The 72,089-nt window shown below is 39.2% G+C and overlaps 1 long non-coding RNA gene across 1 annotated transcript; it reads left to right on the forward strand.

Moving 5' to 3' along the window:
* Window positions 1-12,364: 12,364 nt before the first annotated feature.
* LOC111175027 (uncharacterized) lies at window positions 12,365-36,525 on the forward strand. Its single transcript, XR_002644611.3, has 4 exons — window positions 12,365-12,464; window positions 14,158-14,259; window positions 26,424-26,598; window positions 29,694-36,525. It is a non-coding gene; the product is annotated as an uncharacterized LOC111175027 (long non-coding RNA).
* Window positions 36,526-72,089: the final 35,564 nt, after the last annotated feature.

Consider the following 72,089-nt stretch of genomic DNA (forward strand, 5'->3'; position numbering starts at 1 on the left):
TTAATTGTGAATAACATTGACACAGTCAAAATGATGCAATGTCTTGATTCTGATCTAAAGAAAATTATGTCATAATTATGGTGGTAGAATGGGGGATGAAAAGCGAACATATGGAAAGTGAGCAGCAAAAACCCCAAAAATCTAGCATTTCTTCTTCCATAGTGAGAAGTCAACAGATAATGTTTTAAATGGAAAAGTCAAGAAGTGCCAACGTAAGTATAGTATTAAGAAACATGCAAGTAAGGGAATTCCCTGGTGGTCCAGTGGTTAGGACTCCACGCTTCCACTGCTGGGGGCCCAGGTTTGATCCCTGGTTGGGGAACTAAGATCCTGCAAGCTGCAAGGCAAGGCCAAAAAAAAGAAAAGAAAGAAAAGAAAAAAAAAAGAAACATGAAGGTAGATATTAAAGGAAAGCGAAATATTTGAAAGTTGCCATTTTCTAGAGCATCAGTTGAATGGGGGTGGTAAGACAATCATATTTTTTCATAATTAGTCGTGTAGAATGTGTATCTTTAAACTATGTGCTATGTGGAGGGAATAAAAAGCATTTCATGTCTATAAAGTTCAGACTCATAGTTACACATTCTCTTTTTAGAAGCCTGAAGCTAGCCTCAGGGACAGAAGGACCTTGTTAGAAGACGCCAATGAGGATAACATCTTCTGTTGAGCTATTTTGAGGACACAAAGCCTGTGGGAAGACCAAAAGTAGTCAGAGGAAGCAGCAGAATTAAGAAGGAATGCTTAAATCCCACTCCTTATTTTTGCACAATGAAAAGTGTTCTCATTTTCTACTCCCCATGAGAGAAAGGCATGGAAACACTTTCTGCTTTCTTCTCTGACCTCTGATAAAATTAGGAAAAAGGCATGGAGGAAACGAGGCTCAGTTACTTCTGGGGAGGCTTCTTCTTTCTGCATGGATTGCCCTCAGGACCTAGGTGTCCTCTGCTTGTCCAGGGGTATGCATTCCAGGCAGTGTCTGTCCCTGACTCTGCAGAGGGAGGCCAGCAGTTTGGGGGATATGCTCAGTTCCAGAGAGGAGATATATGGAGTAATTACTGAATGATATAAATACATATTCTCCAATTTGCATTTATCAGTAATAAAACTGACATTTTAACTCTATGTGTATCAGTCCTATATCTTATTTCTCAACTGGCTTCAAACTCAGGAGAAAAATAAAGAATGTGTTTTTATCGAATCACTCTCAAAACCCAACAGACATTATTGCCGTCCTGGATATTGAGAGCTCCCTGACAAGTAATAACACTGAGCATGAGGAATTTCGTGGATGCTGTGAGGTGCTGCCGGGTGCTCCTTTGAGATATGAAGACTTAGTTCCCAGTTCCTGGGAGTGCTGCTAACAAACAGCCTTCTGCATGAATTGCCTCACTAAAGAGAGTTGCCTTGACCAAAGGCAAAAGCACAATGAGATATCACCTCACACCTGTCAGAATGGCTATTATCAAAAAGACAACAAATAACAAGTGTTAGTGAGGATGTGGAGAAAAGGGAACCCCTGTGGGAATGTAATTTGGTACAGAAACTATAGAAAACAGTATGGAGGCTCCTAAAAATAGAACTACCATACGATCCAGCAATTCCACTCCTAGGTATTTATCTGAAGAAAACAAAAACATTAATTTGAAAAGATATATGTACCCAATGTTTGTTGCAGCATTATTTACAATACCCAAGATATGGAAGCAACCTAAGTGTCCATCCATAGATGAGAGGACACAGAAGTTCTGATATACCTATACATCTAGATCTAGATGGATGGATGGATAGATAGATAGATAGATAGAAGAGAATGGAATATTAGCCATAAAAGGAATGAAATCTTGCATTTGTGACAACTTAGAGGGTATTATGCTGAATGAAATAAATCAAACGATAAATACAGTATGGATTCACTTATGAATTTAATAAACAATATAAATGAACAAACATAACAAAACTGAAACAGACTCATAGATACAGAGAACAAACTGGTGGTTGCCATATGGGAGGAGATGGGGAGATGGGTGAAATAAGTGAAGGGGATTAAGAGCTACAAACTTCCAGTTATAAGATAAGTCATGGGAATGTAAGTACAGCATAGAAAATTCAGCCAATAATATTGTAATAACTTGGTATGATGATAGATGGTAACTAGACTTATGGTGATCATTTTGTGATGTATAAAAATATGGAATCACTATGTTGTACACCTGAAACTAGTTATAATATTGTAAGTCAATTATACTTAAAAAAAAACAACAAAAAACTGGATGAGAGATGATGACTTCAGAAAAAGAAAAACAAGAAACTATATCACAACATACCTTATCACTGTGGCAAATCTTACTTCCTTCAATACTGCCTAATTCTGCTTCTTTTGACAAGAGTTGATTCCAACAGCACTCCATAATAAACTTTCTGAAAAATTCTCTCCATTTCAGAATCAGATTCCCAGGATCAACTTTCAAGAGTGAGTAATGTGTTATTACACAGCTAAATCCTCATAGGCCTTTGCAGATTATAACAGTTAACACTGAGTCTTTACTATGTGTCAGTTATTCTGTTCAGCATTTTACATGTATTAACTCTTTTGCGTGTGTGTGTGTGTGTGTGTGTGTGTGTGTGTGTGTGTGATAACAACACTATAGGTAAGCATTATTATCATGTCCAGGATGAGGACAATAAATTTCAGAGAGGTTAAGTCACAAATAGCTGAGCTGACATGTTAATCAAGTTAACCTGTCTGCAACAACTGTCCTCTTAACCTCCCTGCCAGAACTCTCTCTTAAAGAAAATGCCAATTTCTACAGATTGTGAGAAGTTAACCAAAGAGGAGTCCTCTTTAGGTAAAATATTCTGTCTTACATATCTTGCATTAGCAAGTAGGACCTTAGAAAGAGAATCCCAAGTTTACCACTGTCTGCTTTATGTGAACTAAGGATAGTTAATATTTTGAGATTTTTTTAAACTTTTAATTTTATATTGGAGTATAGCCAATTAACAATGTTGTGACAGTTTCAGCTGCACAGCAAAGCAACTCAGCCATAGATATACATGTATCCATTCTCCCCCAAACTCCCCTCCCATCCAGGCTGCCACATAACATTGAGCAGAGTTCCCTGTGCTGTACAGTAGGTCCCTGTTGGTTATCCTTTTTAAATATAGCAGTGTGTTGTTTCCTCAACCATTAGCCTGAGATAGCTGAATTGTTCTATGAATAAATTATAGAAGTATGACAGAAATCAGAGATAAATAGGAAGAGGTATTCCATCTCCTCCAAATTCTACAGTCTTGTGTGTGTGTGTGTGTGTGTGTGTCTTGAGCTCTCATTGGTGCTGTTCTTTAAAACTAGCTCTTTTTGAAGCAATCTATGCTTTTCATCCTTTCTCATGTTCCACATGAGCTCTCCATGGTACTGACTGCAGTCCTGCCCAAAGAAAATCAAGCATAGAATACTGGAATTAAAAACAAATTTAGAGATGATCTGTTCACTGTCTGAAATGATTTTGGCCTTTCAGTGACTCATGAGATACAGAATATCTCAGATGCTTGATACAGAAAAGTTTATCTTTTATAAATCTGTTTAGTGCAGCATAACTTAGGTGTTGGTTGGGGTGGGGGGTAGGACATTCTATCTGCATTTATAGATGATATTCAAAATCACTCTCTAATATTTCACATTAATTTTACCAATGAAAATTTTGAAATATAATACAGCATTTTGACACAGATTCATCATACTCTCTTCCACTTCTTAATCCTCCCTCCCCAACAGACAGCTTGAGTATACTTGGTCTCTGCTCTTTTATCTTGTTTCCAAAGAGATATATATATATATATATATATATACACATATACACACACACACACATAGATATATATATATATATTTATCCATGTGTGTACATATATATGTGTGTGTATATATATATATATATATATATATATATATAGTTGCTTATGTGACCCACTATACTATTCCTTTCTCCCTCCTCTTCCTTCCTCCCTTCCCAAATTCCAACTTTTTCCTATCTACTATTAATATTCCTTATGCTATAGTTGGGCAAACTGGTTCCTGAAAGGGATGTGACTAGACTCATTAGCTGGCTGGATAAGCATTATCTATTTTTTGAGTCTGTCACTGTGTAGAACAGCAATATCCTATACAAATAAAATGTGAGCCACATCTATATTTTTAGACTTTTTATAAGCCACACTAGAATATAAAATGAAACAGGTTGAAATTAACTTTAATAACGTATTTGATACCCCTAGATATCCAAAGTACTGCCATGTTAACATGCAAGCTATTAAAAATAGTAATATGATATTTATGTCTTTTTTATACTAAATCTTTGAAATCTGGCATTTATTTTACATTTTCATATATATACATGTGGACCAGCTACATTTTAATTGCTTAGTGGCACATATGGCTACTGTACTGGAAAGTGCAGGTACAGAGTCTAGACTAAGAACAGGACCAAGCATTTTCTTAATAGAGATTTGCCAATTACAACAGGACCACTGACTGTACTAAACACACCAATAATGCAAAATTTCCGGTAACTACACTGGTCCTGACCTCTCTGTCTCACCATCCAAGCTTAAGTTCATCTTTGTCCCAAGCCAACTTTGACTCTCTAACTTTATTATAGCTCTTCATTAACCCAGTCCTGTAGCCTGCAGCCTAAAGTAACCTAACTTCAAGAGACAGGAATTGTACACACTCTCCAAAGAGAAAATAATAAACCAGTCAGCCATACAGAAGACTGAAGCACATAGAACAGGACTAAATATCCCATTTCAATCTTGGGTTTCGCCTCTTAGAAGTTATCCAACCCTCAGAAGTTGCCTGAATCCTGTTTACTACCTTAGAATAGCAATTTAGGTGGTGCTTCCTTCCCTAGAACCTGCTGTGACTACTTACCCTCCTACGCCACTTCTCAAATAACTGCCAAAATCTAAAAGGAGAACTCAGATGGCCTCCAGGCTTCAGAATTTCAGACTGGGAGAACAGTGAAAGTACCTCCCTTCAATCTTTATTCTGTTTGCTGAAAATAAACAAAACTCCGGAGTAAACAAAGTTTCCAGGCTCCTTTTCACACTTCCTGAATGTTAGCAATTTCATGTGTGTCCATGTGTATTTGAGTAAGTTTGTCTAAGTATATGTTCGCATGTTATGCTATATTCTTCTCCATGGAGCTCAGAGATGAGCTGAATGTATTCATCTCGTATGCATGTCTTTGGAATTGCAGAAGTAGTATTTTTTTTTTCTGCCAGGTTTAACATGAAATATAGAAATGGAGATACATAGACTGATGACTTATTTTTCCAGTGTTATTAGGAAACTATTCATGTCATATAAATGACTTTTCCATATAATTTAAGTGCAATTTGATTTGTTCTGTTTCATGGCACTATGCCATGTGATGTAAAGACCTTACAGCAGTCCTATAAAGTATCTCCATTTCACAAATTAGGAAATTAAGACCAGTGAGGTGAAACAAATTTAAACATGGAACTACTACTTGCGCATTGTGTTACCATAGACTTAACCATTATACAGCTTTGTCTATGTGCCAAAACCCTCAATGGTCCACTATTTCTAATGATCTTTCCTAAGAAGCTTAGCTTTACTAGCCATGTTATCTTCTCTGTTCTGAAGGCAGTATCATATCTCCCGAAAAGGCAAAAGAGTACAGAATTTCTGAGAGTTCTTTTGCTTCTTAGAAATGTTTAACTAATTTCAACTGCTTTGTGTGGAGGGGGTGTCTGGAAGCATGACCTAGGACATGTGAGGCATTTCTTTATGACTTATTCAGAGTAAGAAACAGGGCTAAAGCTCAGAGTGCTAATTCTTAAATCAGAGGTTAATCACCTTTCTTGTGATGTGACTCTACTGAAGGCAAATAAGTAGCTCAGTTCAAACAATTAAGCAAATATTTCCTGGATTATCATTATTCTCAAGACACTATGTAAATATCTATCATGGTGTATACATATATGAGTGTCTATTCCTTTGAATATGTATATATTCCTTTGAATACAAAGATGACAAGAATTCTCCTGTGGCATTTTGAGTCCTGCCAGAAAATTCCAGGGGCTTTGCTTAGCCAGACATTCACGTTCTTACCACATTCCCCTTATAACCAATAGCATAGCTCTGGGCCAGTGGCGAAGGCTACAGTTAGAGCTCATAATAACTATGGAAAATTAGATGTTGGATCCAAGGAAAACAACCTGAACTCGTATACAAACAAAACTGTGATTTTGATTTTATTCTTACCATGAATTCTATATGTACCTTGAATATATACTGTCATAAATAATCAGAGACATCAGAAAAACTAAAGAAGAAAACTGTTCTTTAGATTTAAAAGGATGCTTATATTTAATCAATCAAATAGTATTGATTAAGCTCTTGCAGTATACAAGGTCTTATACAATGACTGGTATTATGAGGAATTGGGAACATGGTCTTCCTGTATAATAAGGAGTTAAAAATAGAACTAAAGTTAGGGAAGTGAGAGTTGAGATACTTATTTCAAGTGTTCTGCAACACCTGTGCTAGGATCACTATCACCCTTATGGTCAGGATCTCCTTGCCCTTGGTGACAGAAGCATGGCCCAGAGCCCTGGCATGGAAGCAAAGCTGAAGGAGGAGCCACAGCCCTGAAAGCCCCCAACGTGAGCCCAGAGGCATGAGGGACAGGATACTCTGGCCTCTGAAAATGGGGCTCATATGACTTTGTATACATGGATCAGTGTCCTCTCACTGTCTTTAAAATTTCTCATGGAATATGTAAGAAGATGAAAAAAAACCCAACCACCATGCCCCCAAAACCATATATACACACACAGAAGTAAACTCTGGTCAGTGATCTGCTGGTAAGACCACTCTCTTTTCTAAAGTTCAAGCCAAGTACATTCATTCCTGCACAGTGTGGATTAAAGATAGTCATAATTTATTTCAGTTTAGTTGATATTTTTTGTTTTTTTTGCCTCAAATCACACACAAAAAATGTGGCCTATTTCCCTTTGCCTTGAATCTTAGCTGGCCCTGGGATTCCCTTTGACTAATAAGAAGCAGCAGACGTGACACTGTGTAATTTCTGAGGCCAGGCCTTAAAGAGATCTTCAAATTCCACTTTCTCGTAGCTGGAATTTTACTCTTGGATCCCAGCCACCACACTAGGTAGAGCTTAATTCACATAGAGAGGCCAAGAGGAGGAGAACCATGGAGCTCTGGCTCACGGCCCAGCTGAGCTCTACCTGACAGCCAGCACCCACTGCCAGCCATACGATTGAGCCATCTTGGATGTTATAGTCTCATGCTTTCAGAAGACTGTCGTCCCACCCAATACCGCACGGAGCAGAACGGCTCAGCTGAAACCAGTCAGACACAGAATCTGAGAGATGAGAAACTGTCATTGCTTTGGGCCATTAAATTTGGGAGTGGTTTGTTATAGTGCAATAACTAACTGAAGAACTCCCCATCTCCATTCAGCTTTCAGCCTCCATCAGGACCCTTGCTGTTCTCAGTATTTTGGAAATACACTCCTAAGCATCTGGCTCTAAGAAAGGCTCAGTGGATACTAGCTGAGTGTGTGAGTGTGTGTGTGTGTGTACACAGTCCACTTCGCTGTACACTCCAGGAAAGGTGCTTTAGAAAAATAACTGGCAACTGCGTGTCCTTAGTGTTTTTATATCACTCGGGGGACATCACAATTCTTTCTTGGCCACCACAATACCAGCTTAGAAGAACTGTAAAAGGGCGACACTGCTGAACACATTTTTATATGCGCCCACTGTTGACGGCTCTCACCGGTGTCCCGGCAGCCCTCTCTAGGCCTCACACCAGCGTATGCAGCTGAGTTCCCTGTGCGTTTCCCATTGTCAGGAGTAGGAAAGAACATTTACTTTCCTGAAACTAGGCTGTCTCTTTGACCTAAACTCCAGAATTCAAACAGAAAAGACTCTGATAACGAGGCTGCATTGTCAAAAGACTAGAAAACATTTCAAAGGCTCATTCAATGTACAGACCATTCGAACAGTAATCAGAGATTAAGATATTTCATTCATGTGATCTTTTTCTATTCTATTTTTATAGGCCTTAGGTCTTTCCTATACATGTTAAAACTGCAGGCGTCTTCTTTTTGATTTCACCGCCCCCCAAATATTGAAGATCCTAGCTAGGAGGTCTTTTAATGAACTGTTTAAACAATATGTCTCACATTTGGACAGTCCCTTATCATTTTGAAAGTACTTTTAAAATACTGCCTCCTTTGTTTCCATTTCTTTATGAATAAAATTCTTGCTTTGGGTCTTTTAAGGTTTGCCTTCTAAGGAAGGTAATGGTGTAGGGGCTACTGATCTAGCAGATGTGTGCGTGCTCCTCTCAGATGTTTCTCAGCCCATTGCCTTTTTCCCAGGCATTTGTACAGGCAGGAAATATGCAGATGTATTTTATTCCGGGATTTGTAGCAGCTAATCACTTTCCAACAATTATTTTGAAAAAGCAATGGCATCACTGATGCTTTACAATTATATAAACCCACAAGAGGGGAAGTGCTGCTTTACTTTCTTCAGCTGCAAAAGCACAAGGAGCCGAGTGTCAAGTAGGTCCAGGTGAGCGGCCCGATTAGACAGTATTAGCAAACTCCACAGGCTCTTGTTTCATTAGAGATACTGGAAGCGAAAACTCCACCTTTGATGCTTCTCCCATGTTTGAGAAATATAGTTGGCCCTCTGTATCTGTGGGTTCCACATCCACAGTGGAGGTGGGACCTGTGATTATGGAGGGTGACTATATAAGAGACTTGACCATCGGCCAACTTCAGTATCCGTGGGGGCTCCTGGAGCCAATCCCCCGTGGATACTGAGAGACGACTGTACCGCCATCATTACGGAGTTAAATCACTGGGAACCCAGGTGCCTCAGCTGCCTGTATATGGGATTTTACTCACTCTTCGCCCCCAACATCATTCTCCCATAAGCCCTTCCATGGATAATTTCTGGCCACTCACATGTCTTGGTTTTTTGCTTTTTTTGTTTTTTGATGTGGACCATTTTTAAAGTCTTTATTGAATTTGTTACAATATTGCTTCTGTTTCATGTTTTGGTTACTTGGCTGCAAGGTATGTGGGATCTTAGCTCCCCGACCAGGGATCAAACCCGTACCCCCTGCACTGAAAGGCGAAGTCTTAACCACTGGACCACCAGGGGAGTCCCCACATGTCTTTTTTTAACCATAAAAGACCACTTTTCCACCTCCAACCTCAAGAGGATGACTTTGGTGAGTAGAAACAGAGAAAAAAATGAAAGAATAAATCACAGAGCAAAGCTCTGGAGAAAAACTTCATCACATCACAGTGTGTTCTTTCCGAATTAAAGCCCTGACTTCGTATACCAACTCTGACACTTGGTACACTGGGTAAACCATCTAATTTATCAATTCTGCATTTATAAATTAGAATAGGAGTGGTATTTAATGCATAGAGTTGTTTTGACATAACATGTAAAATGTTTTAGCACGTCAGTGTTCAACCAATTGTTATTTTCCATCTTACATTCCACAGATACTGCATAGCAACTGGCATGTGCTGACTCTGTGTCAGGCATTTGGCAACATCAGGACACAGTTTGGCCATGTGGAAAAGCATAACATATATACTGGAAACATGAAGCAGCATGAAAAGTAAACAAGAACACAAGGGAAGTACACACTGAGTGGGAACATATGTGGTCAGAGAAGACTTCTTAGAGGTGGCAGACTTTGAAGAAAGTGCAGAGTTTTGGTAAGTGTTAGAGGGAAAGGGAAAATAACTTCATGAGCACAGAGTTGGGGGTGATCATGGCTGTAGATGAAAGGTCAGACTTTGAACAAAGATCTGGATGTGTGCAGTGTGTTTGAGGGAAACCCTACTGACCAGGCTCCTACATTCTACCCACCTATAAAATAAATCTCTTGTGCTTCAATGGATCATTGTACTCTCTTGCAACTTCAATACCCAAAGGAGGTATAAGTAAACCCTAGGGGTCAATGATACAAAGAAGCAAGTATTTTACAAGTAATGGGACACAAAAGAGCAGACTAGGAGAGCATGCAATGAGACAGTCCCAGTCAAACACAGAGCTACACAACAGAGGAGACAGTTACCTGAGTGTGGGAGTTTCCATCCTTAGGTGAGGGGTCTTAGACATGAATGAGAAGAATTCTCTTGTAATGTGCAAGACAACTATAAGCATGAGAACTATACATTCTTACACTGGTGTTCAGACCCTATTCTTGTTAATTCCTGTTCCCCTCACTGTCTCTAATATACTTGATGACTGTTTTACATTGAATTCTGGATGGGAGAAATGAGAATGGATTAAATATTAGATAAAATCATAGGTTTCACAAACATGATACTAGAAAAGGTTGTTGTATTAGAAATAAGTTCTCATTGTGTTCAAAGGCCAAGCTAGTCTGGGAACAGAATGAATGTTATCTGTCCATACCAAGAAGATTCCAATGGCCAACAGCCCTAATAGATGCATAGATGCATGCCAACTTAAACTAAAGCACAGAAAAGATTTAGCAACCAAAAGCAAGGCAGTCTTAGCCAAAGCATTAAGCACATGATGTAACAATAGAAAATGAAACATTTTAAGGCTAGGGAGTAAAAACTTTTTTTGATCATGGAAGAATCAAATTAAATTTATTTTTAAGTCATTTTGGCTGGATAGTGTTTATCAAGAGACTATGGATGAAAGTGGATTGGGTGTCGATGAAAAGCAAGGGCTCCGTGAAGCCAACAGATTCAAGACACATTTTCCTCAGTACTATTTTGGACTTTATTCCCCCCACAAGCTTTCAAATTTCAATCACTACCCCACTGAGTCTGGGGAGAAACTGATAAAGAAAATAATATAGCAGACAATCACAAGTGAATTGAATTTGAGCACAATTGAGATGAGCTACAGTGTTTAAAAATAGAATCATTTCAAAAATGGGCTTAAGGAAGAGTGTTTTTCTCTTATGTGTTGCTAAAATGTTTGAGACAAGAAAGCAGGGAAGGAATTAGAAGGGTGGGCAGGGGGGAGGGGGGAAGGTTGTGCCCTGACTTGGCTAAATATTTATCTAATTCCTCTCAGCTTTTTTATTTTTGGACACTTCTTCAATCTACCTGAGCAGCACTGGAAAAGGAAATTGTTAAAATAAAATGATGTTGCCTGTAATCACAAGTGAAATGAATTTTTCCACATGGGCTGTAGTGCGTAAAAGCCTTTTGTTTTTAAGATTTTATATATATATGTAATCGCTGAAGTTTTGAAGAGGGAAAAACAGAATCACAAACTCATAGACTCTTAGAACTGATGGGAACCTTAGAAATTATCTTACTCAGTTCCCAAATTGGGCTGTACCATCAGGATCCTCAAAAGAACTTAAAAATATTATTTCCTTTTCCTACTCAAGAGCTACTGAATCAGACTCTCTGAGGCCGAGGCTCCAGAATAGGTCATTTAAAAGCTCTCCAAAAAAACTTTAAAGAAGCTGCTGTCTCCTGATTCAATGCATCTCTCATGATTTACTGTAGAGGAATCCAAATCTCAGAGCAGAAAATTCATACAAATATTAAGTGACAAAGCAAAACACTGAACCTAGCATTTCTGAATCCTGGTGCATTACACTTTCCACTACTCCAAAAAGAGAGGAATGAAGGGCTATAAACATCCCTAGAATAATATGGATGAAAAGAAATCTCTCTAGTAAAGTGTGGAAGACCTCAGCTGACATGATGTAGGATTTCCAGATCAGACATCGACAGGGCTAGGTAAGAAGTGCTTGGCCCTTTTCAAGGCTGAAAGCTGAGGAAATCAGCACTGGCTATGGTTTTGTTGTTGTTGTTGTTTTTGGTTATTGTTGTTTTTTTGTTTTGCCACACCATGCGGCATGTGGGATCTTAGTTCCCCAACCAGGGATCAAACCTGTGGCCCCTGCATTGGAAGCACCGAGTCTTAACCACTGGACCACCAGGGAAGTCCCAGCACTGCTTTAGTGGGAAGTTGTAGTGCTGTGTCTCTGATTTTGGTCTCTTGGAGTGTAGGTTCATTGGGCAATAATCGTTTCTTTAATTAATGGACAATGTAATTAACAAACTATAGTCCTGAAATAAGCTCAAGCCAAATGATATGAAGATACAGGTGCAAGGCCTTACCCAGAAGGCTTAGGTCAGGAAAAACCCAGTTCTGTAAAATATCTACAAACCAAATCAACATTTCCTGTAAGCAGCTCTTTCTAATTGAGGAAGCTGTTCATGCCAATAACAGAGTCTCAGAATTTGGAGGCAACCTTAAAATTCATTTAGTACAAACTTTCACCCAGTCAGGAATCTAGTCCACAACACCCATGCCAGCTGGGGGGCTGGACTCTGCTAGGACACGTTCAGTGATGTGAAAATCGCTCTTTTTTAAAGGTAACCTATTTTGTTGTCTCATCTATTATTGCTAGAAAAAGTTTCACCGATTAATAAAAAGTTTTCTTCTCTGCAATTTCCAAACTTTCATACTCTTTCAGGAGGGCTCTTTTTTTTTTTTTTTAAACAAATTTGTTTCTTGTACCAATAGCAGCTCCCAAAATATTTGCAGAAAGCTATCAAGTGATCCCCTTCTGTACTTCTCCTTCTGTGCACTTCTGCTGATTTCTACCATGTTCCATAGTGTGTTAGCCTGTCATTTATATTACTAGTATATGATTCATCATACTACAGATGAGTGTATGGGACCTCTCCCACCCAGTAGACTGTGATCTCCTTCAGGATGGACAACATGATGTATTTAATCGCCCCTGTATCTCTATTCTCTAACATAATGTGTGACACAGAACAACAGGTATTTAAATATTTTTGGTAATTGAATCACACCTCATCCTACTTTCAAGTTACCTCTTCTTTGGGATAAATACCCTAAATTTCTTGAATCTCAAGGCTTCTTGAGATAAGCACTGTTTTGTTCATCATTATACCATAACATCTATCACAGAGCACTCAATTAATACTGTTGAATTAATTTGGCAATGTGTTCCAGGTCCTTCATAAATCTTATCATTGTCTTCTTCTGGACACAGTGCATTTTAAAGCCTCTTTTAAAAAATTAGTACCAACCCAAATGGGGTCTTGACGCACAGGGGGAGTATGGCTTCCCTTGAGCTAAATATTATGTAGCTCAGATTTACATTTGGCTTTTCAAACAGCCTTCTTATGCCTTTGGTTCAGGTTGACCTTAAAGTTATTGAAATCTGAAAGTCGTTTCTCATAAATATTAACAGTGATATTTGCCCAATCTTGAACAACAGTTGCTAATTTTACCTAAAATATAAAGTACAGTTTAAGGTATACAAAAGGTTATACAAGGCTATATTAAAATCTAAACATTTAATACAGCATAGTGGTTAACTACTCGGGTTCAAATTCTGGCTGTCACCTACTAGCTTTGTAACCTTGGATAAGTTACATCACTTTTGTGAACATCAGTTTCCTTGTCTATTAATTGGGCATAATTATAATACCGACTTCATAGCTTTCTTTTTAACTTGGAAAATATGTATTTGACAAGGGCTTTTGAACAGAATATATTTTTTAAAAAATTCTTATAAGCCAATAATAAAAGTCAACCCAATAAAATGAGCAAAATATTTTACACACTCCTGATAGATGGACATAATACACTAGGTCAAAGGAAGTGACACCACAGGCCTTTAGTGCTGTGGTGGTAAAGTGCGGGGGAGGGGAAGCATCCTCCAGTACTGCGATTAGGTTTACTAAGATGAGTCTTTTAGTGAGCCTATGCCTCTGGACTATGAACTTCACAAATATTTCTCAGTTATTTTTCCTCCCCCCCTTAGGTGGAACAGGATGGCTAGAGTGGGCTGGAGTTTCCCTCCTCCTAGGTCAGGTAGGCTCTGATAAAACTCTTGCTGGTTAGGCCTTGATAAAATAGTTTTCCCTGAGGGCAGACCTTGCTAAGAACAGTACATTCTGGTGCTTTTCAAAATGAGAGATTTTTCTCTGATACTCACTGTGAGGGCCTGGTAGAGCTTCTGGAGGTAAAACTGACAAAAGTGTGGGAGCCCTGCTAATACTGAACCTCTCTGGGGATTTTTACTCTCAGGTTGTCCACACCGAGCCTCCAGCAATTTGTCAATTACAGTTCCGATTTCCCTCTCCCAGCACTGGTTCTCATACAGGCTTCAGCTCACAGGTTTCTGCTCTGGTAAGCTGTGATTCTTTGGGGGTTTTTTTGTTTGCTTTGTTTCTATTTATTTATTCTTTTTAAATGAAGTATAGTTGATTTAAAATGTTTCAGGTATAGAGCAAAGTGATTCAGTTTTATGTATATACACATATATATTTTTTCAGATTCTTATCCATTATAGGTTATTACAAGATACTGAATATAGTTCCCTATGCTATACAGAAGGTCCTTATTGTTTATCTATTTTATATATAGTAGTGTGTATCTATTAATCCCAAATTCCCAACTTATCCCCCTCCCTTCCCCCTTTGGTGGCTATAAGTTTGTTTTCTATGCCTGTGAGTCTATTTCTATTTTGTAAATAACTTCATTTGTATCATTTTTTTAGATTCCACATATAAGTGATATCATATGATATGTGATTCTTTGTCTTTGCCTGTTGGTCTCTCCAATTTGGGGAACAGTAGTTTGCCCTGTGACCTCACTTCTCTTAGGGCTCTAAGAAGAGCTGTTAAATTTTCAGTTTGTTCTGCTTTTTTTTACTTGTTGTTAGGATGAAGTGGTGACCTCCAAGCTTCTTACATGCTGGATAGGAAACTGGAAGTTCCTTCATAGCCTTTTTTGTGCTTAGTACATAGCATTTTTTGAGATAGCGCATGTACAATGCTTTCTTCTATGTCTAGCAGATAGTAGATGTTAAATAAATGCTTATGATTTTACATGTTCGGGCCTATTATTCTAGTTTGGCAAGATTATTTGAACCCTGCCTATCAAAATGCTTATTAAATTGACCCTCCTAACTTTGGGGCAAATGAAGACGTAATTAGCCTGCCTCCTGAGTTTTCAGACATGGCATTGATTAAAAAGACATTGAGGGCTTCCCTGGTGGCGCAGCGGTTGAGAGTCCACCTGCCGATGCAGGGGACACGGGTTCATGCCCCGGTCCGGGAAGATCCCCCATGCCGCGGAGCGGCTGGGTCCATGAGCCATGGCCACTGAGCCTGCGCGTCCGGAGCCTGTGCTCCGCAACGGGAGAGGCCACAACAGTGAGAGGCCCGCGTAATGCAAAAAAAAAAAAAAAAGAAAAAGACATTGAGATAGGAGCTCTGATCCAAGTTATCTTAGCCATACTGATTCACACTTTTTTGGATATATTTATTTAATCACTTGCATACATGAATCTACAGCATAAACCATAAAGCTTCATTGTCTTCTTCCCTACAAATTTAATCTCAGTGTATCAACTAATATGCCGGCGTGACTGACACTGTGAGAGGCACTGTCTTGTTCTACCACCAGACATATGGCCCATGTCTTGTGTTGATGCAGGAAGGCAAAACTAGCTCTCTTGTAATCAGTAGAGGGACTACCTGTAAATTCAGATAAAAAGAGCCATCTGATCACCACTGCTGCTCTGGGCAGGACACTGCAAACCATGGTAAACTCCACGTTGCAGGAATAGGCTTGTATGCTAGAAGCAGTGCCACTATTTTTACCCTAATTCCAGAATGTCTTGTGTCAATCTCTATATAATTTGAGCATAAGTCTTGATTCTCTATGAATGCTACAAGCAACGTAAGGGCAAGCTCTGTATATCCCATCAACATCACTCTCACTCTTCCCCCTTTAAGGGAAGGAAGCTGGTGATGAGACCATCCACAGGGTCTTGTGAGATCTAAGCAGAAGTTGGCCTTTTGGAGCCCACTGATGTCTGCAAGCTCTTCTCCCCACATCACTTTTAGATCCATGGACCCAGAATGTGAGTGAGAAAATCCTTACACCAAGTGAAAATATGAGATATTGTTAAGCTTCCTGCCAGATGATACATTACTAAGACAACAATGCAATGAACACACACACACAATCACATGTCATTATTGGTCATTACTGGTATCCACATCTGAAAACAAACAATAGAACTACTCACAGCTTCTAGACCCTAGAATTCTCTTTTCAAAGCCGTCCACGTTCCTGTCTCCTGCCCACATCTCTCCTGATATACACTCTGCAAAAGCCAGTTAGAAAATATGTACTGAATATTTATGTTGTGCCTACTCATGCATAAAGCTCTTGGCCAGCTTTAGAAAGTTAAAAAAAAAAAAAAAGAAGATTTTCTGGCTTCAATGAGCTCACTGTCATCTGGAGGGAAGGGACACTACATGAAAGAGTGGTTCATCATTCTACACTGTGTCCAAGAACTGAGGGCCGGACTGCGTATTACAAACCTTAAGTGCCATAGGGCTTCTGAGGAGAAACAGCACAGTGCCCAAGGCATGACTGGGGAAACTGAATGGTAAGGGTGCCTTTGCAATTCATTGCAAAAAGATGAACAGGATTGTGTATAGTTTCCAATTTTTTTCAATCATTTAACTGCACTGCAGCCTACATACATCCTGTTGCTTCCTTTTATTCAGAAAGAAAAATAAATAAATTCAAAGCCAAAAGTTAGTTGCTGACCCCAGGCATATGCCTAAGAGAGCTGCCTCCTCTTTCCCTGGAGTTTCCAGGGTAAGTAGCCTGGTGGAAGTCAGCAGGGAAACAGGGTGAACACCAATTTGTGTGCTGATTTTATAACAAGATTATTTCCTAAATCACAGGCAAGAGTCTACATACCAAGAAAGCATTTTTGGATACAGAATTATGTTTTTAATTTATGTTGAAGTTGAATTATGATTTTGAAATCTATTTATACCACACACGCACATGCAAAATAGAATTATTTAAGCGAAGGGAAAAAGTTACTCCTCAGCTGATAAAGCCTGAAATCCCTGCCCATAAAAGAAAGGAAGAAAGGTTTAGATGTGCTTAGTAGAACTGGTTGATTTTAAACACTTAATGCATTTCCTAAAAATGTGCTCATTTAGAAATGTGTATCTTCTAAATACTTTATAGGATTAAAATGGTCTTAATGCAAAGAATTAACCAAGACTGCATCAGTGGCTATGAGCAGAAAATGGCCAGGAGATAGAAGCTGGGGTCAGAGTATCAGCAATTATTCAGTCAACTAATGTTTGTCAGAAGCTTGCCACACGTCAGGTACTGGGATGAACGTTAAGCTTTCTTAGAGACAACGTACTGAAGCAAAGCAGAAATTATTAGGAGCAAGTTAAGTTTAGATTTTGAGAGCTCTGTGTTCAGGGGTCAGTTCTAAGCAAGCAGAGAAACTCATGATGAGAGAAGCTGAGTCAGAAACCACAGGAAATATTCACATGGTGAACATTCTTAATGCACCTCAATGACCAAAGCGGGAAGAAAGGAAAGGACTGTGACTTCAAACCATTGCTTTACCGGAATTATTTTGATACTTCTAAGTTAGAGCATTTCCAACTACTTCCTATTTTAGATATGCTACATGGCAGTGATAATTTTTCTCATCCTCTGTGACCCTTCGATGTTTTTTACCAAGAAATGATCAGTTTATTTAACAAAATAAATAGATACATATATACACACACACATACATGTATGTATATTACATATACATATGAGTATATGTGTGTGTATGTATTTGTTTATATATATATGTGTATTATATATTACATAAATGTATATATGTTTGTATATACACACACACACACACATATATATGCTGGGTTAACAAGTAAATATTTTGGTGTGTTTTTAAATGCATTAGTATGGGTCACAAAACTTACTTAAATAGATGAAAACAAAGCCTAAAATTACTGAAAAATGAAATTAGTTTCATTTCTCTTTTTTCAGTTATAATTATCTACAATTACCTAAGTATATAACATTACTTATTATCTGTAAGTATCTATAGCTTAAGAAATAAGGAGATATCTAACCATTTTCCTTTCAGACTGTCACGAACGGTTAAACAATTCCAGCAAAGCCAAGGAAAGCAAAGCAAAGGGGTACCATTCCACGCAGAAACATTGCTTCTGAGACACGGGAGTGTGGAGGGGGAGGGGGAGCTGGGACAGCTGCCGGCAGGTAACAGGCGCTGGACTTAGAATCCAAACAAGAATGTCCGCTTGCTGTGGCTCAGATCCTTCTTCACAGCTGGGTTTGGCCAAGAAGAATGCCGAGAGGCTGACTGAGCTCATCTCCAAGGAACTGAGCCTAGATGTCAGTTACTCCCCGATACAGGGTCCAGTTTATAGCAGTGCGCAGGGGTTGGTCTGAGGGCTCTCATTCCAGGTGTGGCACCTGGAGCCAACAACTGTGCCAGTGGCACAGTCTTTCTAAGCTGCCTTGAGTTGAGGGCTGTGTCCCCACCGCCTGCCTGGCAGTGGGGCACAGATGGCACTTGCCCGCAAGGCCTGCCTGAGGAGCCGGGAGCAGCTCCTGAGCTCCTGTGTTAGGGAGAGCATAGTGCATATCCTCAGGCTTCCATGCTGTCCAAGAGGAGAGAGGCCCAGGATTGCAATCTCACTAGCCTCCTTCTTCTTTAACATGTGCAAAGAAAGCCAAAAACAATGAAATTAAATTCTGTTGACTTCCCTCAGAATTGCACATGAGTAGCAACTGTTAATGAAAAAGGCAAAGAAATCTCATTCCATTATCTAATTTTCTAGTCGGAGACAATAATTTGCTCTTTTCCTGACATTGTTTGGATAACAAATACTCTAATGTAATATTACTTCCAAACTCCCCAAACAAGTGAACGGTAAAACAAAGAATACAAAATCAAAATGTAAACTGTGGGGAAATTCTGGGATGAAAAAATTTGTTGGGAAGAAAACATCAGCTAGTATATTCATAATCTCTAATGAGGAGCGAGCATCCCTGATAGGAAGTCCTGGCTTGGTTTTTTTCAGTCCTGGTAATGGTGGTCTCCACACTGTACTGGCCTACAAGATGGACAGCTGGGTTAGGAGCATCTTCTCCCTATTAAAGAGGAGACCACAGATTTTTTGATAGATTCATGAAAATCTTGACTCTCATGAAACCATTCAATGCTACCAAAGTCAAATGTATATTTGGGGAGGTGTGGGATAGTGTAGTGTGGTATGGCATGATCCTGGTGAATCTTTTATTGGAACATTCCCACATCATCCCCAAATACACATAATTGAAACATGCACTGCTTATAAATATGCATCTTTATACTCCTTGAGCCACCCATTTGCCTTTTATTAATGTGCACAATTATCACTCACATCATTCAAGCAACCTTCAGTATGGACTGAAACCAAGAGGGCCACACAGCTTTCTTTCCAGAATCTGTGTTTTAGCTCTGACCAAAAGTCAGTTGACAGAGAGAAGGTCTTCTTATTGAACTTAACAGTGCAAAAAGGAAAGAACATATAGCAAAAGGCTATAAAGGTAGAAACAAAGCAATTTCAAATTTGCTTCCTTGATAAGTGACAGAGTGGACATCCCTAGACATTTAGACAACTGCACACATCCTCATACCCTGACATCTTACTGCATATCAATGTAATGACATGGCACCCATTGGCAAAATAGTGTCAATAGGATTAATCTGCAAGATTTTTGTTGTATTATATTATGACATATCCTTGCTATCTGAATAGGGATGCTGAGACTAATAGGATTTGGACCAAAGCCAAGAAAAATTTCAACAGAAAACCTATAGACCCATGAATTTTTAATTAATTTTTGGCTGGGGCAATGTTGCCATTTATAGGCTTCAGCAGGAGATGAAGTCTCCTGTGTAGTCAGGAGAACAGAAAAGACAGTGTGATCTACTGCACCATGCTGAAACAGGATATACGATGTCTTTTCACCTGAAACAGGATGTGAGATGCTTTCTCTTCACCTACCCCAATCAGCTAGTTCTGCAATTGCAAGGTCAAATCCCCAAACACTTCTGCATGTAGCTCTGAAATCATTCATGGCTTAAATACCAGAATGGGGATTACTTTTTATGAACATGACTGTTTTGTTTTTAAATTAAAAATTAACAATAGTAATGATAATATGGAAATATTAGAAACTTTAAGTACAGTATTGAAAAAAGAGGTGACACATACCAGCGGTCTATCCAAGAATGGGTAAAAAGAAGAAAGGTCTGGGAGACCTCAGGAACACTCTCCCTTAGGAAACTCAGATAAGGAGTTGAATCTGTAGAGGTTTTGATTCAACGTGAGTCAACAATGTGATGTGACTGCCAAAGGAACCTCTTTAGATGAATTAACAGAAGTATAATGTCCAGATCCATGAAGGTGGTAGGCCAGCTCTCTTACACACCAGAGTAAGTTATCTAATTCTGGAAACTAGGATGGAAAAAAAAGTAACAGTCTGTTTTGAGGTGCTGGATTAAAATAGTTAAGGGTCTAGAACTGTACGATTTAGTGCACAACTAAAAGGAGAGAGGACATTTAGCTGGGGGCAGAAGGTTTGGAAAGTTAATGGAATTCATATTGAAATATGTGAAGGTTATCTGGGAGAGGAGGGGACGGGCATACTGTATGGCTCTAAGAGGCCAAACAAAGTCCAGCTGATAGACATTGTAGTATGTGAGTTCTTTACTCCATAAAAGGGATCACTTTGACTCTTTTGGGGAGGCCATCCATTGCCTCTCACAGCAGTGCTCAGGTAGAGACGAAGCATCCACATAAGGAGGGTACAGTGTCAGACAGAATGAACTTAAAGGTTCCTCCAGTGCAGCAATTACACTCATGCAATTCCCCCAGTTCTCCACTTCTCACTCAAGGTTGTCAGAGAGCAGGTCTTCTCATGTAGTTTTCATCCATGGTTCATTTTCTTTTCATTTTCCAAAACTGCTGCTCTCATCACAGGGTGCAATAGCACACCATCTTCTCACGCATTCTTGCTCCCTAAGGAATGTGTTCCAGTTTGGGTAATTACATTCTGCCAGCCTAAATTATCCCTGCAGTTTACATTGAGTAAGGCATTTTTCTTTTAATATCTATCCTAAATTGTTGCACAGTGTTTCTGTGTACCAGTAAATATTACATATGTGCCAAGGTAATAGTCAGAACCTTGGAAACAGCTCACCCAATTTAGAGGAGAACAAGAAAAGACTAAACCTAATTAAAATTTACTTCGATTAGTCATACTCCTGCATGTTTGGGCCTTTATGCTGGAAGTTAAGAGAAATAGGCTTCCTATAACCTGCACTTATTTTCCTAGGCTTTCTGAATTTTTTCAGCTCCCATTGTTTTCCAATTCCTATTTCACCCAAAGAGCACCCCAAAACCAGTTTGTGAGTGGTTGGAAAGAGTGATGGGTCAATAGTATAAAGGTGTAGGGAAGAGGCTGAGGTTTGGCCTGGACCCCTTCATCATGGTCGTAATTCTTAAATACAGCTCTGCAAAGTCTGTCATAGTCATGGCTGTTCCAGTCAGAGGGTATAACCCTTTTACATTTTTTTCCCCTTTTGCTTGTCTGCCTCCTTGTTAAGAGTATTTATTCTAGTTACTTTCATTGCTGACCTTGGGAGTTTATTGCAAATATTATTTCTCTTGTTTGCTTGCTCTCACTCTCATACACACACACACTCTCTCTCTCTCTCTCTCTGGTCTCTGACCTCATTTCTTTAATGGTCTCAGTATCTCTGGATAGCATTTTTTCCATCCACACATCATTTTTCCATCCATGTTTTGCATTAAGGCAAGAGGCACGTCTGGGCACACAGAAGCTTGTTTGGAGGTTGTGAGCATCAGTGAACAGTTGGCACATGCTGGTACTTACTAAGGTATGTGATAGTTAATTGATCATTGGCTCTGAGGTTCTGGAGAGCAGGGGCTGGGTCTGCTTACCCTTGTCTGTCAAGGGTTAACACAAGGTCTAAAATAAATGGATGTCGAGGAAATGCTGTTTGAACTGATATGAACTGAATGGAAGAAGTGAACTGTATGAGTAAGACTCTAAACTTCAAAATCCCAAAGCCCTCTTAGGCATCCTGCCCCATGTCTGTGAGCTCTTAATTTCCAAGCTCACCCTTCCTCCTTCAAGACAGACCTGGAGAACCGGGAGATCTCAGTTCTTGCTTAGACCCTGCTACAGACTCCGTGTTAGTCTTAGGAAAGTCCCTTCCTTTCTGGGCCTCAGATTCTCTAAAAGTGAGGAGGGCAGGATGACATCATGCCCACTGTGGTCCTTCAGGCTCTGACATTTCATGTTTCTCCGGGCAGATGCCTTAACTTACAGTGAACAGCAGGCAGGTATGACTGGGCTGCCATTCAGGCCTGAAGTCGCTAATTAGGCAAGGAACACTACATACGTTTTACTTCATCTGAACTTTAGATAGTTTTTGCTTTACAGTTTACTCTTTCTTCCACACAATTTCCCTATCTATTCTAAACTGATTCACAAATGGTTGCAAGAATTTGGGGGCTTACGTTGACTGTTCTGCAATTCAGACAAGTGATTAGAATATTCCCAGCACATACACTTAATCAAAACAAGCCCAATTAAGCTCACTACTCCAGATTCCACCTCATTAGCTTTCTGTTCCTAAAATATAACAGATGTCATTGCTGCAGGCCCGGAGGTACAGACACATTTTTCAGCTAAGCACTTACAATGCAACATAAGTTAGAGGAAGATTTAATTATTACTTTCATTGTCATGGCTTCCTATGGAAGCTCATTTTTCACTTAATAGCAATCTCTTTCTACCTAGTTGCCCACTGCCACCAAAATACCCTGTCTTTCTCCTCAAATAGTGAGTTCATAAAAAGTGTTATTCCCCTCCTCTCCTTTTTTGCCTCTTTTGCCTCTCCTTTTTTGGTAAGTTGATTTTGGTTGCTCCTGAATTTATCTGACCCTAAACTTTTATTAAGTGAATGGAAGAGGAAGAAACAGAATGCAATGATTCCCTCTCCTTTCTTAGTAACACTTGGGCTTGTGTATTGGCTACTCTGGCACCCACACTCAAAGAATCGTTCACAGCTCGATTTTTTCCCACTGCTCTTTGCACAATGTTGTATTGTAGCACCTAGTTTGCATTGCAATTCCTTTTATCCATTTGTTTTCTCCTCAAGGCCATCAACTCTTCTAAGCCTGGGCCCTAGCCCTTTTTGTTTCGTATTCCCAGCGCCAAGCACACACTGGTACACACTGGATACTTGCTTTGAAGAGTGAAAGGAAAATAAATAAAAGGAACTGAATCAAATTCTGCTCTGAGCAACACAAGAAACAAAAATGCTTTATGTGACAGGGGGAGTTGACAGCTGATTCTTATAAGTGGAATAATTACTGATTATTTGTCCAACAAGCAGATAGCTGTAAATCTCAAGTCTTATACAGCAGTCACTGATCCAATCAATTTTCTAATCAATGTCATCACCAGGTCACTTGTTAAAAAATTACATACGTTCTTATTTATTGTGGAAATGCCATATTTTGAGATTCTAACATTCAGAGAAATAATGAGTGTTCTGGCATGTCCTACATACAAGCAGCCCCCCACCCCCCACTACTCTCACAGCCCACAAGAAGTATGTCACACTGAGCCTCCTTTTCAAGGTAAATTTAGCACTTTACATGTTTCAGAATTGGGTTTTATCCATGGATATGTCTCTTTCTCTTTCTCCCCTCATTTTGTATTTTTAGGTAAATACTTGTTCTCTAAAGAGACCCTACATAGTTTTCTTCCTAGAAACAGTAAATAATAAGAAAGACTCTAATACAGCCATACCCTATAGACGTATTGCTTATTTTTCCTTTAGATTTGCAGGTGTCTGTGGGCTTAGAATTTATAAATCAGACACATACCATACAAACACATATGCACATAGTGAAAACATAAAAAACATTATTTGTGATTTTAAAAACTGACAAGAACTTGTACATCCAAAAGAGTCTCTTTCTTTTCAGTGGAGTCTTCTTGGTGAGTGGAAAATCATTCCCAAAATGCTAACCTCACTCAGAACTCTCCAAAGCCTCCTTTAGGAAATTTCTGAAAAGTTATGTGTGAGTCAGCTCAGTATATTGTATACTGCCATATACTGCCATAACAGTATACCACAGAACAGGTGGCTTAAACAATAGAAATTTTTGTCACAGCTCTGGAGGCTGGAAGTCCAAGATCAAGGCACCATCCAATTCAGTTCCTGGTGAGGACCTGCTTCCTGTCACCTTTTCAACGTGCTCTCACGTGGCACCTTTGTGTGTGGGCAGAGAGGGAGCCACTGAGCTCTTGAGTGTCTCTTATTAGAAAGGCACTAATCCCCTTGGACAAGGGCCCCACCCTTGGACTTTATTTAACCCTAATTACCCTCTATGAAGGCCCCATCTCCAAATATAATCACACTGGGGACTAGGGCTTCAAAATAGGAATTTTTGAAAACAAAATCTTTGGTCCGTTACAAGCCAGTTTCAGGAAAATAGTACAGAATTTCAACTGGATTGCCTTGAAATTGGAAACTTTGTGTTTCAAGAGGAGAAGACATTGCTTTTCTCTTTAGTTACCCTTACTCATCTGGCTTATTCACCTGACTTGGCTTCAAATAATCTTTGGCAGTTTCTAATATTGAAGTTCATCAACATGTAAAAAATTATCACTATGGAAGAAAAAAAGAATTATTACAGAGTCTGAAGACAATTTTCAAGGAGGAATTCAGTATTTATTTGGGATGATCGTCATATGGTTGGAATTAGCGTATAGAAGTCCGGGTTGACTATTACACTGTAAGGAGAAGCATTTAATCAGATTGAAGATGTGTGGTATGTTTATCAAGGCAACCAATGGCCTGTGTGTATAGTTATACCTTCTAGTCATAATACATCTACAACATACCTGTAATTAAATAGCATCATGTTATATAACAGGCAGCAGAGCACAGTGAAGGTAAATACTAATGATATTATTTTTAAATTCCTTGAAAGTAGGAGAGTATTTGTCTTGTTCATGACTTTATCTCCAGGGCCTAGAATAATGCTGAGCAAAGCATAGGCACTTAATAAATGCTTACTGAATTGAATTGATACATAATTCTCTAAAAGGCCAACTAATTGGGTTCTGTTAAACCTGAAGCCTCTTCAGTACAAAGCAAGGATTGTAAAACTAGATCCCTCAGGGCAAATCTGGCCTGCCACCTGTCTTTGTATGGCTGTGAGCTAAGAATAATTTTTACATTTTTAAAAGGTTCGGGAAAAATTAGAAGAATAAAATTCTGTACCACTTGAAAATTATGTGAAATTCAAATTTTAGTGTGCTTTATTGGAACACAGTGTCAACATAATGATTTTATTAACAAATCTAGATTTAGTAAGGAGAGATTTTATTCAACAGGATTATTGCCAGGCAGGGGGGTGTGGAGAACGATTACAGTAGGGAAAGGGGGAATTTTGCAATAGAAGGAAGGCTCTGACCATAAATCAGCAAGCATCTTTAGGCAAAAGGGGATTTTCTTTTCTAGAAAGGAATGAACAAGGTTAGAAAGAACTGAGTGTGCGGAAGTGAGGTAAAAGGGTGGTGTAATCTGACTGTAGGTGGAAAGAAAGACTATTTCATGCTGAGACCAACCTGTTTTCTCGGAGCAGTCCTTTAGGAGGGGCTGTATGCCGGCTCAGGTGAGGGCAGGCTAAAGTTCAGAGGCCTAAGCAAAGGTGAGACTCTTAACCGAAGTTTTGTTAAAAAGCATTTTGTTCCCGTTCATCAGTAGGGACAAAACTGTTCAGCTAATTATTTATGAGGCAAAAAATAGGAATCTGGAGGGTTTGTGCCTGGCTATGTCATAGGTAAACATGGGGGCATCCCTGAGTCTTATCTAAGTCACAGGCAAAGGTGCTTCTTTGCAGTAAACCATTTCCTAGAAGACAGCAGTGGTGAGGGGTGGTGGGGGGTGTCCTTATCCTTTCTGTTTTCCAGGATCACAGGGCTCAGGTGAAATTCACCATTGTCAGTAGCCATGCTCATCCATTTCTGTATTGCCTGTGGCTGCTTCCACGCTGCCATGCAGAGTGGAGTAGTTGCACAGAGACCTATGGTCCGCAAGGCTAACATTTACTATTGCTGTGTTACAGAACAAGTTTATCGACTCTCATATAAAGAAATTGTGGGGAGGGGAGAAGGGAGGAGGAATTTTGGTTGAATCAGTAACCATTTGGAATGACATAATATACCAAAATAAATATAGCTTAGCAAACTCTTACTCAGCCTCCCAGACTCCAGTGCCCTTCTGACTCCTGCTACAGGAAGTAGCCTCCTCTGGGTGCCCAGGACACCCTCCCATGCCCCGCTCCTGGCACTCACTGTATTGCAAATGCCCATCTCCTCTCCAGGTACTTAATTCCTTGAAAGAAGAATAAGACTTTGCCTTCTTTGAATTCTTAAAACCTAGCACAGAACCTGGAAATCTGGAGAATGAAGAAAACAACACGGGAACAAACAAACTTTGATATTCAAAGTCATTACTAACAACGTATTGCCAAAAACAAGTCTGGCTCCAGGGAGAAGGTAAGAACAATCTTTAATCACACCGTGCATATGCAAATAGCTACTGTTCCAGTGCACAGAAACACTTTGTTCTCTTTAGTAGGTTAAATACGCCTCTCCACAAATGTGTTAACATCCTTCCTTTGCTTAGCAAATCCTCTTTTCATGATCTGTTCAAAGGTAAACTTTATCCCCAGTTGGATTAGCATAACCTCCATATCTGTGTGCATGTATTAAGCTCATCTCACCCATCTTGAAAAGAAATTACTCTTCAGCGCCCACATTCACCTCAAATATCAACTAACTTTTCACTTTCAGAGTCAAACACCTTTAACAAGTCATTTACATTGTCTCTCTGAAAACTTACTTCTACCTTTCATAACTTTCCTGATAGCAAGTCTCCTTTAGGGGCTCTTTCTTTGCTGACTCTTAAATGCTGATGTTTCTCCAAGTTTCCAGGTAGCTTCTCCGCTAATGCTATGAAGTCTTCACGAAAGTGCTCACTTCCATGGCTGAAAGGACTATCTAAAGGCTCATCACAGACAAATCAGCACTTCCAGGACTTAACAGCATCTGTGAGTTCAGGGACTATAATTACACATTGTCTACTAGATAAACACCTCTACTTGAATGGCCCAAAGACAATTAAAACTTAGCATCTCTACAACTAAAAAAAGAACTAAAGCCCTTTTCCTCCCTCTCAGAGAATACCACCATTATCTACCCAGAATGTTCCTTATAGAATTAGTCACCAAACTTATTGGTTTTACTTCCTAAACGGTTCCCAAATATCTTCACATCTCACAATTCTACCTGCCTCTATAGTGCTTCTCATAACCATACCTTTACCTGGTTTTATCCCTATAACAGCTTCCTAACAGGTTTCCCAGCCCTCAGTATTATCCATTGTAGAACATCTTTCCTTCATTCTAAAGTGCGAATGTGATCAAGGCACACGTCTGCTTAAAAATACTTTAGGATAAGTCCAAACTCCCTCCTATGATTTAAAAGAACCTTTGTGATCTGGGACCTCCAGACTCATGTCTCACTTTCCTCTCTCTGCATCCCTCTCCCTTGCACCAGGTCACTCACACACACTAGCCTCCAGCCACACAAAAGATTTTTTTTTTTTTTCTGAATACGCCTTTCTCTCGCCTCCAATCCTTTCCACAGGATGCTTTATCTTTGCACAGTACCCTTTCCCCACCCAACCTTACCTTTGTTCCCTGCCAATATCTATTCAGCATTCATATCACAGCTTAGACATCCATTTCTCTAAGAAATTTTCTGTATGGCTCCTGCCCTACCACCACTAAGTCTGTTAGGGGGCCTTCCTATCGCTCTCTTAGAACCTGTACTTCTCCTCCCCCAGCACATATCACGTTGTGCTTTAATTGCCTATATCCTCATCTAGATCACACATAATTGGCACGTTTGGTGAAATCAGAACACATGTTTACAGTGGCTTGTCACGGATCCCTGAAAACTGGTACACTACCTGGCACATGATTGGTATCCAATAAATAAGTATAAAATAAGTGAAAGCATGACATCTGCTTGTCTGCACTTCAAAGGAAATTGGTGAAAGAAATCCCTTCTTTTGTCTCATTCAAAATAACTGGTACCGATTATTAAATAAGTGATTAATTTACAGGCCCAGATCTATGGAAATAACTTGAAAAAAACTAAAAAGCCAATGAGGCATGAAAGAATTTTCCACCCAGAAAGCCACTGTTGTTTGGTTATTGTCATTGTTTTTGTTGTTACGTAGATGAGTCTTGTTTCTTTGGTTGAATCTGGTAGTTGGGGGTGAGGTCCTGGAATGATAACGTTCATAATGAGATGTTCTTAAATGCTAAGTGAAGTGTACGTGTGCTTCAAACTCGTGGCCTTCTGTGAGTTCTTGTTCCATGCGGGCAATTGCTTCCCTTTTCCTGTACGTATGCGCTATCTGTTTTTTGAAGCCCACCTTGAAATGTGTTAACCTTGCCTCTGCTTCACTCCCCTCGGAACCCACATGCATGTCATACGCATTTCATTCCCCCACCCCCAGCAAATCTCCAGAAAATTGGAATGGAACTTTTAAAAAGATACAAATCATTGTAGGTTTGGCATCACCCACATCATCCATTTCAGTTGATTTGCTATTAGCATCTGTGACGAGGCTTGGAGGTGGCTGCCAAACCTTGAATGTCACTGAGATGAAATTTAGCTGGTGGGGCTGAAGCCAGGCTGATCACTGCTCAGACTGTGAAGCTTCATGATTGTCCTCTCTTGTTAGCATGCCTCTGTTTGAGCACAAAAAGCATAGACTGCTTTGCAAAATCTATCTTAATTAATCATAAATAGTGCCTGATGGGAAGATTGCTGCTTTCATCTTAGTTAAATAAAACACAATCAATAAATCCTTTTCTTGCTCCAGGTTTTCACACTATTGTACAGGTTGCCTCCTTACATATTTGAGATGCTGGAGGTCTAATCGCATCAGTGTGTTACTGATAGCCTCATTAGGCTGTATCATCAAGAGCTGTTCCCAGCCCCTTCTCCACTGGCAGAGCCAAGTCCCTATGAGTTAAATGGGGACATTGGAACGGCAAAACAATTCCACTCCTTTCCAGCAGCTAATTAAGAAGGAGTGTAAAGCATTGTGCTAAAGAGTTTGGTGAGTTTGCCTTGTAGCTCTTCAAGGGTGACCTTGCAGCAAATGGTGAAAGTACCGAAGAGAGTCACTGTTGCGTGGTAAATGGTCATCAGGAAAGTTCACATGCTACCAAATGGGTGGCTAAAGGTGCTAGAATGAGCTTGCCTTCTTCTCTGCCCCTTTGAACTCACAAAATTTCCTTTCCGTACAAATATAGAAGGCAAATAATGAAGAACTTAACAATCTACTTAAATGTACAATATACAATCAGCCTCTTGCACCAGTAATATAAATGCTACGTATTGGGGCTTAAATACAGCAGTTTACCATGGAGCACCCATGTCATATAATGGGGCTGTGTATCTGCATAACGAATAGTGTAATTGCCTTTCTTTCTTGCCAGCCTCTATTTACAGAGCTTAAAAAAAAGAAAAAAGCTAAAATTTCAATTTCCTATCTTCTCTTACGGCTTCAGGTGAGGCCCTCTGATACGGTTCTGATCAATGAAATATAAGGAGAAACCTGCTGATACCACCCCCTCTTCCATCTTCTTCCTGCCTGGTGAATGGGGAAATGAAGCAGTACTTGGAACCAGGAAGACAAAAGCTACGTGCTGAGGATGGCAAGTTAGGAAGACAGAAGGAGCCTGATTTCTTGATGCATCTGGATCAGCCTTACAAACCCTAAATTTCCTATGCCCAGACTTCTTAGTGCATAACATAAACTCCTGTGTGTTTAAGTTACTATTCATCAGGTCATCTGTTTCAGATAGCAGAATCCTATCCTTTCTGATGGAGAACACAAATGACTGGTGATTACTTTCTGCCTTTTTTCTAAAAACTCCATAGCTCGTTTACTCCATGGGTTCAAACTCTGTATCTGAGCATTGACAGAAGAGTGCCGTGTACAAAGAAATCAGACCTAATTCATCTCGTCTTTTGAAAAATGCAATGTATTCTTAACATACAGGAATTAATGCCCCGAAGACCTTATTCAATTCTCAAATTCACAAATACCACTTGTATTAGTCAGAATCTACTCAGGAAAACAAAAACTACCCTACGTACTTATCAGAAGGAATTTAACAAAGGGGATTTAATATGGGGAAAGAAGGGGCAACACTGAGATTACCGGGAGATAACAACAGCAGGGAGCAGTTGCTACTCCTAAAGCTGGAGGGGCAAACGAGAGGAGGCAGATGTAAGGAGTACTTAAGAGCCCAGAGGGGGAGCCTCAAAGAGTTGGTGGTCAGATCTTGAAAAGGAGACACTTCCTCGGAAGTGAACACATTTAGGGTCGCAGAGGAGCCTAATGGAGTTCGGGCACAGACCTCTGAAGAGGCGGCATTGCCCGATTGCTCTGGTACGTTTAAGGGGAGGTGATGAGGCTTGTTCCAGGAGTGCTGAAAGACACCGCGCCTCCTGCTGCAGCCAGGGTAACCTGCACAGGCTAAAGAGTTGCTGCTGCTCGGGTGATGCTGACAGGGCCAAGAGCACCCAGGAAAAAGAAAGTGTCTTCTCCCCTCCTTCTCCCTTCCACTCTCTTTCTTCTACTTCTTATTGGCCAAACCTAACAGGAAGCAGCTGGAAAGAGTCTGGTAAATGTAGTTCACAATGTTCCAGCCCCAGCATCACATCCCAGAACATGGCGTAATGGCGGTAGATTAGGAACTGTGACAATATACGCATAGAACTAGCGCAACCGAAAATGCAATAAAGAATAACTGAAGCATTAAAGTGATCCCATAGTGGTGGTATTAGAACAAAGGTTACTTCTGTAATTATCCAGCAATTCTTCCATAAAACCAAAATTCTACTTTTCAGGTTAAAAATGGTCATTAGGGCTTCCCTGGTGGCACAGGGGTTGAGAGTCCGCCTGCCGATGCAGGGGGCACGGGTTCGTGCCCCGGTCCGGGAAGATCCCACGTGCCGCGGAGCGGCTGGGCCAGTAAGCCATGGCCGCTGAGCCTGCGTGTCCGGAGCCTGTGCTCCGCAACGGGAGAGGCCGCGGCAGTGAGAGGCCCGCATACCGCGAAAAAAAAAAAAGGTCAGTAATTTTAAAAATTACCAATGTTATTTTCCTCATTTTTTTTCAAAATTAATACATAGTCATTGTAGGAAGATTAGAAATGGTTAAAAAAATTAGAAACTACCTTTAATTTTATCATTTATATTTCTGATATAAATACTGTCAGAAGTTTCACAACTTTAATAAACATAGATAATATTTATTGCAACCCATTAATCACCCTTTTAAATGCTTTGCATGTAATGTATCTTTTAATCCTCAGAACAACCCTGTGAGTTAGGCCCCTCAGCCATCAGACAGCAGATACATCACCAAAGAACCAAGACTTGAATTTGCGCTGTGGAATGATAAGAAATGCATATATTGGTCTCTGCCCCTGGTTCCTGACATAGAGTTCCTTTGGGAACTCACAAGGTTTTAACCCTTGCAAATAGGGGTGTTAGGAGAATCTTTTGTTCTAACATATAATCTTTGACCCCCGTTTCTGACACAGAGTTCCTAAATCCTTGGAATTTCCTGGGTGATAGCAGTGTCTTTTCTTCTAATGAGGTAACTCATTCTGAGCTTCTGGATAAGGGCTGGGTCACCAGAAAGACCAAGCCATAATTAGAAGCTTGGAATTTTCAGGCCCATCTCCCATTCTCCAGAGAGGGGAAAAGGGCTAGAAATGGAGCTAATAATCAACCATGCCTACATGATGAAGCCTCCATAAAAATCCCACTAGCATGGGGTTTGGGGAGTTTCTGGGTTGGTGATCACATGTATATGCCAGGAGGTTTGCACATCCCAACTCCACGAGGACAGAAGCTCCTGTTCTTGGGACCCTTCCAGACCTGACTCTATGCATCTATTCATCTGGCTATGATCTGTATCCTTGATCATACCCATTATTATGTAAGAAACTGGTAAACATAAGTGTTTCCCTGAGTTCTGCAAGCTGTTCTAGCAAATAATTAAATCTAAGGGGGAGGTCATGGGGAGCTCCAATTTGCAGCCAAGTCAATTTGAAGTTGTAGGAACCTAGGGACCTACTACTTGGGATTAGCATCTGAAATGGGGGGCAGTCTTGTGGAACTGAACCCCTTAACCTGTGGGTCTATGTTAACTCTGGTTATTGTAAATTAAATTGAATTATAGGACACCCAGCTAGTGTCACAGAGAATTGCTTGACGTGGAAAAAAATGCCACACATCTGATGTCAAAAGTGTTGTGAGTGTAGTAGTAGAGTGAGAGAGCACTGAAGCTGTGGTGGCTTGAAGTCCACAGCGATAAAGTGCCCTCCTTTAACTAGTATTACTGCCCAGGTGACAACAAGGCATGCCAGTGCCCGCACTAGAATGGCTCTCCATCTGAAAGATAAACCTTGAGCTAGCACCAGAATTGATCCCCAGTGTCTCCCCAAGGGCAATGGGAGCACTGAATTCTTTTCCTTTCTCAGTCCTTTCCCATAACCCACCCTCATCTCCTTTCTTGCTTCTCCAGGTTCATGGTTGATAGTAGAGCTCCTTCAGGAGCCTCTGCCATTTTACTTCTCAGGAAGACTTTTCCTTCTCATAGAACAAGCTACCAGCTGGCCAGTCTTTCCTCGAACTGACTTCCTCTTCCGTTACACTCAGAAACTCCTGACTTGCAGGTGGCACGCGTTCTGGCCTCTTGGCCTGACGTAACTATTATCCCTTTATTTTGATGTTCTTTTAAAACGTTAGTAGAAATTCAGAAACAATTGTAGTTCAGTGCCTATGAACAAACTGCCACATTTACCAGAACCAAATTACCAGTTTCTATGACCTTGTCAATCTCGTTATTCTCTAATTCAGAAGTTCATTTATATTTCCACAATTAGTCTGAAGTGTTCTTTCAGAGTTAACATTTATATAAGGATTTATATTCCCACATCCTAGCAAAAAGAGTGTGATTCTGAAGCATTACAATATTACAGGTCACATCATTTGCAGATAGAAAAAGTTGTGAAAACTAGATGAACAATGTATTTCTAAGCACTTTCTAAATGATGGTGGACCAGGTACCCCCTGTGAATTTAAAAATTTTATCAAAGGAAGTAAATAATTTAATTTTATCAAAGGGAGGAAATATCTATGATTATCTTAGGCTCAGATCGTGGGATAGAGTATCTGTCAATCCAATGCTAAGTGCAGTTTTGCAGGGCCCATAGGGTAGCACTGAGGCAAAGGGAATAAAAATGAGAATGCCGTATGAGGATGAGACTCGGACAAGCAGTGCAATATCTATCAGAGAAACCAAACTTATATGTCAGTCAACAGTAGAGAATACCGTTTTCAAAACACCAGGAAAAGTTTACGTCATCATGGTGTCTTATAACTGCGAAGTGAAGTCTGTATCTACCTTTCGTGTTCCTGAATATTCTTGCTCAAGGTAACAGACATGTGCAGCAGGTCTCCACTGGTAATTTTCCAAGACAAATTTGCTTGTCTAAACATGGAATTATCCATGTGTCCTAACAATTCCTACTTAGATCCTGTAGGTCCTCCCCTTGCCACTAAAGAGTGACTTTATTAGTCATTATTAATAGCTGCAAAAAATCACCATGTAATTATTTAGAAAATATAATAAAACAAATTCCGTTAAATGAAGGTAATGGAAAAACGAGGAAGGATCTTTAAGGATTTAGGTCAAGGGGTCATCATGATGACATTCTGCAAGTTAAATAAAAGAATTCTTTATCTCACAAGCTAGTCCATCTTCTCAACAAACAGAATACATATTTGTCACTAGAACTGTAATACAAATTAGATCATAATAATAATAACTGCTAGAGAATTTGCTCAAAACTGAAGATGCAAAAGATGGAAGAGGACTGCGATAATGAATAAGAACATAAGGATGAAGGATAAACTTCAGCAAACAAAAAGCTGAAACTGGGAAAGTCACCTCATGCTGTCGATATTAAAAATGGGCCCATCAAGAAATCTGCCAATGTGCAAATACAGCTCTTCATCAACCTGCCAAGTCAAATAAGAGCTAAAATGATGGTCAGATGATGGGTACAAATCCATCCCCATCATCCACCTGGATGTCTATGAAAAATGACTTGAAAGAATGTCTAACTGACATTAAAGATTACTAACTAACTGGGTATAGGCATCAAAAATCAACAGGGCAGATGAAAATTATAATGCATTCTCAACTTGAAGACCAGGCAGGAAGTATTCTTTTTCCTATTCTTCAGTTTGGATCTCAGCACAACTTTTACACTCCCCTGAGGGCAGTGATCCAAGCCACTGCATTACCACTTTTATTAGACATATCCCCAATTCTCTGAATGGATTTGACTCTGAATATGCCCCAGGTACTTAAAGCTAACACTCTAAGTAGTAGGAGATGAGGAAAGGAGAGACAAAGGGGCAAGGCAAGGTTTTGCTGGATTAATGAGGCTATTTAGGCTCGGAACAAAATCATATAAACTTAGGATGTGAACTCTATCCACCTGTCTTATGTCATTGAAATCCACCCAATATTATGCCATTTGGAAAGCATATCATATATTAAGTTGAATTTAGCATGTGTCGTGGCCTCTCAAATTGGAATCATATTGGTCACCTCCTTTGAAAGTAATTAGTTGATTGGCTGGGTTTACACAGAGGAATCCAGGGTATGTAAGTCCACTTAACTTATATTCTAAGTCAAAATGTTGCTTTGGATCTAAATGTGACATTTCAATCAATCAGCAGCAATTATTACCCATTTACCTAAGATCTTGTGTTCAAAGAAATATAAGGAAGATCTTGGGGAGATCACAATCTAATTGATAAAATAAGAAAATAATTATTTTTTAGAAAAACAACCCAAGCAGGCCATTATAATTCAGCCCTTAACTGTTTAGTAGGGACTGCACATTCTTTAAGAGTTTAGGGAAGGTGACTGCAATGTTGAGCTAGAGCAACCAGAGAAACCTGAATTGCAGTGGTAAGATCTGAATGAAGCCTTGATCAATAGGATTTGATTAAGTAGAAAGGGGAGAATATTTTAGGCAAGGGAAACAGCACAAGCAGAGACAAGAAGAGAAGAGGGGGAAGAATTTTTTTCCTTTAACTACAGTGAATAAGCACTTCTCTGACTTTTCTTCATTGTTTTAACAACTATCTGTGAACTAGTTAAATGATGAATAGCCCCAGAAAAAAAGGTGAAGCATACAAATGAGTGATAGTAGATATTTTAAAAAAAAGAAAATCATCAGGAGTTGTAACCATAAAAGAAAAATTAAATTGCTGGGACTATATAATGGATTCAAATTTTCAATCACAAACTGATACATGCAAAATTGTAATTTATTTTTCTATAGCCAAATATAATTTCTATCATTAAGCTCCCATTCCTGCTCAGAAGCAGAAAACTGACATCAAGTTGCCTTCAGGTAAACTTCTTCTCATTCAGGCACTTCTCAGTCAATTCAGGTGTATAATGCAGCCGTATTCAGATTTTTAAAACCACTCTCAGATTTTACTCTCTCTCTTCCTTTCCCCATATGGATTCAAATCTCTAGAAAACTTAACTGCGATGACAAAAGCAATAATGGAGAAAAAAGGAGAAGCTCTATTCCATAGTCTGTTTATGGTTACATCATAAGCTGACCTTCTGTGAGATGTGCTCTGTCTTATGTGGTCTTCAGACACATCCCCTTCATGCTGATACCCACTGAGGTGAAAAGTCATCTGGCCAAAGATTTGGGTTGACGGTTTCTATTCCTGTTATTTTACAGAGGTGTCCTAAGTCTTGCCTCAGCCTTCGGTTTGTAGATCCAGTATGATTACTTGGGGCTGTAAGTGAAAAAATGTTGCCTGCCATATCAGTAAACAAAGGATATTGCAGCCATCAAGCCACTACAGCCCCCAGATGGTGAGCCCTGAGGGAACTCAGAATGGAGACAAATGGGCTGCCCACTGCCAAGCCCTCAACCACTACAGTCACCCCAACTGTGTACCCCGAAGGGATTCAGGATAGAGAAAAGCAGGATACTGGCCTCAGATAGCTGAGGTGCTTATCAAAGGAATGATCTCAGTAAGCCCAGACTCTTGCAACTTCCCATACACAGAAAAGCATTAAATTCCTTAACTTGAGATGTTACTGTTTTCTTGAATTAACAGTAATCTTTTGAAGTTCTGACTACCAGCCCTGTGTTGCAAAAACTCCTATCTATCCTGGCTCTTCCTTTACCTCTTCGGAGCAGTCCCTCAGAGCTATCTGAGAGGCTGCATCCCGGGCTTAAGTCCTCAGTTTTCTCTGCCAAATAAAACATAATTCTCAACTTTTAGGTTGTGCATTTTTTTTCAGTTGACAGTGTCTTCCTTGTTCATACCCTAACGCTTTTGATGCTTTCAGTCCTCCTTTAGCCCTTCTACACCTTTCCCATGGCACTGGGAAGGTCAACCTATTCTGCTAGCCCATCCTGAAGCCCTAGAAGGCTTGGAGTTGCCAGCAGACACTCACTTTGCTCCTAACAAACCACTGAGCATCTCTGCTCTACAAATTCTGCTTTATGTCCAAGAGACATATCACCTATCATTTGCCTATCATCAGAACTCTGGGCTGCACAGGCAAAGCTCTGCTAAACACCGATCCTGCTAATATTTGTCCACCCCATCTTCATGCCCAATATCCCCAGGGGGGTGGTGCAAACAATGTCACAAACCCAATCAATGCCCTCTCTTCTTCTCTACCCCTTTCCCTAATTGGAGGATTTATGATTGACTTCATTCTGGAAGCTGGGTAGGAGAAGGAAATTGGACGTACCACACCTATTCTCATTTTTAATTTTTGCTACTTTATAGGAGCACCTTATGAAGTTAAACACAAGGAATATGGCATACCTATTATTCCTCCTCTGGACAGTTCACAATTGAAAGGGTTATCAGCTACTAAATTAGGAGGGAGAGAAAAAGGATAACATACACCAAAATTATAAGTCACCAATCAGTCTACCATATGTAAGACGTTTAATGTCAAAAAGTAAAATAATAAACTGAAATGTAATGGTAACTTAAGACTCAACCAAGCTTTGGGTATGACATCTATTACCCTGAGACAGGAATTCTATTCATTCATTCATTCATTTATTTGTTTAATTATATTCATCAAACACCTATAAGTGGCAAGGTGCCTGGATACACCAGGAGGGAAGTTTCCTGCTCTTGTTAAATGAACATTTATACTGGGAAGATATACAATACACAAGTAAACAAATAATTACTAACAGTTGTTAAGTGCCATGAGGAATTAGGATATTGGGAAAAAAACTCTGGAGGTGGGAAATTGGTTCAAGATGGCAGAGTAGAAGGATGTGTGCTCACTCCCTCTTGCAAGAGCACCAGAATCACAACTACTTGCTGAACAATCATCGACCAGAAGACACTGGAACTCACGAAAAAACATACCCCACGTCCAAAGACAAAGGAGAAGCTAAAATGAGATGGTAGGAGGGGCACAATCACAATAAAATCAAATCCCATAACCACTGGGTGGGTGACTCACAAACTGGAGAACAATTATACCACAAAACTCCATCCACTGGAGTGAAGGTTCTGAGTCCCATGTCAGGCTTCCCAACCTGGGGGTCTGGCAACGGGAGGAGGAATTCCCAGAGAACCATACTTTGAAGGCTAGTGGGATTTGATTGCAGGACATTGACAGGACTGGGGGAAACAGAGTCTCCACTCTTGGAGGGCACACACAAAGTAGTGTGTATATCAGGACCCAGGGGAAGGAGCAGTGATGCCATAGGGATCATAGGAGACTGAACCAGACCGACCTGCTAGTGTTGGAGAGTCTCCTGCAGAGGCAGGGGGTGGCTGTGGCTCACCGTGGGGACAAGGACACTGGCCGAAGAAGTTTTGGGAAGCAATCCTTGGCATGAGCCCTCCCAGAGTCCACCATTAGCCCAACCAAAGAGCCAGGTAGGCTCCAGTGCTGGCTCGCCTCAGGTCAAACAACCAACAGGGAGGGAATGTAGCCACACCCATCAGCAGACAAGAGAATTAAAGTTTTACTCAGCCCTGCCCACCAGAGCAACAGTCAGCTCTACCCACCACCAGTTCCTCCCATCAGGAACCTTGCACAAGCATCTTAGATAGCCTCATCCACCAGAGGGCAGACAGCAGAAGCAAGAACTACAATCCTGCAGCCTGTGGAACAAAAACCACATTCACAGAAAGACAGACAAGACAAAATGGCAGAGGGCTATGTACCAGATGAAGGAACAAGATAAAACCCCAGAAAAACAACTAAATGAAATGGAGATAGGCAATCTTCCAGAAAAATAATTCAGAATAATGATAGTGAAGATGATCCAGGAGCTAGGAAAGAGAACAGAGGCAAAGATCGAGAAGATGCAAGAAATGCTTAACAAAGATCTAGAAGAATTAAAGAACAAACAAACAGAGATGAACAATAACATAACTGAAATGAAAAATAGATTAGAAGGAATGAGTAGCAGAATAACTTAGGCAGAAGAACACAGAAGTGACCTGGAAGACAGAATAGTGGAAATAACTGCCGCAGAACAGAATAAAGAAAAAAGACTGAAAAGAAATGAAGACAGCCTAACAGACCTCTGGGACAACATTAAATGCAACAACATTTGCATTATAGGGGTCCCAGAAGGAGAAGGGAGAGAGAAAGGACCTGAGAAAATATTTGAAGAGATTATAGTAGAAAACTTCCCTAACATGGGAAAGGAAATAGCCACCCAAGTCCAGGAAGCACAGACAGTCCCAGGCAGGATAAACCCAAGGAGAAACATGTCGAGAAACATAGTAATCAAATTCACAAAAATAAAAGACAAAAAAAATTTTAAAAGCAACAAGGGAAAAGCAGGAAATGACATACAAGGGAACTCTCATAAGGTTATCAGTTGATTTCTCAGCAGAAACTCTACAAGCCAGAAGGGAGTGACATGATATACTTAAAGTGATGAAAGGGAAGAACCTACAACCAAGATTACTCTAACTGGCAAGATCTACTCAGATTCAATGGAGAAATCAAAAGATTTACAGGCAAGCACAAGCTAAGAGAATTCAGCACCAGCAAACCAGCTCTACAACAAATGCTAAAGGAATGTCTCTAAGTAAGAAACACAAGAGAAGAAAAGGACCTACAAAAACAAACCCAAAAGAATTAAGAATATGGTCACAGGAACATACATATCGATAATTACCTTAAACGTGAATGGATTAAATGCTCCAACCAAAAGACACAGGCTTGCTGGATGGATATAAAAAGAAGACCCATATATATGCTGTCTACAAGAGACCCACTTCAGACCTAGGGACACATTCAGAATGAAAGTGAGGGGATGGAAAAAGATATTCCATGCAAATGGGAATCAAAAGAGAGCTGGAGTGGCAATTCTCATATTAGATAAAATAGACTTTAAAACAAAGAATGTCACAAGAGACAAGGAAGGACTACATAATGATCAGGGGATCAATCCAAGAAGAAGATATAACAATTATAAATATATATGCACCCAACATAGGAGCACCTCAATACATATGGCAACTGCTAACAGCTATAAAAGAGGAAATCGACAGTAACACAATAATAGTGGGGGACTTTAACACCTCACTTACACCAATGTACAGATCATCCAAAATGAACATAAATAAGGAAACAGAAGCTCTAAATGACACAATAGACCAGATAGATTTAATTGATATTTATAGGGCATTCCATCCAAAAACAGCAGATTACACTTTCTTCTCAAGTGCGCGTGGAAAATTCTCCAGGATAGATCACATCTTGGGTCACATATCAAGCCTCAGTAAATTTAAGAAAATTGAAATCATATCAAGCATCTTTTCTGACCACAACGCTATGAGATTAGAAATCAATTACAGGGAAGAAAACGTAAAAAACACAAACACATGGAGGCTAAACAATACGTTACTAAATAACCAAGAGATCACTGAAGAAATCAAAAAAGAAATCCAAAAATACCTACAGACAATGACAATGAAAACACGATGATCCAAAACCTATGGGATGCAGCAAAAGCAGTTCTAAGAGGGAAGTTTATAGCTCTACAAGCCTACCTCAAGAAACAAGAAAAATCTCAAATAAACAATCTAACCTTACACCTAAAGGAACTACAGAAAGAAGAACAAACAAAACTCAGTGTTAGCAGAAGGAAAGAAATCATAAAGATCAGAGGAGAAATAAATGAAATAGAAACAAAGAAAAAAATAGCAAAGATCAATAAAACTAAAAGCTGGTTCTTTGAGAAGATAAACAAAATTGATAAACCATTAGCCAGACTCATCAAGAAAAAGAGGGAGAGGACTCAAATCAATAAAATCAGAAATGAAAAAGGAGAAGTTACAACAGACACCACAGAAATACAAAGCATCCTAAGAGACTACTACAAGCAACTCTATGCCAATAAAATGGACAACCTGGAAGAAATGGACAAATTCTGGGAAAAGTATAAGCTCCCAAGACTGAACCAGGAAGAAACAGAAAATATGAACAGACCAATCACAAGTAATGAAATTGAAACTGTGATTAAAGATCTTCCAACAAACAAAAGTCCAGGACCAGATGGCTTCACAGATGAATTCTATCAAACAGTTAGAGAAGAGCTAACACGCATCCTTCTCAAACTCTTCCAAAAAATTGCAGAGGAAGGAACACTCCCAAACTCATTCTATGAGGCCACCATCACCGTGATACCAAAACCAGACAAAGATACTACAAAAAAAGAAAATTACAGACCAATATCACTGATGAATATAGATGCAAAAATCCTCAACAAAATACTAGCAAACAGAATCCAACAACACATTAAAGGGTCATACACCATGATCAAGTGGGATTTATCCCAGGGATGCAAGGATTCTTCAATATATGCAAATCAATCAATGTGATACACCATATTAACAAATTGAAGAATAAAAACCATATGATCATCTCAATAGATGCAGAAAAAGCTTTTGACAAAATTCAACACCCATTTATGGTAAAAACTCTCCAGAAAGTGGGCACAGAGGGAAACTACCTCAACATAATAAAGGCCATATACAACAAACCCACAACAAACATCATTCTCAATGGTGAAAAACTGAAAGCATTTCCTCTAAGATCAGCAACAAGACAAGGATGTCCATTCTCACCACTGTTGTTCAACATAGTTTTGTAAGTCCTAGCCACGGCAATCAGAGAAGAAAAAGAAATAAAAGGAATACAAATTGGAAAACAAGAAGTAAAATTGTCACTGTTTGCAGATGACATGGTACTCTTCATAGAGAATCCTAAAGATGCCACCAGAAAACTACTAGAGCTAATCAATGAATTTGGTAAAGTTGCAGGATACAAAATTAATGCACAGAAATCTCTTGCATTCCTATACACTAATGATGAAAAACCTGAAAGAGAAATTAAGGAAACACTCCCATTTGCCATTGCAACAAAACGAGTAAAATACCTAGGACTAAACCTACCTAGGGAGATAAAAGACCTGTATGCAGAAAACTATAAGATACTGATGAAAGAAATTAAAGGTGATACCAACAGATGGAGAGATACACCATGTTCTTGGATTGGAAGAAACAACATTGTGAAAATGACTATACTACCCAAAGCAATCTACAGATTCAATGCAATCCCTATCAAATTACCAATGGCATTTTTCACAGAACTAGAACAAAAAATCTTAAAATGTGTATGGAGACACAAAAGACCCCAAACAGCCCAAGCAATCTTGAGGGGAAAAAAAACGTAGCTGGAGGAATCAGACTCCCTGACTTCAGACTATACAACAAAGCTACAGGAATAAAGACCCTATGGTACTGGCACAGAAACAGAAATATAGATCAATGGAACAGGATAGAAAGCCCAGAGATAAACCCACACACCTATTGTCTACGAATCTATGACAAAGGAGGCAAGGATATACAGTGGAGAAAACACAGTCTCTTCAATAAGTGGTGCTGGGAAAACTGGAAAGCTACATGTAAAAGAATGAAATTAGAACACTCCGTCACACCATACACAAAAATAAACTCAAAATGGATTAAAGACGTAAATATAAGACCGGACACTCTAAAACTCTTAGACGAAAACCTAGGAAGAACACTCTTTGACAAAAATCACAGCAAGAACTTCTTTGACCCACCTCCCAGAGAAATGGAAATAAAAACAAAAATAAACAAATGGGACTTAATTCAACTTAAAAGCTTTTGCATAGCAGAGGAAACTATAAAAAAAATCAAAAGACAACCCTCAGAATGGGAGAAAATACTTGCAAACGAATAAACGGACAAAAGATTAATCTCCAAAATATATAAACAGCTCATGCAGCTCAATATTAAAAAAAAAAAACACAACCCAATCAAAAAGTAGGCAGAAGACCTAAATAGACATTTCTCCAAAGAAAACATACAGAAGGCCAAGAGGCACATGAAAAGCTGCTCAACATCACTAATCATTCGAGAAATGCAAATCAAAACTACAATGAGGTATCACCTCACACCGGTTATAATGGGCATCATCCAAAAATCAACAAATGCTGGAGAGGGTGTGGAGAAAACGGAACCCTCCTGCACTGTTGGTGGGAATGTAAATTGATGCAGCCACTGTGGAGAACAGTATGGAAGTTCCTTAAAAAATAAAAATAGAACTACCATATGATCCAGCAATCCCACTACTGGGCATATACCCAGAGAAAACCATATTTCAAAAAGACACTTGCACCCCAATGTTCATTGCAGCACTATTTACAATAGCCAGGTCATGGAAGAAACCTAAATGCCCATTGACAGACTAATGGATAAAGAACATGTGGTACATATATACAGTGAATATTACTCAGCCATAAAAAGGAATGAAATTGGGTCAGTTGTAGAGACGTGGATGGACCTAGAGACTGTCGTACAGAGTGAAGTTCGTCAGAAAGAGAAAAACAAATATCGTATATTAACGCATCTATGTGGAATCTAGAAAAATGGTACATATGAACTGGTTTGCAAGGCAGAAATAGAGACACAAATGTAGAGAACAAACGTATGGACACCAAGGAGGGAAGGGGTGTGGTGGTGGTAGGATGAATTGGGAGATTGGGACTGACATATATACACTAATGTGTATAAAATAGATAACTAATAAGAACCTGTTGTATAAAAAAATAAAATAAAATAAAGAACTCCAGAGGTGGGGGATATTTTAGGCTGGTGGTTAGAATAAGAATTTTTTTTTCTCTTTAGTTTTTAATCCACTCTGGACTATCAAGCCAAACAGCTGATAAGGCTGTCTGCTTACTGCCTTACTGAGCTAGAAATACAACTAATGAGAGTAGGTTCCACAGGCCTTCCTCTTCCCGAAATGGAGCTCTAAAATGCTGGAAAACAAGGAGTACTCCAGACTCCTGTTGTGCTGCTTTTGAGAGAGGTGAATTGCTTTTGAATGCATATGAATGTCAATTCAAACCAGGCTAAATATGTCTTCTTGGAGACAGAGCATTTGGTCTTTCTTTCAACTTCTTTTGTTTGCTTGAATCAGCTTGGTAGTTTAACAGATGTTTTTAGAGGAAATGGAGACATAAGCTTTTATAATGCTGAAAATTAAATGAGAAACAATGCTCTTCTCTTCACTGTCCCTCAAAACATGCAACCCTGCAAAACTAGCAACCCACCTACACTGCAGAAAGTTTTCACTTTTAGAGGGTTCACCTTACTAAAGTGAAAGATATTTTTTGTGTACCTGGAGTTCATTAAATAGCGTTCATTCTTTCGGGGGATACACAATTGAATGTGCAAATGATTATCCCTTTAGCCTTGGGGAAGTATAGTGTTTCTTAGATTCATAAAATTTTCTCCCTTTAATTAAAAATGAAGTAAAATTACCATAGGAATAGGAATGTCCAGATTTTCTGGGCCAACCCTTCTCCACCAGCCTTCTGCTCTACCACAAAGTCCTCCTTTACCATAAGCAAAGTCCTCCTCCCAACTCAAGGAACACACAAACACTCTCTCCATGTTTCTGCCTCCTTTTCTTATATGATACTGTTCCCTTTAATTGTGATTCTTTCTCCTTACCCAGATCCAACAATTACAATTACTTGTGTGCTTCTATATTACTTGTGCCCTTGCTTCTACAACATGATTGTAAGGTCCTTATTGGAAAATGATAGAATACAAAAAGCATCGGCTTTGAAATCAAACAAACCTATCCTAATTTTAACTCTATAACTTTCTACATATGTGATCTTGGACCAGTCAGTTAACTTCCCCCAACCTTAGTACTCAATCCTGTAAAATTTCCTTCCATCTCTCAGAAAGGCTCTGCCTGTAGGTTTCATTTTCAGAGAGCTCTCTTGTCATTTGTGTGACATTGCTGCAGCAGCCCTAGATTCTATATCTTCACCACCTCAAGTCTATCAGAAAGGACAGAATGTCTTACCAAACAACAAAGATTCAAGGTAACTTGTTATGCTTATGTCACATGTCCATAGCTGAAAATATCACATAAGTCAGAGAAACATCATGCGTTGATTGTGTTACTTCACGTTCTCCACAATTAGATCTGGGAGTTCTGTGAATTCTACCAGAAGCACATGTATAGGGGAAAGAGTAGGACAATTCTTCAAACAATTGGATAAAACAATGAGTGCATAAAGAAATCAATTTGGTGAGCTGCAACCCAGTATTCTTTTTGTTTTTGTTTTTATTTTTGGTAGCTGGAATAGAAGGGGAGAGTATGGAAGAGAAAAATGTGAAGAGAAGAAAAACATCAGAGGATATCACAGGTAATAAAAGTAAATATGACTTTGTAAAACTTTTATTTCAGGCTAAACAGTGTTTACTAGGTTGCAGTGTTAAATACATTCTTATAGTAGGTTATATTCAAAGAATTTGAAAACAAGTGTCCTAGTGGAAAATTCAAATATTATCAAAGGAGATACGGATGTTAAAGCAAGCAAAAATCTATGGAAATTTTCTACATCAGGAAAGACTATAATAGAGGGTACTCAACTAATATTTATTGAATATTTTTAGGAGATATATATATATATATATATATATATATATAAAAGCACAGGCTCCGGACACGCAGGCCCAGCGGCCATGGCTCACGGGTCTAGCCGCTCCGCGGCATGTGGGATCTTCCCGGACCGGGGCATGAACCCGCGTCCCCTGCATCGGCAGGCGGACTCTCAACCACTGCGCCACCAGGGAAGCTCCCAGGACTTATATTTTGATTGACTGCCTCTTGTCATTGAACAGAGTTTAATCACATAGTTTATTAGTTTATTCCTCCCTGGGTTAGAATTTTTGAAGAGGTTGTCAAAATACTTGACTGAAGTTTTAAATGGTTCAGGTTCTTGAGTACCTGGGCTGAGGATGGCATAAGGAGTTATTCCAAAACCAAAACCAGGTGACTCTGGCAAATGTAGAGGCAGGTAGGAATGGGCAAGGGAGCTATTAAATAAGCACTGCTTGTGTTAACACCACCTCTCTCCCCAGCTTACACACTCTCTTTCCTCTAGTAATCCACTGTTCCCACTGACCTGAGCCAGGCACTGCCTTCCACGTTTTACATGCTCCATCTATTTTCATAACAGATGTCTATAGAATAAAAACTGACTCAAAAGCAGAATTTACTCTGGTGGAAGAGACAAGAAAGATGAGGGAAGAGAGAAAAAAAGGAAGGGAGGGAGAGATGGAGGAAGGAAGGAAGAAAGAAGGAAAGAATAGAATACCTTGTAAGTTTTTCTGGATCATACATACCTAGAATAAGAAAATGTCCCTTGGAATAAATTAATTTGACAGCATTAAGGACACAGCTGGAATTGTCACACTACATGAAGACCCACACACACAGCCTAGATGAAAAATCATAAAAGCCAACATTGGCCACAATAGCCTTGTAAAATGTAGTAATAATATAGCCATAGTGAAAAATGACAGCATACATTTTGATTCTGGCATCATTAGTAAGTATTGGGTATCTTTGTGTGTGTGTGTGCATGCATGAAGGGTGCCAAAAATAACCACACAAATCTTGAGTATGTTGTAGAAAATGAATAGCATCATATAACTAGGTAATGAAAGATCACTCCTTGCTCACACCCTCAGCAGAGAATAAAGTGATGTGAATCCTGATGCAGTGAATAACTTTGTGGATAAACTGAAACAGAATGTCAACCCACCTGCCTTCTTTAGTCATCTTCACCTACATCATTATCCCTTGCATCCATATAGCATTCAGTTAATTTTATTTCATTCAATCATATAAAATCATAGACTGTCAGAGCTGGAAGGCATCCTGGAAAACGTCTTGTCAAGTCCATATATTTTATAAATAAGAAAACTAAGGCCCCAAGCAGTTAAGCAAAATTGGTCAATATGAAAACAATTAATGTTAGAGTCAGAACCAAAATTAAGTGTAATACAATGACTAATGTGTGTCCATTATGCGTTTTCTGTTGAAAAAGGCAGTGCAGGTGGCAATGTTGATGGAGTGATTTGATTTCTTTGAGGGGAGGACACCAAAATATGACTTGAGATTCGTCAAGTGGTCATCTATGTTCCAGCAGCAGCAGCAGCAGCAATAACCAAAAGGAACAAACAGGCTACAAAGCAATTATCAAGAAGATAATTTTGAACAAGTGTTTTGATCAATGTATTGAATCTCATAACAACTGACCAGGCAATTATGAGTGTAGCTTTCATTAGGACTGAAACGCCTATCAGTGATTCAGGAGTTTGTCCTCCAGTGAGCAAAGAAATGAACCTGGTCACTCACCAGGCACCAAAATGACTTTCTTTATCTCTTAATTGCATTTGAGTTTTGAGGCTCAATAAATAAAATGATAATCCTCAAAAGCATTAAATTTTAACAAAGCCAAGAAAATTGCACACTTCATTCAATTTAGAGAAAATTGCATTCATATAATGTGTTTATCTTTCATCATGAAACACATACAAGAAAGCTACCTTGTCTGATGTATGATTTCAAGATTTATGATCTTAAAATCCTGAGTACCTGGTCTGACATCCTAAATAAGGCACATGCAGTAGTCAGTAAAGGTACCAACTTCCAGTTATAAAATAAATAAGTCCTGGGGATACAATGTACAGCATGGTGACTATAGTTAACAATACTGTATTGTATATTTGAAAGTTGCTAAGAGAGTTCTCACAAGAAAAAGGAAATTTGTAACTATGTGTGTTGTTGTATGGTAACTAAACTTATTGCAGTAATAATTTTGCAGTATATACACATATCAAATCATTATGTTATATACCTAAAACTATGTTATATGTCAATTATATTTCAATAAAAACAAAAAGAGGCATAACAGTATAATTGAAACTGGTCTTTGCCCTTCAAGGGATATGAGAGATATTCACAAGGTAGAGATAGAGAGAGAAACAGATAATATACTAACACCAAACATGTACCAAGCAAATTCCAGAAATTTTATAAAAGTGACCCCCCCCACCCATAAAAATGGCAAAGGCTAACCAGAAAGCTTACTATATAACAGCCAGATTAATTTGTTAAGAAACATTCACTGTTCTGCAGAAAAGGAAACGGGCATCAAAAATTCAAAGAATTGTCACTGAAAGTATTCTTTTTCTTCCATTTTTTTCTTCTTTTCAAGTTGGAAACCCAATAGTATTAAATATTTAGGGATGACATTTCTTCTAGACATACAAAAGGCCACATTTCATGAACACAATGAAAAAGGATAATTCTTAGAAACATAAAGAGATGGTCATTTTTGGGGGGGTCTCTGTTGGTGGTGTTAAAATTATTCAAGACTCAATAACTTTTTGCTGAACATCTCTCTTCATACCTGGGAAGTCTTTCAAACACTAAACATACATCTAAACTCTCTCACAGAGCAGCATGGCAAGTTTCCTCTGAAAAATCCAGTCATCATTACCCCACCTTCTTGCTTCAGCAGAAACCTCAGAGAACTCACAATGAAATGACCCTTTTTCATTCGCTGTTGATGGTTTGAAAACTTTAGGCATAATCCAAACCCAGAGAGGTATTTGTTTCTATTTTTGTTTGAGGACAGAGTCAAATATTCCAGTAGCCCCATCAGAAATCATGTGCTTTTTGTCCCCAAGTCTGCACGCTGCTTAAACTAATTTAAACTAAGTGACATGCATGGACTCTCCATAGGTATCCACTCATCCCTGAGAGTTCACCAAGTTTCCACTATGTTGCAGTTCTAGTCTACACATTTTTCAGGCAACATATACAAATAAGGCACAACCTTGACCCTCCTGTTGCTTAGGGTGCAGCTCAAAATGCAAGGTAAGTATACTTTTGATATGAAAGAGCTCATCATTCTAGTATCTACTAGGCACTACAAGTAGGTAATGTTATAAACTTTCAAAATAAGGAGACCCAGACACAAAAAGGAGGTGGTAAGGGCAGGAAGGAGAGGAGATTTAAGTTGTACCATTAAAGTTGGAAGTGCTGTCTCTCCCCTCCAGATTCTTTATGGGGCTTACCAAACTGTAGCCTACAATTGTAGCCTACAATACCTGCTTGTAGCCTACACACCAAGATCTATACCTTCCCTTAACACATATGCATATATACATATATACACCCAGGCTTATATTAAAGGTTTATATTCAAAATCATATATATATATATGTAAATACTAAGTCAAATAAATTATGAAAGTACTAGAGTTCATCTGTATTTCATTGATATTTCAGACTTTATCAACCCCTGAACATCTGGAAAACCCAATTCAGATAGGATTATGTGATTTTCACATACTGTGCTCTGAACAAATATTGTTCACCACAACAAATATTTATTATTGAGCTTCTCTATATGTGAGACACAACAATGTACAAAACATTTCCCTCTTCTCAGAGATCTTACTCAAAGAGAAAACAGATAATTTCCCTGTGATGTACTACGGTAGAATACGAAAGCAGTGTTAGGAGAGCACAGAGGAGGGGCACTAAGTCCAATGCAGTGAGAGGAGTAAAGTTGGATGGATAAGATACCACTATCCTTCCCACAAGGATAGGGACTCTCAGGGGGAAAGAACAGCATTAGCAAAGCCACCATGCTTACTAAATGAATAAGTAAACTAATGAATGCATGATGCATAAATGAATGAACAGAATAGAACTCAGAAGTGGAAGGATAATCCGTGAAGGGAACATAATATGCGAACAGGTATTACAGAGACAACTTTAACCAGATTAGAAATCTTAGCTAGAGGAGCTTTGGGAGGAAATGCAGAGAACCGAGGCAAATTGGGTAGAGCTCTGGCTCTCTGATTAGAAGCCTGTTTCTGAAATAGTGCTGATTCTTCCTTCTTATTCTTAACCTACAGAGCCACTATAACTTCAGGGCTGGGAGTCTGGAACTGACCAGGCTCGGCTCTGTCGAGGCCAGGTCCATTAATCTATAGGGTGTTTAGAACTGTGACTAAATAATGAGAAAATGTAGAGCAGTCCTTGACCACAGAAATGCCATCAGCATAGGTAGGCACACAAATAAATGCACATACATGGGTACCCATATTCCCCACATACGCATACTCGTTTGTCTTAGGGCAGCTATGGACTGAGGGATTGTACTTCAGAGCAGAGGATACAAATGCTAGAAGATCTAGAGAATTTGGCCTCTCTCCTAACATTTTATATGAGGCCAAGAGTGTGGAGACTTCAGATCTGTATTGCAGCCATCAGGGACAGCCAAATAGACTCTAAATCCCATCTGGCTAGGAAGCTGTAATGATTACACCTCCAGGGATAATGTGGACAGCAGCTTGCCATGGGAACCACAATACAGTTGGTTAATCAGCACGGCATAGTGGCCAGAGCAGAGAATTGGGAGTCTGGCTACCAGGGTTTCGATCCTTAGTCAGCCTCTTATCAGCTATAATCTTGGAGCATGTTGTGTAACCAATCTGACCTATTCTTTACTCATCTGATGAAGGTCACCAAACTGCCTCTTGAATGATAAATTCAAGAGACTCTATAAGCCCTCTCTCACTGTGGTTGTTCTCTAAATACTTCCTTTCTGCCTCTCTGGCTTCTCTTAAGTCACCCTGCCTTGTTGCCCAGTTTTCTCTCGGGCCACTCTTTGTTTCTTTCTCTTGCTCTATTTTCTCTGCCCACTCTTTATGTGTTTGTGTAAAATCTGTGGTTGTGACCTTCTTATCTCTTCAGTCTTCCTGGGGAATTTCATTGTCTTTGATGGCTCTACTACTTATGAGAAAGGGTTTCCTACACCTTCATCTCCAAGCTTAGCCTCCTTTAACTCATATATCTGACTGCCTACAGGACATCACCATAATCATAACTGACATAAAGCATAGTAGAGTTTATACTTAGTCCCACTCTTCTTCCAGGTGTCACTGGAGCAAGTAAGTAAGTAGGAGGAAAAGCTAGCTGAGTGAAGCTGGGTTCACATGTCACATTTGGTAAATATAGTGGATTGAAAGGCAGAAAAGGAATCATAAGACTCAAAAAAAAAAAAAAAAAAGAAATCTGGAAGAGGAGATAAGAAAGTCTGAGCATCAATGAGGATAGTAACAACAATGGAAGGAAGCACTTCACATATGTTTAGATTCATGAGCATCCATCATATTTATTTTTCAAAACTGCCTGGTCATCTTTGAAAGATGCTCAGGAACCTAATGAAATAAATAAAGGTAAATAAAGGAAAGAATCAGGTATTGCACCTGTTTTTTCCCAAAAGAAATATATCTCAAAGGAAATAAGTTGTTAATGAAGTAAACTGTCTTTCTAGGAAATATTCTAGTTATTGAATAAAGAAAGAATGAAAGAATTAGAATATCACTATATCACATACAATGTACCACAAATGAAACAATGGACTCAGATGTTGATTATCAATGGCTGGTAATATCACAAAAATAAAGACAAGGAGATACGATGAAACCTCTAATGAAAACAAACAGTTCTGCTTCTGAAGTATTCTTGCTTAAAGATCAAATTTTGAATCTGATAAACTCTCTAAGTCTAACTTCAACTTATGGAAAATGAAAAGAACAGAGGAAATACCATAAACAATTTCTGTGGTAAATGTTACAGGAAAATATAGTCTGGTTTCTTCAACAAATAAATAGTAAAGAAAGAAAAATAAATGGAAAGGAAACAAAAACAGATCAAAGGGATATAGCAACCAAAGTCAATGTATATCCTATATTTGGAATCTGAGTGCTTAAACTAAAAGCTATAGAAGACAGATAGATAAATGATGATGAGGAGGAGAAGGGTGGGGTGGTGGTGATGATGACGATAGATCAAGATCTGAGAAAAGTTTAATTTATACTAACTGGAAATTTGCTAATATTAAGAAATTACTGATTATTTTATATGCATGAAAATGGCACTGAGATTTTTAAAAAAGATATATTATCTTTTAGAGAGTCATACTAAAATATTTACAAATGAAATATGTCTGAAATTTATTTCAAAAGAATCAGAGGTGAGGGGAAATGAATGAGGTAGAGATGAATGGTTAACTGCTGAAACTAGCCATGGGTATACAGAGTTTTATTAAACTATTCTCGCCACTTTTATATATGTTTGCAATTTTCCATAATGACAATTTTTTAAAATATCTGGAACCGTTTGATTAAGTAAAGGGTCTGATGCATCTGGAAGCTTGTTATAAAATCACTATTAGGTTAGGAATCAAATGTAGGATGTGAACATTCCTGACATCAAAGATGGCTACAGGTAAGTTGGGAACATAGGTACAGAGTATAATGTGGCTCTCACAGGGCACCATCGGTCATTAGGGAAAAAGATATTGCCAAAGAGTAATTGAGAGGTCTTTCAGCCCCTCAAGTCAATCACACTTTATTAAGTCACGTACTGATTAAAAATACAAATTCTAGAATCCAATGAAGAACGAATGGGGAAGGAGCTGAAAAGTTACAGGTTTAACTAGTGCTCCAAATGTTCATCATCACAATTTAGGAATCAAAGTGGTTAATTTCAAGGTACAATATGATATTCAATTGGTAATGACTTGTAAGTGGCTAGAAGTTGGGGATTGTTGGATTAGAATTCGATGAACAAAGAGTAATACAGGTTTGGGAGTCATTTTTATAGATTTTCAAAAATAATTCAATAAAGTCATTCACCAAAGGCAGAGGGGGATGCAAAGTGACAGAACCTCCAGTAGTTAAAGGGCACTACTGGCAATTTTGGGTGTCAGTCACTCACCACCCTTGCCCCTAATGTCCCAACTGATTGAGAACTGCACACACAGACAAGTAAGCCTAAACCATCAATCGTTTTGATGGCAATGAATGAAAGAATGCAATTTGGACCTGATGCCAAAATGGAGGTTCCTACTCTTTTCCTAGTAGGATTAAAGTTAATGCTCTTGAGGTAAAGGATATCTGATAAATGTGCCTGTTCATCTGAGCCTTCAAGAAGTTCCCTGGCCTAATCTTTCTACTGCTAAGGAGGTATAGATTAAGGCACTGGCCCTTCTAATTGATCAAGGAGTTAGGCATCTAGAGAGAGAAGCAGAGAGTGGGTCCTGTTTCTAGTTTATCGGGCATCATGAGTCTACTTGGTGACAGAATGGCCCGATGGATGTCAAGTTCTCCTCTGAGAAAGAGTGATTAAGTTATGGCAAGAGACCAGAAATGTTCCTTCCAATACATCCCTCTACCCATTAGCCATGGTAGGACTTAAAGATTAACATTATTTGCTATTGGCACTATTTGCATAAGTCTCTCGATCCTTCCTTAATATTTATTCAGTTTCTAGAAAATGATGTAACAAGCTCTTAGCATAATGGAGAACAGAAATGAGTTTTCCAGGTTTATTTTGGTTACTTTCTAAGAGCTAGGAAAACTACATAAAGGTGATAATTTTATTGAAAAATATCATCAATTAAAATTTTTGTTTCAATTTCTTGTTAATTGCTATAATATAAGTTACGTGCTCAAAGACGGCCTGACACATAAACCCCTGATAAATGTCTGTTATTGTTGTTGAATCAAACTTGTTATGGGATATAGCGTTTGTGATTAACTGTTTTAGGGAAATTAGTTTACTTCATTAAACCTAAGAATTACAATATTTATTATAATTTTAAAATGCTAAATCTGCCCTGTAGACTCCTGAAAATATTCAGGCATAGGTATGGGCCCTACATGGTTTTAAACATACTTCGTTTTACTAGCAATCAGTAGTAAGTGTCATGGTTTAGAATTCAATACAGAGTTTAAATTTGAGCTCCCCCATCTACAACCTGTGTTACCTTAAGCTGGTTACTTGACCACTCTGAGATTCATGGTCTTCATCTAATAGGTATAATAGTTTCCTTGGCTATAAAAGAGGGATGATAATATTACATCCTCCAAAGTGTTGTTGGAAGGATAAATGAAGTCACATTAGTAAAGTGTTTCCCTTAAAATACAATGATCATATAGTGTTCTAGCATTTTAAAGTGCTCTTAAATATACTGTCTTTTCATTTTAACTGTTTTTAAATACCATGACTAAGGTAGGACAGACAATTTTATTTACATTTTACAACTATGAAGACCATTATTCAGTGAGTCACTTACTGTATTACTTTTCTATTGCTATATAATGATATTGCCACAAACATAGCAGCTTAAAACAACTCACATTTGTTCCCTGGCAGTTTGTGTGGGTCACGTATCTGAACAAGTTTATCTGTGTCCCCTGCTTGGTGTATCACCTGGCTGCAATAAAGATGTTATCCAAGTTTGCAGCCTCATGTGAGGTTCAACTGGGACAGAACCTACTTTCAAGTTCATTCAAGTGTTGGAGGAATTCAGTTCCTTGTGGTTGTGGGACTGAGGGTTTTAGTTTCTTACTGGCTATTTGTTAGAGGCCTCCCTCAGCTCCTAGAGGCCATTCACAGTCCTTGCCATGTGTAGTTCCCCAATATAGCACTTGCTTCCTCAGAGTCAGCAAGGGAAAGAAACCCTATCAGGATGAGCACTGTAATGTTACACAGTGTAATTCAGTAACCTCTTACATCTCATCACTTTGCTGAATTTTACTGATTAAAAGCAAGTCATGGGCCTGTCTACACCATAGAGAAAGGGATCACACAAGGGTGTGGACATTAGGAGGTAGAGATTATAGGGCCACCTTAAGAGTCTGTCTGTCTCATTTACCCAAAGGCATATTTTTAGGAGAAGAGCCAGAATTATAACCCAGTACTTCCAGTTCATATTTTATGCTCTTTCCATTTATACATTCAGTAAATTTTCAGGAATTGTTTAATGAGTATCTACTATATCCAAGGCATTATTCCATGTAAATAAGGGCTGCAGTAATGAGTATGACATGAAAACTTATCCTCAAAGAACAGGAAATATAGGGTTTGCCGAAATAATTATTCCACAATGATAAGAATGTTGAGAAAATAAAAAATGAGTTATGACGGACATACTTAGGAAGGCAAAAACTAGAAAAGTAGTCACACTGAATGAAGAAAAATATTGGGTTTGTAGAAATGGAGTGGGTGCTGGGAAAAACTATAACTTTCAATAAAAAAGTAAAATTTTCAACTTTATTTTATAAGCAATGCATAATAGATTTTTTCTTTGCTCTTCAGTATTTGTTTTTGAAGAAAAGTAATATGTTCAATGTGGGGCTTTGGTTATTCTGAAACTAATGCTGCTGAAAATATACTGGAAGCAAGTCACAGTTAACTTGGCCACAACTGTCATTTCCTGTTCAAAGACATTTTCTAAATATGGAAACAGAATTTGGTAAATGTTGGTTGTTTTAGTACTCTGTGATGTGCTCCACAAAAAACTCCGTGATAAACACTGGCAATGATACAACAATTATTTCCCCTTACACATCTAAGAGCAAGAACATCTTAAGCTGTTATAATGTTAAGCCTTATCAGTGGAGGGATAGAACTGAAAGGCTTTAAGCTGGGGAAAGAAAAATGATTTAAGGGTTTGGATGAATTGCACAGGCTTGTAAAATAGTATTAAATCAGTTCTGAAAAGATTTGAAGGGTACACAACACCCTGAAAGTGTGTTACACTTTGGTATCATTAACCAATAATTGGATAACAGAGAAGAGGGAAATGTGAGATGAAATATCAGAATCACACAAAACATTTAAAGTCTTAAGAGGCATGTGAACCGTGATAGTTGACAACTAAGCTATTGTTCCTTATCATACCGATACTGATCACTGTAAGAATGCTTGCTTTCAAAGCAGAACTCCCAAAGCCAGGGACTTATAGAGGAACACAGAAACAACATTTTGTTTTTATGTCTTGGATCAACTCAAGAATGCTGTGGACATATATAATTAAGAACACGAGGGAAATCAGATTGGAAGTCTTAGGAAAGCTAGACTATCAGTAAGAGACAAAGCAAGGACAATATTCAACAAAATGAATTAAGCAATTATTATTTTAACCTCTATGTCCAATGCACTTGTGTGGCCTCTTGGTGGCCTAGGGTGCCCATCTATAGGTACTACTGGCATCCACTGTGGTTGCTTTCAACGTTTACATTTTTCAGTCAGGAAACAGAAGAAAACATTTCAGCCAAAGATAATGACTAGTTTATTTTAAATCCTTCCTTTCTATACCTGCTAGAGATGACAATGGTGAAAATGGGCACAAAATATAAGGGTGGATTTTTCCTGATGATCTTGTGCTCCTGACTGTTCTGTTCTGAATATTTTTCAAGTCCTATTACTCAACCTTACAAGAACCCTGTGAATCCGTTTTCAGAGAGGAAACTGAGATCTAGAGAGATTAAAAAACTTCTACAAGCTCACAGAGCAAGTAGGGATGGTCCCAGAATTGAGACCCAGCCACAGGGCCCAAGGACCCACACTCCTCTCCACCACATTCCAAGGACAGCTGCCAGTGATGCCACTAAAACCTCCTTACTTCTTAGCAGCTGGAGAACAATGGGCCACATGCTAAGATCCCTGATACATAAGAGGCCTGAATTATTTTTGAGTAATTGAATTTCAGGTCCAGAAACTCTAACTTTGACCTATTAAAATATTTGAGCCACCCAGTTCAGAGCCTACAGCTGTCTGTGTTACCTCCGAGTACAAGTCTCTGCACTACTATTCTTGGCTGACTCTCAAAGCCAGATGCCTGGGTAACAATAAGTGCAGAAGATGGGAAAAAAGATGCTATCACTCTTCCCTGATGACACTTGAGGTATTTCAGCTAAGAGCCGTGATATATTCTCATGTAAATGGGTGGAATTGATATTATTAGTTTTATTTTCACAATGCCCTAATAGGGAAGTAAACCAATACATTAAGTCATGGAGGAGAATTATCAATGCTAATTAGTCCAAAAATGAATAAGAATGGGTGCCTAACATGATAGGCCCTCCCAGGATAACTCCTTATGTCCTGACCTTTTCCCTCTAATAGAGACTTACCTAGTCATCCATTAGTCAAGGGTTCATTTCCCATAGATTCCCATTCAGTACCTGGAGCTAATATGACACTTTAATTAACTACAGAGCACCTAAAATGTTACTCTTTTGAGCGTACATCTACTTTACAAGAGCTCATCCTTGCTTGTGGAACCAGATTCTCAGTCTGGGATGGCTAGATGACATGAAAGGAAGTCAAAGCCAGACTAAGTGTGAGTCAAAGCAGGTATCTGTAAGTCAGCACAGTTGAAGGCAGATAAGGGTGCGGTCAATGTAAGAGAATGCACAGAGACTTACTGAGATGAAGAGGATACTGGTTAGAAGAAACAACAGGTGCTGGGGGCACTCCAGTTCAGGAAAGCAAATCTCAAGCATAATGCTGTAGACTCACCCTTCTCAAAATTTAATGTGCATAAGAATCACCTGGAGATTTTGTTAAGATGCAGATTTGGTTCAGTAGGCTTGAATTCTTCATTTCTAATAATTTCCCAGGGACGTGCATGCTCTTGGTCTGTAGTTCATGCTTTGAGTAACAAAGCTGCAGAACAAACAGAAAGACAGGTCTTTGTAGCACTGGGTAGGAGAAACTGGGAGGCACACCAATTCCCTAGCAGTAATTAAAAGGGCAAATGCTCAGCTAACTTTTGAAGGGAACACACTCATAGGACTTTATCCTCAAAGCCAAAGTATATATTCAGCTGGCTGTAGGTAGTCACCCAATCTTGTGCAGCAGAGCGTCGACCTTCCGCCCTCTATATAGAAGGGATGTTGTGGAGAACAGTAAGAGCACGGGCTTTAGAGTTACGTAACGTGCATTCAAATGCAGTTTCTATTCTATCTACTTGCCATTTTGCCTTGGTCAAAGTTTCCTTTCTATGAATCATTCTTTCTTCAGCTGTAAATCTGGGAAAATAATTCCTCTTCGGCTATATTAATCAAGGAAGGCTAATCACTTTAAGAAACAACCCCCAAGATTAATGGCTTAACATAATAAAACTTTATTTCCATAACAGTTTGATAATGGTATTTGGCTTTCTGACACTGCAGTTTAGGAGTTCAGGATCCTTCCACCTTGTGGCTCCGTTCTTTTCTATATCTTCAGAGTTCAGCCCAGTGGACAGGGAAAGCATATGGAAAAGCACACAGGAGGATTTTATGAGGCTGGTTGAGAAGTGGCACATGTCAATTCTACACATGCTCTATTGACTAGAACTTAGTCACTTAGTCCCACTTCATTTCTGGGGAGGCTGAAAAACATAGTCTATCTTTGCAGTCAGGACAAAGAGGAGATGAGTTTGGAGAATGTCTATCCTATGCTTTCTCAACCAGAGGATTAATGCCCTATGACACCCACGACATGTAATGAATTAACTTTTCTCCTATGCATGTAGAATGGAGGTTTCTATGTATTCTCCTTGGAAAACTTGAGAAAATCATCACTCAGATGATTTTCTGCAGTGCTTGGTCAATCTTTGCTATACCTGCATACCATTGAAGGTGGCTAGAAGATCAAATGAGAAAATATATGTTTATATTCTTAAGCTACATGGCACTATATGAATGAAAGCTGCTACAGAAGAGAAAAATACATGAATCAGGCTGGGGTGGGGAGAATTAGAAGTAGCAGTGGTAGGAGAGGTACCAGGTGCTGTGCAAAATGATTTCCTTTTTCTGCATTTCTTTTGTAATATTTTAAACTTCCTGGTCTACCTGATGACCTCTCAATCCTTCTAGAAGTCTCCCCCTAGAATTTCTTTCTCCATAAAGCTTTATTGAACCTTTCCCTCAAGCCCAATATGTTACTAATTCCTCTATAAAACCCAAGCAACATAATGCATTCCTCAACTGGCATATTGCATGTGTGCAGTTATTTATTTATACACTCGCCTCCAACTAGGAACAGAAGTCACTTTATATTCCTCCTTATTTGCTTGGCACATATAGTATTAGGCATTTAATTCACATATTCTGAAAAGCTTTAGATTTTTTGTCAGAGCAGAGAGTCCAGTTTTCTGTTTGGACTAACTGGAGGCTACATAAGCATGCTCAGATCCCCTGAGTTTCCAGGGTAGTGTCTCCCGGAGCTGTATCATATTTCTTATCCAGATACAGTTCATTTTTATTGGTGCAATCCTTAAACTAGTCCTTAAACATCCTTAAATTGGACCTGGAGAAAAAGCAATCCATGGAATTTGGGTTCCTGTAATTGTCAAGCATAGTGATGATGATTTCAGAAACTGGGCTAAGCTTGTGCAAATGATCCCTGGGGACTAAGAAAGTTTTCTCAATGCTCCCCAAATCATACTTCATACACATCTACCTACAGCAATAAATATGAGTACATTATGGCTTGGATATGATGGAGAAGTACATTCTTTCATCACTCTTCTTGTCTGAGGAAACAATTTTGTTTCCCAGAATGGTTTGGAACTACAGTTTGTGTCTCTAGAAAAGCTCTGTTGAAAAGATGAAGATAAAGGACTGCTTTCTCTATCACTCACTGCTGAGCAAAAGAGATGAGAAATCTGTCTTGCAAACCACCTTTCTCAATTTAGTTACCCCAGAGAATCAAATAAATGTGTGTTTTATCTACTTAATCTCATGAATTCTATGCAAGCCTAGCCCAGTGGCTGACTGTGACAAGCCATCAGAAATCTCTTTTTAATTTTATATTTTCCCATTTCACAATTGCTTGATAAATGATTATATCTGACAGCGTTTAATCCATGTAAGAGTCATCACTGGCGATGAGGGCTTTGGAAGAATTGTATGTATATTGTCCTTCTCCTTGTGTATCCCTTTACCTGCTTTTTAATCAACAGATATGCCACACACTGACAGAGTCTTTCATTACGTGCTCTATTCAGGGCTTTGGTACTCTTTACTGCTGGTACATGATAAACAGTAAAGATGCGCCCCCTACTACAAAAACAGATTTATTAATAAATAGCTGACATTTTGTGCTTCTGCAGAATACCAAAGCAATTAGTGACAATAATAGAATGATTTTCAATGCCTAGAGAGCACAATATCATATTGATTCAAGCTCAAAGCATTCTCTAAATAACAGCTAAGGAATTGTCTACTGCATTTGATCAATTTTTTAAGTAACAGGTGGTAAAAAAGAAAACACATCAGTAAAACTGCTTTGAATGGTTCAACTGGATATATTAGCCAATTTGCAAATATAGAAAAACTGGTAGACTAATGGCATAAAAAATAATTTTGTTTTCTTTTTTATGTTTGTATATATGTGTATTATATTTATGTTTATACATATGCATTTTATTAACATGTTTATATAGGCATATGTATGTCACTAACATATATATCATCAATAAAGTTCATCATCTTTGGATATCATGTAAAATTGAGATATTCATTTGATTTAAAAGCAAAGGGTTTGGGGTGACCTTCAAGATGGCGGAGGAGTAAGACGTGGAGATCGCCTTCCTCCCCACAAATACATCAAAAATACATCTATATGCAGAACAACTCCTACAAACACTTACTGAACGCTGGCAGAAGACCTCAGATTTCCCAAAAGGCAAGAAACTCCCCACGTACCTGGGTAGGGCAAAAGAAAATAGAAAAACCAGAGACAAAAGAATAGAGACAGGACCTGCACCTCTGGGAGGGAGCTGTGAAGGAGGAAAAGTCTCCACACACTAGGAAGCCCCTTCACTGGTGGAGATGGGGGGTGGAAGGGGGGAAGCTTCGGAGCCACGGAGAAGAGCACAGCAACAGGGATGCAGAGGGCAAAGCAGAGAGATTCCCGCACAGATGATCGGTGCCGACCAACACTCAGCAGCCCAAGAGGCTTGTCAGGTCACCCAGAAGTCTGCACCTGCCTACGAGGCAAGAGACCATTGTTTTGGGGTGCACGAGGAGAGGGGATTCTTTCCCTGTCTGCCTGCAGAGGGCAGAGCACCGCCTAAATGAGCTCAAGAGATGGGCGCGAGCTGTGGCTATCAGCCAGGACCCCAGAGGCGAGCATGAAGCGCTAATGCTGCTGCTGCAGCAACCAAGAATCCTGTGCGCAAAAACAGGTCACTATCCACATGCCCCTGGGAGCCTGTGCAGCCCGCCACTGACAGGGACCCGTGATCCAGGGACAAGTTCCCCGGGAGAATACACGGTACGTGTCAGGCTGTTGCAACATCACACCAGCCTCTGCTGCCACAGGCTGGCACCGCATTCCAATTATAACTACCATAACCCTCCCTCCCCTCGCCCTGAATGAGCAAGAGCCCCCTAATCAGCCGCTGCTTTAACCCCGTCCCGTCTGGGCGGGAACAGATGCCTGAGCGCAACCTACAGGCAGAGGCGGGGCCAAAACCAAAGCTGAACCCCAGGAGCTGTGCGGACTAAGAAGAGAAAGGGAAATGTCTCCCAGCAGCCTCAGGAGCAGGGGATTAAATCTCTACCATCAACTTGATGTACCCTGCATCTGTGGAACACCTGAACAGACAACAAATCATCCCAAAATTGAGGTGGTGGACTGTGGGAGCAACTGTAGGCTTGGGGTCAGCTGTCTGCGATTTGTTTCTGATATTTATGTTTATCTTAGTTTAGTTTTTAGCACTTGTTATCACCGGTGGATTTGTTTATTGGTTTGGTTGCTCTCTTCTTTTCTTTTTTTAAATTATTTTTTATGTTAATAACCTTTTTTCTTTATTATTTTTTAATTTTTATTTATTTTCTTTCTTCTTTTCTCCCTTTACTTCTGAGCCATGTGGCTGACAGGGTCTTGGTGCTCTGGCCTGGTGTCAGGCCTGAGCCTCTGAGGTGGGAGAGCCGAATTCAGGACACTAGACCAGCAGAGACCTCGCAGCCCCACATAATATCAGTCGGCAAGAGCTCTCCCAGAGATCTCTGTCTCAACACTAAGACGCAGCTCCACCCAACGGCCAGCAATTTCCAGTGCTGGATTCCCCATGCTAAACAACTAGCAAGACAGGAACACAACACCACTGATTAGCAGAGAAGCTGCCCAAAATCATAATAAGTTCACAGACACCCCAAAACACACCACCAGACGTGACCTTGCCTAAAAAGACAAGATCCAGCTCCACCCACCAGAACACAGGCACCAGTCCCCTCCACCAGGAAGCCTACACAAGCCACTGAACCAACCATACCCACTGCGGGCAGACACCAAAATCATAAGGAACTACGAACCTGCAGCCTGCAAAAAGGAGACCCCAAACACAGTAAGGTAAGTAAAATGAGAAGACAGAGAAACACACAGCAGATGAAGGAGCAAGGCAGAAACCCACCAGACCTAACAAATGAAGAGGAAACAGGCAGTCTACCTGGAAAAGAATTCAGAGTAATGATAGTAAAGATGATCCAGAATCTTGGAAATAGAATGGAGAAAATACAAGAAACGTTTAACAAGGACGTAGAAGAACTAAAGAGCAAGCAAACAATGATGAACAACACAATAAATGAAATCAAAAATTCTCTAGAAGGGATCAATAGCAGAATAACTGAGGCAGAAGAACGGATAAGTGACCTGGAAGATAAAATAGTTGAAATAACTACTGCAGAGAAGAATAAAGAAAAAAGAATGAAAAGGATTGAGGACAGTCTCAGAGACATCTGGGACACCATTAAATGCATCAACATTCGAATTATAGGGGTCCCAGAAGAAGAAGAGGAAAAAAAAGGGTCTGAGAAAATATTTGAAACGATGCAAAAATAGATGCAAAAATCTTCAACAAAATACTAGCAAACAGAATAAAAAAGCACATTAAAAGGGTCATACACCATGATCAAGTGGGGTTTATCCCAGGAATGCAAGGGTTCTTCAATATATGCAAATAAATCAATGTGATAAATCATATTAACAAATTAAAGGATAAAAGCCATGATCAACTCAACAGATGCAGAAAAAGCTTTCAGCAAAACTCAACACCATTTATGATAAAAACTCTCCAGAAAGTAGGCATAGAGGGAACTTACCTCAACATAATAAAGGCCATGTATGACAAACCCACAGCCAGCATCGTTCTCAACGGTGAAAAACTGAAACCACTTCTTCTACGATCAGGAAGAAGACAAGGTTGTCCACTCTCACCACTATTATTCAACGTAGTTTTGGAAATTTTAGCCACAGCAATCAGAAGAAAAAGAAATAAAAGGAATCCAAATCAGAAAAGAAGTAAAACTGTCACTGTTTGCAGATGACATGACACTCTACATAGAGAATCCTAAAGATGCTACCAGAAAACTACAAGAGCTAATCAATGAATCTGGTAAAGTAGGAGGATGCAAAATTAATGCACAGAAATCTCTCGCATTCCTATAGAATAATGATGAAAAATCTGAAAGAGAAATGAAGGAAACACTCCCATTTACCAGTGCAACAAAAAGAACAAAATATCTAGGACTAAACCTACCTAAGGACACAAAAGACCTGTCTGTATGCACAAAACTATAAGACACTGATGAAAGAAATCAAAGATGACAGAAACAGATGGAGAGATATACCATGTTCTTGGATTGGAAGAATCAACATTGTGAAAATGACTCTACTACCCAAAGCAATCTACAGATTCAATGCAATCCCTATGAAACTACCAATGGCATTTTTCACAGAACTAGACCAAAAAATTTCACAATTTGTATGGAAACACAGAAGACCCCGAATAGCCAAAACAATCTTGAGAAAGAAAATGGAGCTGGAGGATCAGGCTCCCTGAATTCATAATACTACAAAGCTACAGTAATCAAGACAGTATGGTACTGGCACAAAAACAAAAATATAGGTCAATAGAACTGGATAGAAAGCCCAGAGATAAACCCATGCACATATGGTCACCTTATCTCTTTTTTTTTTTTTATGCTGTACGCGGGCCTCTCACTGTTGTGGCCTCTCCTGTTGCGGAGCACAGGCTCCGGACGTGCAGGCTCAGCGGCCATGGCTCACGGGCCCAGCCGCTCCGCGGCATGTGGGATCTTCCCGGACCGGGGCACGAACCCGCGTCCCCTGCATCGGCAGGCGGACTCTCAACCACTGCGCCACCAGGGAAGCCCTGGTCACCTTATCTTTGATAAAGGAGGCAAGAATATACAATGGATAAAAGACAGCCTCTTCAATAGTGGTGCTGGGAAAACTGGACAGCTACATGTAAAAGAATGAAATTAGAACACTTCCTAACACCATACACAAAAATAAACTCAAAATGGATTAAAGACCTAAATGTAAGGCCAGAAACTATAAAACTCTTAGAGGAAAACATAGGCAGAACACTCTATGACATAAATCATAGCAAAATCCTTTTTGACCCACCTCCTAAAGAAATGGAAATAAAAACATAAACATACAAATAGGACCTAATGCAACTTAAAAGCTTTTGCACAGCAAAGGAAACCATAAACAAGATGAAAAGACGACCCTCAGAATGGGAGAAAATATTTTCAAATGGAGCAACTGACAAAGGATTAATCTCCAAAATATACAAGCAGCTCATGCAGCTCAGTATCAAAAAAACAAACATATGAAAGGATGCTCTAACATCACTAATCATTAGAGAAATGCAAATCAAAACTAGAATGAGGTATCATCTCACACCAGTCAGAATGGCCATCATCAAAAATCTACAAACAATAAATGCCGGAGATGGTGTGGAGAAAAGGGAATCCTCTTGCACTGTTGGTGGGAATGTAAATTGATACAGCCACTATGGAGAACAGTATGAAGTTTCCTTAAAAATCTAAAAAAAGAATGACCGTATGACCCAGCAATCCCACTACTGGGCATATACCCCGAGAAAACCATAATTCAAAAAGAGTCATATACCACAATATTCATTGCAGCACTATTTACAATAGCCAGGACATGGAAGCAACCTAAGTGTCCATCAACACATGAATGGATAAAGAAGATGTGGCACATATATACAATGGAATATTACTCAGCCATAAAAAGAAATGAAATTGAGTTATTTGTAGTGAGGTGGATGGACCTAGAGTCTGTCATACAGAGTGAAGTAAGTCAGAAAGAGAAAAACAAATACCATATGCTAACACATATATATGGAATCTAAAAAAACCAAAAAATTTTTCTGACGAAACTAGGGGCAGGACAGGAATAAAGACACAGACATAGAGAATGTACTTGAAGACACATGGAGGGGGAAGGGTAAGCTGGGACGAAGTGAGAGAGTTGCATGGACATATAAACACTACCAAATGTAAAATAGATAGCTAGTGGGCAGCAGCTGCATAGCACAGGGAGATCAGCTCGGTGCTTTGTGACCACCTAGAGGGGTGGGATAGGGAGGGTGAGAGGGAGATGCAAAAGGGACGGGATATGGGGATATATGTATACATATAGCTGATTCACTTTGCTATACAGCAGAAACTAACACAACATTGTAAAGCAACAATATTCCAATAAAGATGTTAAAAAAACAAAAAACCTAAGGGCAAGAAATATACACAAATGTAAAAAAAAAAAAAAAAGAGTAAAGAGATGGTTGTCTGGGACTTGGGCGTGAGGGAAATGTGGAGATATTGGTCAAAGAGTGCGAACTTCCAGTTATAAAGTGTAGAAGTTCTGTGGTTCTAATGTAGAGCATGGGGACTAGAGTTAACCATACTGTATTATATATTTGAAAATAACTAGGAAACTATATTTTAAATGTTCTTACCACAAAAAGGTAATTATATGAAATGCTGGATATGTTAACTAATCTTAGTGTGGTAATAATTTTATAATATATATCTGTATCAAATCATCATGCTGTGTGCTTTAAAATCACACACTGTTATATGTCAATTATATATCAGTAAAGCTGGAAAAAGTTTATTTGAAGTCTCAAAAAAAAAAGTAAAGCGTTCACTGTAGGAGAAAATGGAACATTTAGATCATGAAATCTTCAAAGTCATAGGACTATGAACCAGAAGAAATTCAAAGAAATGGACTAGTCTATCGTCTTCCCTGGGGAAATATGATGTTATTCCTACTCCCAACCTGTCCTGACCCAGACAATATTACAGGTGACACATTGAAGCCAGTGAAGAGAACCTGATTATCCAGCAAATAAGAATTTGTGATGGATGAAGAATTCTGCCCTCCCCAGTTCTCAGTGCTTGCCCCCAGGGAGTTTGCCTTCATTCATTCATTCGGTGCCTACTAAGTCCTGGGCACTATTCTAAGCACTGGGAGGCAGCAGAGAACAGAGACAACATTCCTGCCTTCATGGCCCTTTTGTTCTACTCAAAAGAGACAGACCATAAATAAGGAAATGGTATTTTGGGAAATGATAAATGTTATGTAGAAAAGCAGGGCAAGCAGATTAGAGTATACAGAGGGATGGGGAAATGGACCGCTATGCTTTGAATATGATGGTCAAGGAAAACCTCACTGATAAAGTGACGAATGAGTAAGGACGTGAAGGAAGGGAAGATGGGAGTCACGGGGTTCTCTGGAGAGTGAGCAGTCTGGACAGTGACCCCAAGGTGGAAGCACACTTACTATGCTCGCATGTGCAAGCTGTACACTTATTTTTCCTCAGAGTTATTTTATCACATTCTGTCCCTTTCAACTTCTTCATCGAAACTGTCTTTTCTTGTTTCTGTCGGAGACCAAGATAGAGCCACACACCATCACCTGCTTCCACCATGGCTCCCAAATCTTGGAACTGTGCCATTTTCGAGTCACTGCCTCTACTTCTATTCCAGCCACTCAGCATAATTTTCAACTTCCCTCTCCCCTACGCCTGGTTCATCCCAGGACACTTCACAGTTCCTTAGCTCAGGGGAGTCATATATATTCGCTGCTGTCACATTCAACACCTGAGGCTTATTTGACCCAATTTCTTCTCTCAAATTTTAGTTCCACCTTATGCCTAATCATCCTTTAAAAGAACAATGAGGTGAAAGGACCATAGAGATGCAAGTTACAAAGTGGGTCTATACCTTAAATAGAATCGCAAATAAAACAGGCCTCTACATTTGCCAATTACCGGTACCCACTCTGTGCTAAGTTTCATGCTAGATGCTGGGAATCCTGAGATGCCCCTGTCCTCAAAGTGTTGGCAAGAGATTTTTTTTGCCATAGACACCACGTGTCTAAAGGCAGCACTGCAGGGCTGCCCACCACCCAGCTCCAATCCAATCCCTCCACATATGAGTGGGGGGTGTATCTTGTGTATGTGTGTGTGTTTTAATGTGGCCAGCACTGTGCTAGGTGCTATACAGCACAATAAAAAGTAAAAGGCATGATTTCTCCTAAGGAGTTTGCTGCTTAGTTGGTATGACAAATTATAAATATATACCTGGAAAGTTATTTAGCAATGCACCATGAAAACCATAGTTCAAAATCACAGTAAGAGTATTATAAAACAAAAATTACTGATTCTCGTCCTCCAGCCATTTCCTAACATTATACTAATCTACTTTAAGGTAAATCAGTAACATGCAAAGGGATCAGCAACACTACTGCTCACATGGATTCATATATCCTATCAGTGATTCTTTTGTTGTTAAAAAATAAATGCTATTTTTGGAAATATCCTTCTTTATAAATCTAGACTCTAACTATATGTCCTTAAAGCATAGGAATCCATTAGCCAATTTTCATTTCTACTAATAATCTTAGCATTTCACCTACATTTGTGTCTTTTCTTTTTTAAATTACTACATGCTCACTATTTGGTAAGGTTGTGGAAAATGTCTGCTGTTGAAGTTCCTGCTATTTTTTTTAAAATTCTTCTCAAAATACTTAGCTTCTGACCAGCTTTCCTATTGAGAATCTTGCTCTGCCTTTTATATTGCTCTTGTATAAGGAACAGTGTCACTCTCCATCTTATTTCTGTTTCTTTCCTTCCACTGCTCTGCTCATTCCTGTTAGTATTCCGTACATGCGAACTTCTCCACCAAGCTTCAGTCCTGTTAAGTTTGAGGGAAATATGCAGAATAATAAGTTCAGGTATTAGCTTTTCTGGTTGAAAAGCTCTAATGAAAAAGAATACCTGTGCCAAAGCAGGAACATTAAAGTCAGAAATGGAGAAGCAGCTCAGCCTATACGGTGGGCCCAATTTTGCTCAAAAAGATCGGATTCAAATAGGTGCAGTTTCCAGGAGTCATCATTTATTTGCAGGCTAACTAGCAAATGTATTATTTATTTATCCTCATGACAAATTATTCTCTCTGATGTGATTTTGAACATCCTAGGCAATATTAAGTTTGAATTCTTATCTGCTAAAACCCAGGATTCTGTGTGCATAGCCATTATTAGCTTGTCCCCAAAGCAGCAGATATGGTCTAGGATCTTCAGGGGACCAGACCTTTCTAATGCTCATTCCATGCAAATCCCAGTGATTGGCCCTGGATAAGTCAGATCCTGGAGCAGATGATAACAAGTTTCCTTTAGAATGTGGAAAAGTCCTGATTCCCCTTGCTCACGATGCTACATGAACAGACACTGCAGCTCACAGGAGGAACAAGTAGGGTTTCTGGACCTCTACTTACAGGTAAAGATAATCCATTTAATGTTTTAGTGCCTAAAAATCACTCAGTGCTTATTAAGTGAGTAGTTTAGCACCCTTTTATTTATACCTTTATGTACCTTAAAAAAAAGTCAGCTTTCCCAGATTTTACTTCACTAGATACATTTCAAAGTTTTAGCAAAGTTCAACATAAATTTGGAGTTCATATTCTGGCCCTACGACCTCCGTGTGCCTGTATTGCCCCAGTGTGGGTATGAGGCCCGTTTACGTGCTATGAAACACGCTATCTCTGTTTCAAGTGTTCCTGTCTGCATCACCAAGAGTATGTTTTCCTCAGGTCCTAAGAAGCAGAGAAGAACCCCTTGACTTTTGAGAAGTGTAGGACAGCTACCAGTCTTGCAGGTCATGCATTCTGCTGGGGCATTGTCTGTCCTCTCCACTTTCCACAGTTTTCTCTCTCAACACACTTTAATCTTGGGGGTTAAGGAGACCCATGGTTAACCAAATGGTGAATTTTGATGACTCAAAGGAGGAAGTAGAGGTGGAGATATTCTTTGCCTGCCTGTAAATATCTTCTATTAATTAGGCTGACAAATTTTAACTGAGAATGTACTCTTGGCCATGCCCTGTAATAAGCTCCATGGGTATCTTCAAAAAGCTTTCGATCTGTTACAGAAATATGCATGTGAATGTGACAAACAAGCTCATCCACGTCCACTGTTATTCCAGGCGTTTAATCACTTTTCAGCCACTTCATCATAATTACCACTCCTTTTTATATCCTCTTGTATCTCCTAAACTGTGGTGTTTCAAATTTGATATAGTATGCCTACAGATGGCTGACAAATGTAACTTAAGATCTGTTTGTTTAGATTCTACTATTCATCCAAGAAACATGTATTAAGTACCTAGTAGGTACTAGGCTTTTGCTCCAGGTGTTCATAACTAGTTGTGGGGACAAAAGAGATAAGTATGAAACATGGTGTAAACATGAACACAGTGTAATAATAGAGGTGAGTCTCATCTGAGGCCAGACGAGGTAGAACAGGTATGCGTGTTGCAGAGGCAGAGAAGGCTGCATGGCAGATCTGCAAACTGAAATGTTCCTTGAAGAAATCTGCAGAACAGAAGAGAGGCTGTAAACTTTACTGCCTCAAATAACATTAGGCCCTAGTGTGGTGGTATTTATTGTTGTTGTTTAGTGAGGTATACATTGATGGTATTCTCCTGTGATTTCTCACATCTACCTCAAAATGTGTTATATATAACAAGATATCAACACTGGGGATATTTAAAATGACAGTTTTATCTTCTAAGTTGTAGCCCTTTCTCTTGGCATTTTTCAAGATATTATAGTTGGGCTAACAGGTGAGACCACTAAGCATACTTGATTTGGGAATATTGTGTGATCTCTAAGGAAGAAGCCTTCATCAATTTAACAAGTATTAGCTTAAACTCTGAGCTTTATCCAAGGCTGTGGTAGGTGCTGTTAGACATACAAGAGAGGAAGACATAGGCCCGGTGGTATCAGAAGAAACACCAAACTAGGGTCCCTGAGGTTGAGTTCAGCAGTGGGTCTTGCATGACTAGCGTTATCACTTTGAACAGATCATTTCAACCCCCTCAGCCTCAGTTTTTTCATCTATAAATTAGGGACTATTACACTTGCCTACCTTCAAAAACATAAGATCTATCACAGACATTAAAAGTGTTGTAATTACTGAAGTGTTCTCAAAATTTTTTTCTGATTTAAAAACCTACTTCCATGAGAGTGGAAAAAACTTCATTATCCTTATGGATGGACTTTTCAGTTGGAATACACACACATATACACATATATATATTGTATATATGTGTATACATATATTTTGTTTTATATGTATTCATATATATTCTCAACTCTCTATAATATACATGCATATATTATATATACATATATATATGTATATATATGAATGAAATGACTGGGAATCAATTCTAGGTTTAAATTTAATTAATATGCCAAAGCAATGACAGATATAAAACACATATAAAAGTACAGGAATGAAATGTGTGGGGAGAATGATGCCCAGAATCCTTCCTGGCAGAGATACAAATCCATTCAGGCCTCACAGGAAGGGAAAGGAGATGGCTCACCCCACCCAGCTGGGAATACATCCTACTTGAACCTTAGTCACTGGACTATGGTTATGTGTCCCCAAAATAGTGTCCTGATGCCCTTTCATAAGATCTATTTTTCAACCTCCATTTGGAAAAAGAAGTCAGCAGCCTTCTAAGAGGCATCTGTTTCATGTGTTCAAGATGGCTATATTCTTAGATAAACAGGGAGGAAAAAGGCTTATGACAGAGTGATTTTATAAGGGCAGAGTTGCCTCAGTTACAGACTTAAGATTTAACTATCTGAAGTGAATTCATTATAACTCTATTCACTTAGAAACAAAATGCCATTTCCCATGACCCAATAAATGAAGTGTAATTACTGAAAGTACATAAATGATAGAACTGAAAATGTCCTCCTCCTGATCATGCTCATGACAAGAAGCAATTTCACATATATCTAAATAACTGATAACTGGGAGAAACACCCTGAGACAGACCAAACACTATGGATAGAACGTCGACAATAAAGATCATGCTAAATAATCAGTCTTTTGAGAGATCTTGGGCTTTTGGACAACTGCTAAAATCCTAATGTGAGTTTCACTGCCCTTAGGAAATATTTAACTCACTTTGAAATTTATTTGCAGAGACAGGAACCTGGGAATATGACTGAAAATGTCTAGGATGGCACCTTGCCTTCTAAGCTGAGCTTTGACCCTTTTAAACTTTACCAATGGTTCCCTACTGTTCCTTCCTTTCAGGGATTCCAATCCTCTGTGGTGCAAAGATTATAAACAAGCAATCCTCTGATTGCTTCTAATGAAAATATTTACAAAATTCTTCATGTGATAGTCAAGTGGAGTCAAGTATGCCATTCTGGGGACTTCCCTGGTGGCGCAGTGGTTAAGAATCCGCCTGCCAATGCTGGGGACACGGGTTCGAGCCCTGGTCCGGGAATATCCCACACGCCGTGGAGCAACTAAGCTCGTGTGCCACAACTACTGAGCCTGCACTCTAGAGCCACAACTACTGAGCCTGCGAGCCACAACTACTAAAGCCCGTGCGCCTAGAGCCCGTGCTCCGCAACAAGAGAAGCCACCGCAATGAGAAGACCGCGCACCGCAACGAAGAGCAGCCCCTGCTAGCCGCAACTAGAGAAAGCCCATGTGCAGCAACGAAGACCCAACGCAGCCACAAATTAATTAATTAATTAATTAAAAAAAGAAAAGTATGCCATTCTGTGCTTATCCAGGAACCACTAAATCAGTCCTTTACCTCTTTCAGGTTTGGACTACTGGATGCTCAATTTTTAAGCATTATTAGAAAAAAGATTTCTGTGAAGCACTTCTCCCAGAGAAGATCTGCCTAAATGACTTCTAATTCTTAAAATGATGCCAATTCCTTTCCTAAACCTGTGTGCACCACTCAATGATATATAATTAGAAATTATGAGGCCAATTTTCCAAAGGTGTTTCTTCATTTGCATAAGCAAGAAAAAGAGTACTTATAGTTGTCCATGCAAATCAAGGACTTTCATATGCAGATGCTTATATGTGAATGTAATTATGCTGCTCCAACATACAGATTAAGGTCTTAATCTATTATACATGTAAGTGTGTAAATATGCATTTGTATATATTTTTAGTTAGAAAAAAAATAGTGTCCATATGTGTAACTATTGATAGGAACAGAAATGAAAGAGCCAGTAAGAGCAAGAGTCACCTGTTGTATTCCAGGTGACATTATTCTCACCAGCTAACACATTACAAACAGAATTGTTTCTTTCTTCTCACCCTCATGCTCTCCTGCAGAATCTTGATCATTGAGCCAAACTTCATCTTTTATTATGATCAATTCATTC

Source organism: Delphinapterus leucas, chromosome 13 (assembly GCF_059928025.1).
Source record: "Delphinapterus leucas isolate spDelLeu-1000000601 "Yukka" chromosome 13, BTC_Dleu_Yukka2, whole genome shotgun sequence".
Lineage (NCBI taxonomy): Eukaryota > Metazoa > Chordata > Mammalia > Artiodactyla > Monodontidae > Delphinapterus > Delphinapterus leucas.